Here is a 72,089-nt window from a genome sequence, read left to right as displayed (position 1 = left end):
AATTTGGCAGAATCGAAGCACGACTCACACGGGTGGACCACATGGTCGTGCCTATTTAACAGGCTCGAGCACGACCTGAAGTAATCTCACACGGGCGTGTCCCTGCCAAGCCCAAGTTGAGTCCAGTTCGAAAAAGGCTAATTTCGATGGTTCTTAGGCACTCCAAAGCCTATAAATACGCCCTAGAGGAGGAAGAAAAAGGAGGCACGGAGAGGGAGGAAGGAATTACTCGAAGAAAGCCGATTGTTCCATCTCAGAAGTCAGATTCATCATCAAGACTGAAGATCTCCCCTCAATTTCCCTTCAGGAGTTTTGGGTTTTCTTAATGTTTTGTATTCGTTATTCTTCTGAGATGTTTTCCTTTATAGTTACGAACTAAATCCCCTAAATACCTAAGGGGAATGAAACCTAAAATGAATTTTGTTATTATTTTATGAATTGTATGATAAATATTTAACATGTTCTTAATTATGTGTTCTTAATTCTTATTTTGATATCCCAGGATACTGATTCAAGATAAGCTCTTATTCAGAGGAGGAATAGACCCTGTCTAATAATACATTTGTCATAATTAAGCGGAGTTGATTGCGCGTCTAGAGATAGGGTGACAAGATTTTGCCGGATTAGGGTGAAACCTAATAGGGGGATCTATAGATGGAGTTAATGCAACCCTAGAGTGTTAATTAGAGAAAAGTCTCGGTTATTCAATCTAGGGATTAGACGTTATTAGTCTTGAATAGGGATAATAACATAACTTAGGGATCTCGACGGAACAAATTGAATGAATAAATCATCCAATTCGGAGCCAGAATAACAAGTAAAGTCTAGGTGAATTTTTCCTTTGGTATTGTCTTAATTCAATCGTTTTCCAAAAGTAATCCCCCAATTCTACTTTCTGTGAATTCTTAGTTTAGATAATTAGTTAGTTAAAATAAAACCTCTTTATTCTAAGGCTAGATAATAAAAAGACGGTCATTACTAGTACTTTTAGTTCCTTTGGGTTCGACAATCCGGTCTTGCTAAAACTATACTACTGTTCGATAGGTACACTTGCCTACATTGTGATAATAGTTAGTTTCAAGAACAATTCATTATAAATATTTAAAACCTGTTACACGAAAATCGTGATTAAGTTTTTGGCGCCGTTGCCGGGGAACTAAGATATTAGGAACGCTCAATTTTTATTACTTTAGCCATTTATTTTTCTTGCAATTTAATTTAATTTAATTTTTTATTATTTATTAATTTACTTTTTCTTTCTCTTGGCAGGTTTTATAGTTTATGACTAGAAGAAACCCGTCAGGACCACTACTCTTTAATGAAGAAATCGATCGCACAGTTCGTAGATACCAAAGAGAAATAAAGCGAAGCTTAAGATACACAGAGAACGCGTAAGAGGACGATACTCAACCCCCAACCGAAGAGATTGCTGAAAACTAAGACAATCAGCTACCTCTTGCAATTGCAGTTAATCAAATCCTGCTCCACGTACTATGTATGATTATGCTAAACCTTTTTTAACAGGAACTGAATCAAGCATAGTTAGACCTGTTGTAGTTGCAAATACTTTTAAACTGAAACCTAACACGATTCAAATGATACAACAGTTTGTTCAGTTTGATGGTTTGTAGGATGAAGATCCCAACGCTCACTTAGCAAACTTTTTGGAACTATGCGATACATTTAAAATTAATGGTGTTTCTGATGATGCCATTCATCTTCGATTATTCCCTTTTTCATTAAGGAACAAAGCTAAATAGTTGTTGAACTCATTACCACGAGGGTCAATCACTACTTGGGAACAAATGACAAAAAAATTTCTATTAAAATATTTCCTGCCGGCTAAAACGGCCAAATTACGTAATGATATCTCTTCGTTTATGCAGATGCACTTAGAAACTCTTTACGATACATGGGAGAGATACAAGGACTTACTGAGAAGGTGCCCTCATGATCGCCTGATTTCGTGATCGGTTTTAAATATTTATAATTACTCGTTCTTGAACTAACTATTATCGCTATGTAGGCAAGTGTACCTATTGAACAGTAATATAGTTTTAGCAAGGCCGAATTATCGAACTCAAAGGAACTAAAAGTACTAGTAATGACTGCCTTTTTATTATTTAGCCTAAGAATAAAGAGGCTTTTTTGTTTTAACTAACTAATTATCTAAACTAAGAACGCACAGAGAATGGAATTGGGGAATTGCTTTTAGAAAAATCTATTGAATGAAGACAATACCTAAGGAAAAATCCACCTAGACTGTACTTGTTATTCTGGCTCCGAATCGGACGATTTATTCATTTAACTTATTCCTTAGAGATCCCTAAGTTATTTATTATCCCTATTCAAGACTAATAACGTCTAATCCCTAGATTGAATAACCGAGACTTTTCTCTAATTAACACTCTAGGGTTGCATTAACTTGATCTATAGATCTCCTTATTAGGTTTCACCCTAATCCAGCAAAATCTTGTCACCCTATGTCTAGGTGCGCAATCAACTCCGCTTAATTATGACAAATGTACTCTTAAACAGGGTCTATTCCTCCTCTGAATAAGAGCCTATCTTGAATCGGTATCCTGGGATATCAAAATAAGAATTAAGAACACATAATTAAGAACAAGTCAAATATTTATCATACAATTCAAAAAATAATAACAAGATTCGTCTTAAGTTTCATTCCCCTTAGGAATTTAGGGGATTTAGTTCATAACTAAATAAGAAAACATCTCAGAATAATAAATAATACAAAACATAAAGAAAACCCAAAACTCTTGAAGGGGAATTGAGGAGAGATCTTCAGTCTTAATGATGAATCCGGCTTCTGAGATGAATCAATCGGCTTTCTTCAAGTAATTCCTTACCCTCTACTCTGTCCTTCCTTTTCTTCCTTCTCTAGGGTGTATTTATAGGCTTTGGAATGCCTAAAAGCCCTCAAAATTAGCCTTTTCTGAATTGGACTCAACTTGAGCTCGGTAAGGACACACCCGTGTGCGATTACTTCAGGCCGTGCTCAAGCCTGTCAAATTGACACGGCCGTGTGGTCTGCCCGTGTGAGGAGGTCCAGGCCGTGTTGATTTCGTACTTTAGCCCATTTTCTCCATTTTTGGCCATTTTTTGTTCCTTTCGCTCTCCTATGCTCTCCTAAGTGTAAAACATGAAATTTAAGCATTAGGAGCATCGAATTCACCAATTCTAATGGAAAATCATCTATAAAATGCGTTAAACATGGGTAAAAATATGTATAAATTACGGTTTATCAAATACCCCCACACTTAAGCATTTGCTTGTCCTCAAGCAAAATTCTCAACTCATAATCAAAATAAATTCTTCTCAACTTATAATTTCTATCGATAATATCTCAGAATAATCCATAGGTAATCATACATTGAGAATTCAACTAAAAGAATATTAGAGTTTCAAACATTCCAAGTTGAGCATTTTATCCTAAAAACATAGGTGTCTCCCCTCATTTAAGTAATTACCTTTGATTCAGAATATCACAAAGTTTCACATCCTCACTGAAGATTCACTCAAATCAGTCGAGGTGTTTAAGGACAATAAAAGAAGCACTCAATAGTCAATAATGAAAAGTCATTACCATAGGCTTGCATGAAAATCAAATCTCCACCACTGATAAATTGAAATGAAATATCAATCAAAAGGTCTTTAGAGGGTTGTAATGAGGCTTGGTTAGGGGTTGCGGTCACAGGCTGAAAGAAAGGGTTAGAATCGAGATTGAATTGAAAAATTGCCTAACTAAAAAAAGAGTTAATCATCACTTGTGTACAAAAGAGCTTCTTCTTAGAATATGGAATTTAATTTCTTTTAGCTCAAAAGATCACCATTACTAATATGTATACATGTTGTTGTTGTTGTTGTTTTTTTTAAGAACAAGTTAAATAAATACAAAATAGAATAAAACATAGCTAAGTAACTATTCCAACTCAGATCTCGACAAAAATAAGGATCAAATTAATTTGGGGAATTTCAACAATAATGGATTAAGGGTTAATATCAAGGGTAGTACAAGAAATGGCTTATTAGGCTCAAAGGGGTTTACTAGGGGTTAATCGTGGAGGTAGGCTTTTCATGGCATGAGTGGGTTAATTCTAAATCCCTTAATCATTTTGACATATCAAATCAAATGGTGTGGTCTCGACATGCATAATCAAGCAAGTTCTAGAATAACAGTTCAATACTGACGCACTTAAAGCAATAATAAAAGTGAGCATGAAAGAATTAATAGATGCTCAAAAGGCTCAAAAATCTCACAAAAATTATGGCTTTTTTACGTAGAAAACTTGTGAATTCCAAATCAAAGTAATACCTAAACTTTGGGGAAACAACCTAAAATTTTAAATTCTTCAAAATCAACTTATCATACTTGATTCTCTAACGCCTTAAAGTTTAAACAATCAATGCATAAATGCCTATGTTTTAATTCAAGATATATCAATCAAAATCATAAATCAATCAAAATTTATCCTAAATATAATATGAGAGCTTTTCAAGAGAACAAGGCAGTCATTTAGGGATTTTTCTGATAATGAAATGAATACCCCCCACACTTAAGATGTACATTGCCCTCAATGGACAAAGATAGATATAACAATATAAAAATAAGATAGGGAGAGAAGTGAAACTTCCTGAGTTGAAAATGGATGAAATTCCTGGATTAGCGAGAGCGAGTTGCTGGAAATACAATTGGGAGACAAACATGATTCTGAAGGACAAAAGGATAATTAGGGGAATATTTTGATAGTAATAATAAAAATAAGCCGTGTTTAAAAATAACAAAATCTTCAAAAATTAATAAAATAAAAATAAAATAAAATAAGATAGATAATCTAATTTTTCAATGTGGCACAGCCGGTTCACACGCCCTTGTGGATCGTGTCCCGCCTGTGTTTATTACGAAGTGAGATGTCGTCACACGGCCTTGAGGCACGCCCGTGTGTATAGGCCGTGTGTCTTTATGATCATGTTACATGATCGTGCGTGATGCGGTTCGCTTCTCCTACGGTCGTGTAATTCTGCGCACACCTGTGTTATTTTGACAGTGTTGGCCACGGGTGATAGACACGGGTGTGTCACACTCCCGTGCTATCTTAACGAGTTCGACCACAGCTATGTCGCACGACCGTGGCATTTTATCGTAGCCCGTGTTTGGGAAAAATTATTGTCCTATTTTCATACGGCCCTAAGCACGCCCGTGCTCTTGGCCGTGCCCTGTGGAAAACCTGTAATCAAGCGTTCTGTTAGTAAGTTAGATGTTGAAGAATGAATTTTAAAGAAGTTAATATAGTTAGTGCTCGGGTTGCTTCCCGAGAAGCGCTTATTTATAGTCTAAGTTCGACTTACCCCTCCGTTGAATGATCATGGTGGTTTGAAGAGTTTATACTCCTTATTCCTGCTATTAATCTCATCAAAATAAGGTTTTAAACGGGTGTTGTTTACCTTAAAAGTGCCGAACTTGGGATGACTCACCTCGACTGTACCGAATGGGAAAATGTTGAGTACCGTAAGAGGGATTTATTCATTTGGTTTGGTAGTGACAATGTGAGGATCTACGGCATCTAATAAAACTTTATCTCTAACCTTAAGTTGATTTGGAAAGGTATTGAGCTCGTTCTGTCGTAGTTTCGGTTTATGCGTCCGCCATTCATCTAGCTTCTCAATTTGTAGCCTTCAATCTTCATGATTGGGTCCTCTACTATCGCTTGAGAATGACTCATATGCTTCCTTCAGACTCATTTCCTGCAAAGTAAGTTGCACCATATTGTTAGTTTTAGTAGAATGGTTTAGACAATCACCTTCAATATCCATTGTGTTGCCAGAATTGTGAGCTTGAAGGGTGATTGTTTCGTCTCCCACACGGAGTGTGAGTTCACCTGTGCCAACATCAATAATTGTTTTAGCAGTTGCTAAAAAGGGTCTTCTTAGAATTAAAGGAGTGTTGCTATCCTCCTCTATGTCTAGAATAATGAAGTCAACGGGAAATATAAATTTATCGATTTTAACTAGCATATCTTCAATAATACCCCTAAGAAATGTTATAGTTTTATCTGCTAATTGAATGCTCATCCTAGTCTCTTTGGGTTTCCCAAGACCTAATTGTTTAAACATTTTATAAGGCATGACGTTAATACTAGCCCCTAAATCAGCTAATGCATTATTAACATCTAAACTACCAATTAAGTAAGGAATTGTAAAACTCCCTGGATCTTTTAGTTTGTTGGGTAGTTTATTCTGTAGAATAGCTGAGCACACTGCGTTTAGCTCCACATGCGACGCCTCGTCTATCTTCCACTTATTTGCTAAAAGCTCCTTTAAAAATTTCATTGCGTTTGGCATCTGTGATAGAGCTTCAATAAACGGTAAGTTAATATGTAATTTTTTTAAGAGTTTAAGAAATTTACCAAATTGTTCATTTGAGCGGTCTTTCCTTGTTGCGTTGGGGTATGGCACACGAGGTTTATATTTGACATTCACCGAATTGTGTTTATTGTGATCTACCTCACCTTGATCTTTGCTTACCACAGTTTCTTGCCTTGGTTATGGTTCAGGCTCAACAACTCCTTCTTCATCTTGAATATTAATTGCGTTGAGCTGTTCCCTTGGGTTGGGTTCAGTTTTACTTGGCAAGCTACCTTGTGGTCGTTCAGAAATTAGTTTGGAAAGCTGGCCTATATGAGTTTCGAGCCCTTGGATCGACGCTTGTTGATTTTTAAGTGCTGTCTCGGTGTTCTGGAAACGAGTTTCTGACACCGAAATAAATTTTGAGAGCATTTCTTCAAGGTTCAGCTTCTATTCCTATTGGTAGGGTGGTTGTTGGTAGCCTGGAGGTGGTTGTGGTTTTTGATTTCCTTGACCGTTCCACGAGAAATTGGGGTGGTTCCTCCAACCTGCATTGTAAGTGTTACTATATGGATTGTTTTGAGGTCGAGGATTATTACCCATGTAGTTTAATTGCTCGTTATCCATGTTGTGGCCATAATATTGGTATTCCGAATGGTTGTTTCCACCTCCACTTGCTTCGTACTGCATTACTGGGTGAACCTGTGAAGAACTAAGAAAACGATCCATCTTTTTATTTAAGAGTTCTACCTGATTAGAGAGCATGGTGACTGAATCGACGTTATAAACGTCGGCTGTTTTCGTTGGCTTTGTCCTTATGACTTGCCACTGATAGTTATTCAGTGACATCTCCTCTATAAACTCATAGGCATCTTCAGGTGTTTTATTATTGATGGTTTTGCCAACAGCTGCGTCAATCATTTGTCGAGTCGAAGGATTCAGGCCATTATAGAACGTTTGAACTTGTAGCCAAAGCGGTAACCCATGGTGAGGGCACCTTCTCAAAAGGTGTTTGTATCTCTCCAATGCATCGTAGAGTGTTTCTAAATCCATCTGCATAAAAGAAGAGATATCATTATGTAATTTAGCCGTTTTAGCCGGCGAAAAATATTTTAGTAAAAATTTTTTGGTCATTTGTTCCCAAGTAGTAATTGACCCTCGTGGTAACGAGTTCAACCACTGTTTAACTTTGTTCCTCAATGAAAAAGGGAATAACCGAAGACGAATGGCATCATCAGATACACCATTAATTTTAAATGTATCGCATAGTTCTAAGAAGTTGGCTAAATGAGTGTTGGGATCCTCATCATGCAAACCATCAAACTTAACAAATTGTTGTATAATTTGAATAGTGTTAGGTTTTAATTCAAAAGTATTTGTAGCTACAGCAGGTCTAACTATGCTCGATTTAATTCCTGTTAAAGAAGGTTTAGCATAATCATACATAATGTGTGGAGTAGGATTTTGATTAACCGTAATTGCAGGAGGTAGCTGATTGCCTTGGTTTTCAGCCATATCTTCGGTTGGGGGTTGAGTATCGTCTTCTTGCTCGTTCTTTGTGTATCTTAAGCTTCGCCTTATTTCTCTTTGATTTCTGTGAACTGTACGATCGATTTCTTCGTCAAAAAGTAATGGTCCTGATGGATTTCTTCTAGTCATAAACTATAAAAACTTGCCAAGAGAAGGAAAAATTAAATTAATAAAAAATAATAATAAATTAAAGTGCATGAAAAATAAATGGCTCAAGTAATACAAATTGAGTGTTCCTAATATTTCAGTCCTCCGGCAACGGCGCCAAAAACTTGATCGCGTGATTTCGTGATAGGTTTTAAATATTTAAAATTACTCGTTCTTGAACTAACTATTATCGCGATGTAGGAAAGTGTTCCTATTGAACAGTAGTATAGTTTTAGCAAAACCGGATTGCCAAATCCAAAGGAACTAAAAGTACTAGTAATGACTGTCTTTTTATTATCTAGCCTAAGAATAAAGAGGTTTTTTTTATTTTAAATAACTAATTATCTAAACTAAAAACGCGCAGAGAATGGAATTGGGGAATTACTTTTGGAAAAAATTGATTATATGAAGACAATACCTAAGGAAAAATCCACCTAGACTGTACTTGTTATTCTGGCTCCGAATCGGACGATTTTTTCATTTAACTTGTTCCGTGGAGATCCCTAAGTTATGTTATTATCCCTATTCAAGACTAATAACATCTAATCCCTAGATTGAATAACCGAGACTTTTCTCTAATTAACACTCTAGGGTTGCATTAACTCGATCTATGGATCCCCTTATTAGGTTTCACCCTAATCCGAAAAAATCTTGTCACCCTATGTCTAGGCGCACAATCAACTCCACTTAATTATGACAAATGTACTCTTAAACAGGGTCTATTCCTCCTCTGAATGAGAGCTTATCTTAAATCAGTATCCTGGTATATCAAAACAAGAATTAAGAACACATAATTAAGAACAAGTCAAATATTTATCATACAATTCAGAAAATAATAACAAGATTTGTCTTAGGTTTCACTCCCCTTAGGTATTTAGGGGATTTAGTTCATAACTAAATAAGAAAACATATTAGAATAATAAAGAATACAAAACATAAAGAAAACCCAAAACTCTTGAAGGGAAATTGAGGAGAGATCTTCAGTCTTGATGATGAATCTGGCTTCTGAGATGAATCAATCGGCTTTCTTCGAGTAATTCCTTACCCTCTACTCTGTCCTCCCTTTTTTTCCTTCTCTAGGGTGTATTTATAGGCTTTGGAATGCCTAAAAGGCCTCAAAATTAGCCTTTTCCGAATTGGACTCAACTTGGGCTCGGTAGGGACACGCCCGTGTGCGATTACTTCAGGCCGTGCTCAAGCCTGCCAAATTGACACGGCCATGTGGTCTACCCGTGTGAGGAGGTCCAGGCTGTGTTGATTTCGTACTTTGGCCCATTTTCTCTGTTTTGACCCGTTTCTCGTTCCTTTCGCTCTCCTATGCTCTCATAAGTGTAAAACATGAAATTAAAGCATTAGGAGCATCGAATTCACCAATTCCAATGGAAAATGATCCATAAAATACATTAAACATGGAGTAAAAATACGTATAGTTTACGGTTTATCACCTCACCATGGGTTACCGTTTTGGCTACAGGTTCAAACGTTCCATAATGGCCTGAATCCTTTGACATGGCAAATGGTTGACGCAACTTCTGGCGGAACCATCAACAATAAAACACCTGAAGATGCTTATGAGTTTATAGAGGAGATGTCACTTAATAACTATTAGTGGCAAGTCATGAGGACAAAACCAACGAAAACAGCCGGTGTTTATAATGTCAGTTCGGTCACCATGCTCTCTAATCAGGTAGAACTCTTGAATAAGAAAATTGATGGTTTTCTTACTTCTTCACAGGTTCACCCAATAATGCAGTGCGAAGCAAGTGGAGGTGGATCAAGCAATTCGGAATACCAGCCTTATGGCCACAACATGGATAATGAGCAGTTAAATTACATAGGTAATAATTATCGATCTCAAAACAATCCATATAGTAACACTTATAATGCAAGTTGGAGGAACCACCCAAATTTCTCATTGGGAGGTCAAGGAAATTAGAGACCACCTCCAGGATACCAACAACCACCCTACCAACATGAGAAGAAGCCGAACCTTGAAGAGATGCTGTCTAAATTTATCTCGGTATCAAAAACTCGTTTCTAGAATACTGAGACAACACTTAAAAATCAACAAGCATCGATCCAAGGGCTTGAAACTCAGATAGGCCAGCTGTCCAAACTAATCTCCGAACAACCATAGGGTAGCTTGCTAAGTAATACTGAACCCAACCCAAGGGAACAACTCAACGCGATTAATGTTCAAGATGAAGAAAAATTCATTGAGCCTGAGCCAGAACCAAAGCAAGAAACTGTGGTGAGCAGAGACCAAGATGAGGTAGGTCATAATAAAAACAAATTAGTGAATATCGAATATAAACCTCATGTGCCATACCCCAACGCGACAAGGAAAGACCGCTCAGATGAACAATTTGGTAAATTCCTTAAACCCTTAAAAAAATTACATAATAACTTACCGTTTATTGAAGCCCTATCGTAGATGCCAAACGAAATGAAATTTTTAAAGGAGCTTTTAGCAAATAAGCGGAAGTTGGATGAGGTGTCGCATGTGGAGCTAAACGCAGTTTGCTCAGCTATTTTGCAGAATAAACTACCCAACAAACTAAAAGATCCAGGAAGTTTTACGATTCCTTGCTTAATTGGTAGTTTAGATATTAATAATGCATTAGCTGATTTAGGGGCTAGCATTAACATCATGCCTTACAAAATTTTCAAACAATTAGGTCTTGGGAAACCCAAACAGACTAGGATGAGCATTCAATTAGCAGATAAAACTATAAGATTCCCTAGGGGTATTATTGAAGATGTGCTAGTTAAAATTGATAAATTTATATTTCCCGTTGACTTCATTGTTCTAGACATAGAGGAGGATAGCAACACTCCTTTGATTTTTGGACAGCCCTTTTTAGCAACTGCTCAAACAATTATTGATGTTGGCACAGGTGAACTCACACTTCGTGTGGGAGACGAAACAATCACCCTTCAAGCTCGCAATTCTGGCAACACATTGTAAATTGAAGGTGATCATCTAAACCATTCTACTAAAACTGACCATATGATACAACCCACTTTTAAGGAGATAAGTCTGAAGGAAGTACATGAGCCATTCTCAAATAATAATAGAGGACCTATTCATGAAGAACGAAGGCTACAAATCGAAGAGCTAGATGAATGGCAGATGCATAAATCGAGAACGCCCAATAAATCGAAACTACAATAGAACGAGCTCAATACCTTTCCAAATCAACTTAAGGTTGGACATAAAGTTTTATTAGATGCCGCAGATCCTGACATTGTCACTACCACACCGAATGAAGAAATCCCTCTTACGGTACTTAGCATTTTCTCATTCGGTACAGTCGAGGTAAGTCATCCCAAGTTCGGCACTTTTTAAGGTAAATAACACTCGTCTGAAACCTTATTTTGATAAGAATGATAGTAGGAATGAGGAGTATAAACTCCTCGTGTAACGGCCTAATTTTCAGTGGTGTCGAAAATAGTGATTTGAGATCACTAAATCCGACAAATAAGATTGAACAAGATAGTAATTTAATATTTATGAGTCAAGTAAGAATTTAGAAGAATTTGTGAAATGGTGAAATTAGTGAATTAAAAGAATTTATTAGGTCAAACGGGTCAAAAACGAGGTATCGAGACCTCAAAATTGAAAATTGAGCTATAAATATTTTTATAAATATTTATGGAGTGTCATTGAGTTAGTATTAAAGTTTCGTTAGAAAATTTTAACGTTTGGATGGCTAATTAATTAAAAAGGGCTAAATTGAAAATAGCGCAAAATTTGTTAAATTGTGAGTAAATAGCTTAAGTATTTAAAAAGATGGATTTAAAGAGCAATTAGACCCAAAGGTTAATGGCTGGACGGTTTGGGTATGAAATAAGCAAGAAAACAATGTGAACAAGGGGTAAAATTGGAAATAGCATAAAAGTTAATAGTTAAATAATGATGTAATTGAAAAATCTAGACATTTCTTCATATTTTCTCAGCCAAAACGCCATAGAAGGTCTGGAAAAAGCTTGTTTTTCATATTTTTACATCATGTGAGTTTAATTCTTGCTTTTTCTTGATAATTTTTATGTTTTTATGACTTTTACAATTAGGTCCACTTATAGAATTCATTAGTTTTTTATTTTATGGGTGAAATTGGAAGGTACCCTGGATGGATAAGGGAATTTTATGATGAATTATTATGAAATTTAAGTTCTAATTTCATATTAAGGTGGTTTTATTAAGTGATTTTGATAGGAAATGATATTTAGGACCTAATTGTGAAAAAGTTGTGAATTGAAGGTTGCTGTTGAAATTCAGAATATAAAAGGTTTTTAAATAGTTTATAATGATAAAATAAAGTGTTAATTGAGAAAAATTAGTTCAATTGATGGGTGAATTGAGCAGTGACTAAATTGTAAAACTGTAAATTTTGGGGTAAAAGTGCAATTTCAAAATTTGAACAGCATAAATTGTGAAGTGAAATAGAAATAAAATAAATGCTAATGAGTAGAAATATTTTATATTATAGATCAAGAATCCAAAGAAGAACGAGGAAAAGAAAAAGTTGCGGAATAGTCCCTAAATTTCAATTTCTTCTACAAATTAGCCGGGTAAGTTCATATGGTTGAATTTAGATGTATATTTGTGAATGATTGAAGTATATAATGTGTTATTATATATGAAATTTTTGTGGGATTGTGTAAATTTTGTTAATGAAAGAATAAATGTGGAAATGCAAATTAGGAAAAACGCAGGATTGAGTACGTTCGTATCGTGACGGTGATGAATTGACGGATAAGACCATGGTTGTTCCATGGCAAAGTGTGAAATGTAGGTATGGTATCATCCATACTGAGTTGTGAAATGTAGGTATGGTATTATCCATACGAGTGTGAAATGTAGGTATGGTATTATCAAATCCATCTTGAGTTAAGAAATGTAGGTATGGCATTTCCCATACCGAGTTAAAAATGTAGGTATGGTATTTCAATGAGGAAAGCCATCTTGAGTTGTGAATCGTGGCATTGAGCAACGACGTACTCAATTTCGTAAGCCGTTTCCTAATTTGATTATAAGAAATAAAAGAGAAGTGATCCAAATGAAAGAGATTGAGTAGTTGCTATTGTTGAGCTCAACTATGTGAATTATTATAACAATGGTTGTGAATCGCAGGAAACTTTAGTAAATGTTTTGGTATTGTTTGGAAATATTATGTTTGGTAAGCATTACTTTCAAACCTATGAACTTACTAAGCTTCAATAAGCTTACTTGTGTGTGTTTGATATTTTTATGTAGATTGAATTGAAGTGAAGTTGGTAGATCGGATCAACATAACAAAGCACGCTATCCAGATCAATTCCAGTAGCTTTTGTTTTAAGTTTGAAGATTTATATGGCATGTATAGAGTTTAAATGAAATGAAGTAAAGATGTCAACATTTTGTACTAAAATAGTTTTTGGTCAGTAGCAGTAGTTTGAATTTGAAAATTCACCATAAATTATGAAAATCTAATTAGAGGTTGAATAAAATATAAAATAAAATCTTATTGAATCTAGTTTCACATAGAAGAAACGGTGTAAGCAAAAGACTTTCATATCAGGAGATATTTGAATTTTTGTGAGACAAGGTCAGAGTGATTTTGAACTCCCCTATTCTAATTTGTAAAAATCATTAAAAATTGTACAAAAATATTTAGGAGTCATACTATTTATGTATGGATTCCTTATTGAGTCTATTTTTAAGAGAAACAATCAGCTTGGTTATTTGAATTCTGTACATGGAGAAATTTGGTTCGTAGTACACAGGGGTTAGAGTAGACAAACCCTGAAACAGGGGAGACTTCAACTAATAAACTGTACTAATTGGCCCAACCAAAAATTCTAGAAAAAAATTAGTAAGTAGATATATGAGCCTAAATTCGGGGAAAATTTATGGATTTGGATTTCGAGTTTTGTAACTCGAGATATGATTTTTTTGCGTCTGTAACGTAGTTGGACAGCTTGTCTGGAAAGTGTGACATAAATTGTTTGAATTTGTTTAAGTGCTCAAATAAGTTTAGTAATGCCTCGTGCTCGACTCCGGCGATGGTCTCGGGTAAAGGGGGCGTTACACCTCGAACCACCATGACCATTCAAGGGAGAGGTAAGTCGAGCTTAGACTATAAATAAGCGCTTCTCGAGAAGCAACCCGAGCACTAATTGTATTAATTTCTTTAAATTTTAGTATTTAACACCTAACTTACTAATAGAGATCTTAAATACAGGTTTTTCCACATAGACACAGCCAAGCACACGGGCGTACTCAGGGCTGTATGAAAACAAGGCAAAAATTTCCCCAACACGGGCTACGATAAAGCACCACGGTCGTGCGGCATGGCCATGGGAGAACCTGCTAAAACAACACGGGCGTTCGACACGCCTGTGGCCAGAACCCGTGGCCAAACCTGTCAAATCAACACGGGCGTTCAACACATCAGTGCCAAGCAACCGTAGTCGAACCTGTTAAACTAACAAGGGTATGGGCCTACATACACGGGCGTGAGAGAAGTGAACGAAGCCAGGCACGGTCGTGCGACACGGCCATGTGCACCCACACGACAAAGGAACACGGGCGTGGACTAACTGTTCAGACGCACCCAAATTCAAAATTCGCGAGTCACACGGGCAAAATTTGGGGAACACGGGCATGTTCCATGGCCGTGTGCCTCAAAATCTATAAATATGCTGCACTTTTCATTATTTTCTTCACCCAAAAACCCTAACCCTAACCGCAGCAAGTCCACACGCCCTCCCCGCCACGCCCGTGCGCCGCTTCCAACTTCATTCCTGATGCTTATTCTTCCATTTTTTAGCGTTTGTTCACTCTTTTCCCTTTAACTCCACTCATTTTTAATGCTATAATCTTTATGTATCTCACACTATGCTATCATTCAAGTTTCATTCCTTTTAGATTAGTTATCATTCATTCCCATGACATATTTTTATGAAACTCTCATGCCTTATTCACCTATTCGAAATCAATATTCATAGTTTTCAATTGTTTTTTGTTATTTACCATTACAAATCATGCCATGTGCTAAATTTATGCTCTTTATATTTTCATTAAATTCTTGGCCATTTTTACTCATATCACCATGCTAGTGCCACAAAAGTATCCCATTGAACTTATTATTTTAGTTAGTTTTAGTAGTTGTGGCTGAAATTATGATTTTTATTTAAAATTTGATTCGTTTTACTTTAACCACTCATCAAGACGACTTGATGATTCTATTTGTAGGTACCATGTCATCTTCACGTGGTAAAAAGGTCGTTGTCCCTGCTTCAAAGAAAATGAAGGGAGCGTCATCTTCCTCGAGTCCTACCGCGGAAGTTCGTTACCCTTTCTTGAGGTTCCCCATCGGGCCCCAAGAAAAACTGTCCCAAATACTCTGGGCCCAACCTTTAATTGCGGGCCACTGCATCGACTAGGCTGCGGTAGAACAAGTTTAGTTGGCTGATGTGACTCGGGCCCTCCTAACCACCGACCCTTGGGAGCTGTTCTTTAGGTTCATCGAGCTAACATACATCGATATCACGATGGAACTATGCTCAACGTTCCATCTTCAGACTATAATGACGAACTACGATGATCCCGGCACAGTCTAATTTCGCCTAGGTGAATTAGTCCGCCAGCTCAGCGTCTCAAAATTTGGTGCTGCACTGGGTTTATATACAGAGGAATTCAAGGAGGAGAATGACTTAGATACACTCAACTGCCACATCCATCGTTCTCCTTCATGGTGCTGGGACGCACTAATACCAGGTGGGGCTGCCTACAATCCTAACCACTCCAAGGCATCGTCTCTCCCTCCATCTCTGAGGTACCTTCACGCCATTTTTGCTCACACGATTACAGGAATGTGAGAGAGCACTCGCATCGTCAACACTCACGACGCCTACTTTTTATGGTGTATGTCGCACGGGCACATCATCGACCTTGCATATTTCATTTCCCTCGCTATTTAACACCAGACGGAGCGGTATAGGAAGGGGGTTATCTCCATTGGCCCTTATGTTACTCGGTTGGCTCGACACTTCAGGCTCCTCAGCACCGCGGCATAAGAATCATCCTTATCACTCATTGGCCAGATGTCTCCACAAGACATCTCGAGCATGCTTAGCATGAGGATGACCGAAAAGCGCCAAGGAACCTACCCTCCTCAATATCGTCTCGCCCAATCTACTGAGGAGGAGTCATTCGAGGACATTCTTGTTGATGTCCCTCCACAGCACGAGGACCCACCGTCTCAGCCACCACCACTCTCTCGTCCAGTTCATGCGGCAGCTTCATATGCTGACATTTCTGAGCACCTCACTCGATTCGAGCAACAGTGTTTTCAACGATTTGACAACATTGATGCTACTCTACAGCAATTTGTCAGCACCTCCACATCTCATCGTTAGTCCCACCTCGTGAACCATCTAGCGATGAAGATGTTTAAAAACTTTTATTTACTATTTTATTTTTTATTTTTATTTTAGGACTAATTTTTATTTTTCTTTCATCTTATTTTTATTCGGATTTATAATTTTTATTTAACAAATTTGAATTCCGACTATTTCCTACGGAGTAATCATTCTTCCTTATATACTTTCTAAAAGAGTTCCTGATGCTATCATAGTTACAAACAGCTCCAAAGCTCACTATTACTCAGGGACTTGAAACCCCACTGGGAACAGTTCTCCACGACTTCCATGTCCTGCTCACCCACGATCATAGCTACCACTAGATATAACATTCTTTTGGCGCAGGACCTATGGACTAATGAACCTTTACCACCGCCGGAGTATCTTCCTCCACCCTCACGCCGATTATTCTCCGAAACTCCAGTTCAAGGAAACTCATTCATCACTCAGGAGTTTCACTTCTCTCCCTATCTTATTTTTATGTTCTTATATCTATCTTTGTTCATTGAGGGCAATGTACATCTTAAGTATGGGGGGTATTCATTTCACTATCAGAAAAATCCTTGACTGACTGCCTTGTTCTCTTGAAAAGCTCTCATATCATGTTTAGGATAAATTTTGATTGATTTATGATTTTGATTGATATATCCTGAATTAAAACATAGGCATTTATGCATTGATTGTTTAAACTTTAAGACATTAGAGAATCAACCATGATAAGTTGACTTTTAAGAATTTAAAATTTTAGGTTGTTTTCCTCAAAGTTTAGGTATTACTTTGAGTTGGAATTCACAAGTTTTAAACATCAAAAAGCCATAATTTTTGTGAGATTTTTGAGCCTTTTGAGTATCTATTAATTCTTTCATGCTCACTTTTATTATTGCTTTGAGTGTGTCAGTATTGTACTATTATTCTAGAACTTGCTTGATTATGCATGTCAAGACCACACCATTTGATTTGATATGTCAAAATGATTAAGGCACTTAAGATTAACCCACTTATGCCATGAAAAGCCTACCTCCACGATTAACCCTTAGTGAACCCCATTGAGCCTAACAAGCCATTTCTTGTATTACCCTTAATAGTAACCCTTAACCCATTATTGTTGAAATCCCCTAAATTAATTTGATCCCTATTTTTGTCGAGATTTGAATTGAAATAGTTGCTTAGCTATGTCTTGTTCTTAATAGTTAGTATATGTTATTTAACTTGTTCTAAAAAAAAATGTGTATATACATTTGTAGTAATCTTTTGTTTTTGAGCTTAAGTATTTAAATTCCATATTCTAAGAAGAAGCTCTGTTGTACGCAAGTGATGATTAAATCGTTTTCTAGTTAAGTGATTTTTCAGATCAATCTCGATTCTAACCGTTTCTTTCAGCTTGTGACCACACCCCCTAACCAAGCCTCATTATAATCATCTAAAGACCTTTTGATTGATGTATCATCGCAATTTATAGTGGTGGAGATGTGATTTCCATGCAAGCCTATGGTAATGACTTTTCATTATTGACTATTGAGTGCTTCATTTATTGTCCTTAAACACCTCGAGTAATTTGAGTGAATCTTTAGTGAGGATGTGAAACTCTGTAACATTTTGAATCAAAGGTAATTATCTAGACGATAGGAGACACCTATATTTTCATGATAAAGTGCTCAACTTGGAATGATTGAAACTTTGATGTTCTTTCAGTTGAATTTTCAATGTATGATTATCTATGGATTATTTTGAGATATTATCGATAGGAATTATAGGTTGAGAAGGATTTATGTTGATTATGAGTTGAGAATTTTGCTTGAAGACAAGAAAACGCTTAAGTGTGGGGGTATTTGATAAACCGTAACTTATACATATTTTTACCCTATGCTTAACACGTTTTATGGATGATTTTCCCTTAGAATTGGTGAATTCGATGCTCCTAATACCTTAATTTCATGTTTTATACTTAGGAGAGCATAGGAGAGCAAAAGGAACGAGAAACGGGCCAAAAACGGAGAAAATAGGCCAAAGTAAGAATTCAACATGGCCTGGACCTCCTCACACGGGTAGACCACACGGTCGTGTCAATTTGGTAGAATCGAAGCACGACTTACACGGGTGGACCACACGGCTGTGCCTATTTAACAGGCTCGAGCACGACCTGAAGTAATCTCACACGGGCGTGTCCATGCCGAGCCCAAGTTGAGTCCAATTCGAAAAAAGCTAATTTCAAGGGTTCTTAGGCACTCCAAAGCCTATAAATACACCTTAGAGGAGGAAGAAAAGGGAGGCACAGAGAGGGAGGAAGGAATTATTCGAAGAAAGCTGATTGTTCTATTTCAGAAGCCGGATTCATCATCAAGACTGAAGATCTCTCCTCAATTTCCCTTCAGGAGTTTTGGGTTTTCTTTATGTTTTGTATTCGTTATTCTTCTAATATGTTTTATTTTTTAATTATGAACTAAATCCCCCAAATACCTAAGGGGAATGAAACCTAAGACGAATCTTGTTATGATTTTCTGAATCGTATGATAAATATTTAACTTGTTCTTAATTATGTGTTCTTAATTCTTGTTTTGATATCCCAGGATACTGATTCAAGTAAGCTCTTATTCAGAGGAGGAATAGACCTTGTCTAAGAGTACATTTGTCATAATTAAGCGGAGTTGATTGCGCGCCTAGACATAGGGTGACAAGATTTTACCGGATTAGGGTGAAACCTAATAAGGGGATCCATAGATCGAGTTAACACAACCCTAGAGTGTTAATTAGAGAAAAGTCTCGGTTATTCAATCTAGGGATTAGACGTTATTAGTCTTGAATAGGGATAATAACATAACTTAGGGATCTCTATGGAACAAGTTAAATGAATAAATCGTCCGATTCGGAGCTAGAATAACAAGTACAGTCTAGGTGGATTTTCCTTAGGTATTGCCTTCATTCAATCGATTTTCCCAAAAGCAATTTCTCAATTCTATTCTCTGTGAGTTCTTAGTTTAGATAATTGGTTAGTTAAAACAAAAATCTCTTTATTCTTAGGCTAGATAATAAAAAGACAGTCATTACTAGTACTTTAAGTTCCTTTGGGTTCGACAATCCGGTCTTGCTAAAACTATACTACTGTTCGATAGGTACACTTGCCTACATCACGATAATAGTTAGTTGAAGAATGAGTAATTATAAATATTTAAAACCTATCACGAAATCACGCGATCAAGTTTTTGGCGCCGTTGCTGGGGAACTAAGATATTAGGAACACTCAATTTTTATTACTTTAGCCATTTATTTTTCTTGCAATTTAATTTATTATTATTATTATTATTATTTATTAATTTATTTGTTCTTTCTCTTGGCAGTTTTTTATAGTTTATGACTAGAAGAAACCCGTCAAGACCACTAATTTTTGACGAAGAAATCGATCGCACAGTTCGTAGAAACCAAAGAGAAATAAGGCGAAGCTTAAGATACACAGAGAATGAGCAATAGGACGATACTCAACCCCTAACCAAAGAGATGGCTGAAAACCAAGGCAATCAGCTACCACCTACAATTACGGTAAATCAAAATCCTACTCCACGCACTATGTATGATTATGCTAAACCTTCTTTAACAGGAACTGAATCTAGCATATTTAGACCTGCTGTAGCTGCAAATACTTTTGAACTGAAACCTAACACAATTCAAATGATAAACAGTTTGTTTAGTTTGACGGTTTGCAGGATGAAGATCCCAACACTCACTTAGCAAACTTTCTGGAATTTTGTGATACATTTAAAATCAATGGCGTTTCTGATGATGCCATACGTCTTTAGTTGTTTCCCTTTTCATTGAGGAATAAAGCTAAACAGTGGTTGAACTCGTTACCACGAGGGTCAATTACTACTTGGGAACAAATAACCAAAAAAATTTTACTCAAATACTTTCCGCAGGCTAAAATGGCTAAATTACATAATGATATCTCTTCGTTGGTACAGATGGACTTAGAAACACTTTACGATGTATGGGATAGATACAAAGACTTACTGAGAAGGTGCCCTCACCATGGGTTACCGCTTTGGCTTCAGGTTCAAACATTCCATAATGGCCTGAATCCTTCGACTCGACAAATGGTTGATGCAGCTGCTGGCGGAACCATCAACAATAAAACACCTGAAGATGCCTATGAGTTTATAGAGGAAATGTCACTGAATAACTATCAGTGGCAAGTCATGAGGACTAAGCCAACTAAAGCAGCAGGCGTTTATAATGTCGATTCGATTACTATGCTGTCAAACCAGGTAGAACTTCTAAATAAAAAGATTGATGGTTTTCTTAGTTCTTCACAAGTTTACCAAGTAATACAGTGCGAAGCAAGTGGAGGTGGACCAAACCATTCGGAATACCAACCTTATGGCCACAACATGGATAATGAACAATTAAATTACATAGGTAATAATACTCGACCTCAAAATAATCTATATAGTAACACTTACAATGTAGGTTGGAAGAACCACCCCAATTTCTCGTGGGGCGGTTAAGGAAATCAAAGACCACAACATCCTCTGGGTTTTCAACAACCACCCTACCAACATGTAAAGAAGCCGAACCTTGAAGAGATGTTCTCAAAGTTTATATCGGTGTCAGAAACTCATTTTCAGAACACCGAGACAGCACTTAAAAATCAACAAGCATTGATCCAAGGGCTCGAAACTCAAATAGGCCAGCTTTCTAAACTAATCTTCGAACGACCACAAGGTAGCTTGCCAAGTAATACTGAACCCAACCCAAGGGAACAGCTCAACGCAATTAATATTCAAGATGAAGAAGGATTTGTTGAGCCTGAGCCAGAACTGAGGCAAGAAACTGTGGTAAGCAAAGGTCAAGGTGAGGTAGATCACAATACAAACAAATCGGTGAACGTCAAATATAAACCTTGTGTGCCATACCCCAACGCGACAAGGAAAGACTGCTCAGATGAACAATTTGGTAAATTCCTTAAACTCTTAAAAAAATTACACATTAACTTATCGTTTATTGAAGCCCTGTCGCAGATGCCAAACGCAATGAAATTTTTAAAGTACCTTTTAGCAAATAAGCGAAAGTTGGACGAGGCGTCGTATGTGGAGCTAAACGCAGTGTGCTCAGCTATTCTGCAAAATAAGCTACCAAACAAACTAAAAGATCCAGGGAGTTTTATGATTTCTTGCTTAATTGGTAGTTTAGATGTTAATAATGTATTAGCTGATTTAGGGGCTAGTATTAACGTTATGCCCTACAAAATGTTTAAGCAACTAGGTCTCGAGAAACCCAAACAGACTAGGATGAGCATTCAATTAGCAGATAAAACTATAAGATTCCCTAGGGGTATTATTGAAGATGTGCTAGTTAAAATTGATAAATTTATATTTCCCGTTGACTTCATTGTTCTAGACATAGAGGAGGATAGCAACACTCCTTTAATTTTAGGAAGGCCCTTTTTAGCAACTGCTAAAACAATTATTGATGTTGGCACAGGTGAGCTCACGCTTCATGTAGGAGACAAAACAATCAACCTTCAAGCTCACAATTCTGGCAACACATCAGAAATTGAAGGTGATCATCTAAACCATTCTATTAAAACTGACCATATGATACAACCTACTTTGCAGGAGATAAGTCTGAAGGAAGTACACGAGTCATTCTCGAGCTATAGTAAAGGACCTATTCATGAAGATCGAAGACTACAAATCGAAGAGCTAGATGAATGGCAGACGCATAAACCGAGAACACTCGACAAACCGAATCTACGACAGAACGAGCTCAATACCTCTCCAAATCAACTTAAGGTTGGAGATAGAGTCTTCTTAGATGCCGCAGATCCCCACATTGTCGCTACCACACCGAATGAAGAAATCCCTCTTACGGTACCATTTTTCCATTCGATACGATTGAGGTGAGTCATCCCAAGTTTAGCACTTTTAAGGTAAACAACACACGTTTAAAACCTTATTTTGATGAGATTGATAGCAGGAATGAGGAGTATAAACTCCTCAAACCACCATGATCATTAAACGAAGAGGTAAATCGAGCTTAGACTATAAATAAGCGCTTCTCGGGAGGCAACTCGAGCACTAACTGTATTAAATTCTTTAAAATTTAGTATTCAATATCTAACTTACTAACAGAACACTTGAATATAGGTTTTCCACAGAGACACGGCCAAGTACACGGGCGTGCGTAGAGCCATGTTAAAATAGGGCAAAGATTTCCTTAAACACGGGCTGTGATAAAACGCGACAGCCGTGCGACATGGCTGTGGTTGAGCCTGTCAAAACAACACGGGCGTACGACACGCCTGTGTGGAAGAATCGTGGGTGAACCTGTTAAAACAACACGGGCGTGTCACACGCCCGTATCTAATACTTGTGGTTGAACCTGTCAAATGAACACGGGCGTGGGGCTTTTATACACTAGCATGGGAGAAGCGAACAATACCAGACACGGTCGTGCGGTATGGCTGTGTGCACCCACACACCCAAGGAACACGAGCGTGTATTAAATGTCAGACGTACCCAATTTCAAAATTTGCGAATCACACGGGCTCTGTGTTCCCTGGCTGTGTACCCCAAGATCTATAAATACCCTGCACTATTCACTTTCTTACCCATTCAAAAACCTTAACCCTAGCCGCTGCAAGTCCACACGCCTTCCCTGCCACGCCCGTGCGCCACTTTTCATTTCATTTTTGATGCTCAATCTCTCTCCCCTAGCGTTTGTTTACTCCTTTCACTTCTATTTTACTTATTTCTAATGCTTAGTATCAACATAATCTTCATATCTTTTGAACTATTCTTCATTTTGCTCATTATTCTATCATTTAATTTGCATTCTTAGGTTAGTCATGACATTACTATGCTTATTCTCATGCTATTACCATGCCAATGTCTAACATTTAATTTACATTCCTAGGATTGGTTATCATACATTCCGTGTTAAATCGAGATTAGGAAAACCTCATACCCATTACATTTATATTCTCATTCTCATTGTTATTGTGGTTGAGTTTACTTTATATCAGTAGTTTTGGCTGAAATAAGTTAGTTCAAATTCATGGCTTTTTATTTCTTCGAATTTGTTTACCTATTATTATTTGTTTATCTATTATTATTATTTATATTACAGGCTTTTAATGTCATTTTCATGAGGAAAGAAGGTCGTTGTCCCTGCTTCAAAGAAAAGGAAGGGAGCGTCATCCTCCGCGAGTCCAACCACGAAAATTCATCACCCTCTCCTTCAATTTCCCCAAGGGCCCCAAGAAGAACTTTTCCAAATCCTTCAAGCTCGAGCTTTAATTGCGGGCTGCTGCATCAATTGGGCTGCTGTAGAACAAGTTCAGTTGGCTGATGCGATTAGGGCCCTCCTAACCACTGACCCTTGGGAGCTATATTTTGGGATTATCGAGCCAACATACCTCGAGCTCACGATGGAACTATGCTCAACATCCCTTCTTTAGATAGTAATGACGAACTACGATGATCTCGGTACGGTCCAGTTTCACCCAGGCGGGTTAGTCCACCAGCTAAGCGTCCTAGAGTTTGGTGCTGCACTGGGCTTATATACAGAGAAGTTCAAAGAGGAGAATGACTTACATGCTCTCAGCCGCCACATCCATCATTCTCCTTTACGATATTGGGATGTACTAATACCAGGTGGGGCCACCTACAATCCCAGCCGCTCCAAGGCATCGGCTCTCTCTCCCTCTCTAAGGTACCTACATACCATTTTAGCTCACACAATTACAGGAAGGCGAGAGAGCACCGGTGTCATCAACACTCACGACGCCTACTTCTTATGGTGCATGTCGCACAGGCACGTCATCGACCTCGCCTATTTCATCGCCCTCGCGATTCAGCACCAGACGGAGCGGCATCGGAAAGGGGTCATTTCCATTGTCCCCTACGTGACCCAGTTGGCTCGACACTTCGGGCTCCTCAGCACCACGACCCAAGAATCATCCCTTACCCTCATCGACCAGATGTCTCCACAAGGCATCTCGAGCATGCTTAGGATGAGGATGATCGAGAGGCGCCGAGGAACCTACCCTCCCTAATATCGTCTCGCCCAATCTATCGAGAAGAAAGCCTACAAGGACATTCCTGATGATGTCCCTCTACAGCACGAGGACCCACCAACTTAGCCACTACCACTTTCTCGTCCAATTCATGCGGCGGTTTCATATGCTGACATCTCTGAGCGCCTTACTCGATTCGAGCAACAGTGTTTTCAACGTTTTGACAACATTGATGCTACTCTACAGTAGATTTGTCAGCACTTCCACATCTCATCGCCAGTCCCACCTCGCGAACCATCCAGCGATGAAGATGTTTAAAAATATTTATTTATTATTTTATGTTTTTCATTTTTATTACAACTACTTTTTATTTTTATTTTTAGTTGATGTTAGAATTTTATTTTTAATTATCAATTTCGATAATTTCTTTATGAGTAATTCTTCTTTCTAATATCCCCTAAAAACTTTCCGATTTTATCACAGTTATATAGAGCTCCTCAGCTCATCATCGCATAGGAACTAAAAACTCCACCGGGAAAGGTTCTCCACGACTGCCATGTCCTGATCGACCAAGACCATAGCTACTATTAGATATAATATTCTTTTAGCGCAGGACTTATGGACCAATGAACCTCTACGACCGCCGGAGTATCCTCCTCTATTCTCGAACCGATTACTCTCCAAGCCTCCAGTTTGAGGAATTCATCATACAAGAAGTTTCACTTCTCTCTATATCTTTTTTTTATACTCTAATATCTATCTTTGTACATTGAGGACAATGTACGTCTTAAGTGTGGGGGGATATTTATTTCATTATCAAAAAAATCCCTGAATGACTACCTTGTTCTCTTGAAAAGCTCTCATATTATATTTAGGATAAATTTTGATTGATTTATGATTTTTGTTGATATATCTTGAATTAAAACATAGGCATTTATGCATTGATTGTTTAAACTTCAAGACATTAGAGAATCAAGCATGATAAGTTAATTTTTAAGAATTTAAAATCTTAGGTTGTTTCCCTAAAGTTTAGGTATTACTTTGAGTTGGAATTCACAAGTTTTAAACATAAAAAAACCATAATTTTTGTGAGATTTTTGAGCCTTTTGAGCATCTATTGATTCTTTTATGCTCATTTTTATTATTGTTTGGAGTGCATCAGTATTGAATTGTTATTCTAGAACTTGCTTGATTATGCATGTCAAGACCACACCATTTGATTTGATATGTCAAAATGATTAAGGCACTTAGGATTTACCCACTCATGCTATGAAAAACCTACCTCCATGATTAACCCTAGTAAACCCCATTGAACCTAACAAGCCATTTCTTGTATTACCCTTAATATTAACCCTTAACCCATTATTGTTGAAATCCCCTAAATTAATCCCTATTTTTGTCGAGATTTGAGTTGAACAAATTGTTTAGCTATGTCTTGTTCTTAATAGTTAGTCTATATTATTTAACTTGTTCTTAAAAAAAAAATTATGTATACACATTAGTAATTCCGTATTCTGAAAAGAAGCTCTGTTGTATGCAAGTGATGATTAACTCTTTTTCTAGTTAGGCAATTTTCCAAATCAATCTCGATTTTAACCCTTTCTTTCAGCTTGTGACCATACCCCCTAGTCAAGCCTCATTACAACCCTCTAAAGACCTTTTGATTGATGTATCATCTTAAATTATAGTGGTGGAGATTTGATTCTCATGCAAGCCTATGGTAATGACCTTTCATTATTGACTATTGAGTGCTTCATTTATTATCCTTAAACACCTCGAGTGATTTGAGTGATTCTTTAGTGAGGATGTGAAACTCTATGATACTCTGAATCGAAGATAATTACTTAGATGATAAGAGATACCTATGTTTTCGGAATAAAATGCTCAACTTCGAATGTTTGAATTTTTTATGTTCTTTTAGTTGAATTCTCAGTGTATGATTCCTTATGGATTAATTTGAGATATTATCAATAGAAATTATAAGTTGAGAAGAATTTATTTTGATTATGAGTTGAGAATTTTGCTTGAGAACAACCAAATGCTTAAGTGTGGGGGTATTTGATAAACCGTAATTTATACATATTTTTACCCCATGTTTAACGCATTTTATGGATGATTTCCCATTAGAATTGGTGAATTCGATGCTCCTAATGCTTTAATTTCATGTTTTATACCTAGGAGAGCATAGGAGAGCGAAAGGAACGAGAAACGGGCCAAAAACAGAAAAATGGGCCAAAGTACGAAATCAACACGGCCTAAATCGCCTCACATGGGCAGACCACATGACCTTGTCAATTTGGCAGACTCGAACACGGCCTGAAGTAATCGCACATAGGCATGTCCCTGCCGAGCCCAAGTTGAGTCCAATTCAGAAAAGGATAATTTTGAGGGCTCTTAGGCATTCCAAATCCTATAAATACACCCTAGAGGTGGAAAAAAAAGACACATAGAATAGGGGGCAAGGAATTACCCCAAGAAGCCGATTGATCTATCTCAGAAGCCGGATTCATCATCAAGACTGAAGATCTCTCCTCAATTTCCCTTCAGGAGTTTTGGGTTTTCTTTATGTTTTGTATTCTTTATTATTCTGAGATGTTTTCTTGTTTAGTTATGAACTAAAACCCCTAAATACCTAAGGGGAATGAAACCTAAGACGAATCTTGTTATTATTTTCTGAATCGTATGATAAATATTTAACTTGTTCTTAATTATGTGTTCTTAATTCTTGTTTTGATATCCCAGGATACTGATTCAAGATAAGCTCTTATTCAGAGGAGGAATAGACCCTGTTTAAGAGTAAATTTGTTATAATTAAACGGAGTTGATTGTGCGCCTAGACATAGGGTGACAAGATTTTACCAGATTAGGGTGAAACCTAATAAGGGGATCCATAGATCGAGTTAATACAACCCTAGAGTGTTAATTAGAGAAAAGTCTCGATTATTCAATCTAAGGATTAGACGTTATTAGTCTTGAATAGGGATAATAACATAACTTAGGGATCTCTACGGAACAAGTTAAATGAATAAATCGTCCGATTCGGAGCTAGAATAACAAGTACAGTCTAGGTAGATTTTTCCTTAGGTATTGCCTTCATTCAATCGATTTTGCCAAGAGTAATTTCTGAATTCTATTCTCTGTGAATTCTTTGTTTAGATAATTAGTTAGTTAAAACAAAAACCTTTTTATTCTTAGGCTAGATAATAAAAAGACAGCCATTACTAGTACTTTTAGTTCCTTTGAGTTCGACAATCCGTTCTTGCTAAAACTATACTACTGTTCGATAGGTACACTTGCCTACATTGCGATAATAGTTAGTTGAAGAACGAGTAATTATAAATATTTAAAACCTATCACAAAATCACGCGATCATGGGACATTTGAGAGCCCTTAGTGGGATGAATAAAAGTCTATGGCCATGGCATTACCATATATGTGGGGAACCATTTAGGACTATCTAATGTGGGAAGTTCGTCAAGACTATATGATGGGTGGAATGTCCACCAGGAATAATATTATATGTGAGGAAAGTTTGTTAGAACAATCTTATAATTAAGATTCTACACTAAGTCAAATTGTTGAGTCAGCAAAAGCGCAATCTATCATGAGAAGGCCACTATATCGGTATTATTAGATAATATAAGACTAATACAAGAAAGTCGATACGTTGGCTTTGTTCGTACAGTTGGTATCTATAACAAACATGGAATTCACTCTTATGAGAGACAACAGATTCATTCAGAAAATTGAATTTAATGTTATAAGTCCGCCAATGATGAATCTGCATGCTAATGGCGCAACTTACGCTTGAACCCAATATGCGGGTAAATTATATGGAAGTCATATTATATATGCTAATTTGCCAAGTCCTTTTGGGGATGATATAAAGGTATTTTCTTGTATTTTCGAAGTGAAAGAAACTATTTATCTAAGTAATTTTGTGTCCGAAATACTATGTGAGCTACTTGTTTATGCGAAATCGTATATGAAGGATATGGTAGTCCACTACGACTGTTTCATAAGTATGATTCTGCAAATAGAAGATTCATTGTTAAAAGTCTGTCTACAAGTCATTTGTTTCAAAGAGATAACCACTAGAAGGATTGTAATACGAGTCTAAGTTTGGTAAGACAAATTGCTATTAACAGTCTACAATAAGAACTATTTTCCAAGAATGGTCTTATGTGAATATCGGTTGTCATTGGTGTACGGCGTGTCATGGGAATTGTTCATGGAGTATCTCTTATGATTCGCAAGTAATAATCCGCAAAGATTTCCCTCTTGAAGAGGTAGATGCATAAGGATCCATGAAGGCAAATGATAAGAAATAGAATTAGAACGAAAAATCGTAAAGGAATAATCTACTATGAAAAAGATGATGGCGTACAGTCCTAATACGAGCAAGAAAATCATGAAATTCCAACCATGAAGTGCAATCATATTAGTGTTATATTAGTAAGGTATGAAGACTTATTAAGTTATTTAAAACTTACTTATGTTATTATGAATTGCAGGTAAATAGGGGATTTTGAGAGTTCGAGAAGGGACTAGGCTAGAGATCGCTGTGCATCGGCAAATTTTGTTACTTAGTTGTAATATGCATACAGTGGGGCGACCCAAAAATGAAATCTTAGGGTCTTTGCTGTAAATGAAATTTACTAGTCTAAATACAAATTGTTTTAATAATAAGTGATTATTTTAAAATGTTAAAGTTTACTTGATGAAACTGTTGTATATTAAATCAAAGTTTTATCATCGACATATATTCTTGAAAGTTTTGAACTTTTCTTAGTAGAAGTGTTAAATATATTTTTGTCTTCATTTTTTTATTATTGTAGATAAACGTGATTGAAAGTATAAGTTAAATTTTAAATTAGAATGTAACATCTTATAGTTCGGACCCTGTGACTGGGTCTAGTATGGCGTGTTACAACTTTAACATCAATGCATTTAATTCTTATATTATTTGTAGAAGGTGTTTTTTCTTTCAACAAGGCGGTTCATATTCTTCGTTTCTTTATTCTTTGAAAATATTTTGCATTTTGTTAAAATCCTCGGTAAAGAAGACTAGTTTCTCTCTAAGTTTAATAATAGAGGCAATTGTCCAATCTAGTGTTATAAAAACAATTTGAACATTGAATGCAATGTTCCATTTAGCTTTCATCTTCTTCATTGTTGATTATTTTAAATTCATTTCAAAAGTTCCAAGTGAACTTACAAGCTCGTTAAGTTTGAAAGTGGTAAAATCTTTATTCTTTTGAGTTATAGTAACTTTTATAAAGAGCTTTTTTGACAAAGATTGAAGAACATTATGAATCAATTTTATCTCAAAAAAATATTAATCAAAGACAAAATGCTTCATTAGAATCCTCACATAAACATACATAAGAATCAACAATAGTTTCTTCTACCATTCTTAAAATTTTAACCCCGTTATAAGAATATATCACATTGATAAATAATATTAAAATTCAGAAGCTAAAATCTGACATTTTAAAAATAAATGTAACACATTAAGGGTTAGTTTAATAATACTTTTGAAAAGTGTTTTTAAAAAGTATCGTGTAAAAGTGCCTTTGAAAAGTTTGGTTTAAGATTTGAGTATTTAGCATTCTTGTCAAAAATGCTTTTGAGAAATAAAATGTCCATTCTAAACATTACATTATCAAGTAACAAATATATATTTAAATAATATTCAAATTAGTTAATATTATTATATTTTAGTAAGAAAATAAAAATAATTTATTATAACTTGTTGTTAATATTTTAATATATGAAATATAATCATTAAATATTTATAATTAGATATTAACACATTTGTATTATTTTTAAAAATACTTTTTTTAATTAATAATTAGATATTAACACATTTTTAATTAAGCATAAAAAGAAAAGTACTGTATTATTAGAGGGATGAAAAAGTAATTAAATACCAAAAGTGACAATTTATTTAATACAATTTTTCTTCCAAACATTTTTTCAAGTTAAAAATATTTTTTAACCATTATTAAAGAAACCCTAAAAAAAAGTGATTCTTGAATTATCCCTAAAAAATAATTTCTTTCACCAATTGATTGATTAACCATTGAAGCGTTGATTTACTCATTTGCACCGAATTCAGGCATGTTTAATTTGATTCAATTGATTTGACTTCAATTAATAAATATAATTATAATTAAAATTATGATAAAACAATCCCATTAACATACAGAGAAAAAACGGGCAACAGTAAAAAATTGTGAAGAGAGAGTTTATTCATTCAATTTCAGCTACTTTCTTTTATTTCCTTTAGTTTAGAGGAACTTTCCTAATGGCGGCCATTTAGATTCCTGAGGGCCTGAACCGTTTCTTCACGTCTCGTGTTCGATTCCCATAAGCCCCAGAAAATGTCGAAAACTTCCTTCTCATACTCGTTTCTCTCTCTCTCCCTTATATATAAAAAGGGGAAAAAATAAAAAAGGAAGAAAGGTTGGCTTTTATTTCACTCTTCGTTGCTTCTCTCTTCTGAATCTTTCTTCTTGCTTTCCCTCTGGCTTGACCCAAATGTCTTCTGAAGAACAATTATCCGCCATTAAGGTACGAAATTAATGTATTCCAAAAAAGAAAAGCAATATAAAGGCTTTTAGGTTAACTATAATTTAACTCTTATTTTTTCAAAAAAATAAATTATAGGGGGCGAAAGTACTTATGGTAGGGGCAGGAGGTATTGGTTGTGAGCTTCTCAAGACTCTTGCTCTTTCTGGGTTTCAAGATATTCATATAGTAAGTCAATTGACTTTTTCTTTAATTTCTTAATTTTTTTTTTAAAATTTCTCTGTTTTCACTTTCCGCATTGTTTAGTGACGCGTAGGGTTTTTCTTTTTCGGGTTATACATATTTTTTCTTCTTTTGGTTTTAAATCTTTGTATAACTGGAGCTTGCGCTCAGGTGTTAGCATTTGACCTTGTATTTTTATGGCTGTAAAACTATTTGTTTCATTTGTTATGATATTCACGAAGTGCTTTGAGGTCAAGTCAATGATGTGGGTTTGAACCAGTGTTTTCTTTTTCCTTTTCTGGTATTTTTTATTCATGCAATTAAATACATATGCTTGTAGATTGACATGGACACTATAGAAGTCAGCAACCTGAATAGACAATTTTTGTTTCGACAATCCCATGTTGGGCAGTCTAAGGCCAAGGCAAGCACATCCTCAAGCATTTTTCCTTGTTTTCTTGCATTGGTAGTTATAATTCGATGACTTGTATTTCATCAATGTTTTCTTATCAGGTTGCTCGAGATGCGGTCTTAAGATTCAGGCCCAACATAAGCATTACACCATACCATGCAAATGTTAAGGAGTCTCGCTTTAATGTTGATTTCTATAAAGAGTTTGATGTTGTTCTGAATGGACTTGATAACTTAGATGCAAGGCGCCATGTAAACCGTCTTTGCTTGGCAGTTGATGTCCCACTGGTTGAAAGTGGGACCACAGGGTTCTTGGGACAGGTAATTTAGGTTTTTTCATGTCTAGCATTTATATATGTTTCCATTCTTATCTTACCTAGGTTGCCTGTCGAGGTTGCTCATATTCATGCTTTCATCTAATTTTTCATTGTGCAACTACAAATTCACACAATTTGCTTTGGTTTACATGCTATATAACCTATAATCTAAAGTTCCGCTATTTTATGCAAATAGTTACTTATTGAAGGAACTCAATCCTAAAGCAGGTGATCTGTTTTATCCTATATACGAGCAGCATCATAGTTTCTATTTGCACAGAGTTTGTTTACCTTGGTACCTTCTATTGAAGGCTTCATAAAACATTATTGCAAATAGGTCCTATGCTAATGTCATCTATGCAGTGAGGTACGTCTAAAATATGGTTGAGAAGTTCTTTTTTTCTTCCATTGGCGGAAAAGCATTACTGTTTTTTTTCAATAGTGAAAGAAAGAGTATTAAGCAATTATATTTTATTTAATAAATATCAAAGTGCACCTTTACTTCTAGTTTAACAAGTGTGTGTATTATTTTGCTTTCTCTACTTGTTTAGTAACATAATCTTATGTTTGCTTTAGGTTCTGAACTCCTGCCTGTATTTGGCTACCAAATCTGTTGGTTATTTGACTGGAAAAACGAGTTTTGTATTTTCTTTCAGTTATCAACTTCTTTCTATCTATAAATGCTATATGTTGATACTCCTTTTTTTTCCCTTGGCTTCGGCATTACGTTTAATGCTTTTAATCTGTGTGTTTTTGATGTTTTAATGATGACAGTATTGTATAACAATAACTCTCCTTGGTGCAGGTTACTGTACATTTGAAGGGGAAAACAGAGTGCTATGAGTGTCAGCCAAAACCTGCCCCAAAGACTTATCCTGTATGTACAATTACGAGCACTCCCTCAAAGGTAATAATTGTTTGTTTTTCTTTGGGCTGGGTTTAGGGCGGGAGTTCATTTGGTTTTATCATAGTAGCCAGTAGTCACTAACTACTATTATGATGATTAAATCTAGTTGTTACCTGGAAAACTGTTAATGACAGGTTCTAATAAAAAAAATTTGAATTGTAGTTTGTTCATTGTATTGTGTGGGCAAAGGACCTGCTTTTTGCGAAGCTGTTTGGGGACGAGAATCTGGAAAATGATTTGAATGTGCGCTCTAGTGATGCTACAAACTTGTCTGAACATTCTGAGGATGTATTTGAATGTAGAAAGGGTGAAGATATAGAACAATATGGAAGAAGAATATATGATCATGTATTTGGTCATAACATAGAAGTGGCATTGTCTAATGAAGAAACTTGGAAAAACCGTAACAAACCGCGGCCTATATATAGTAAGGATGTCTTTCCTGACAAACTAACTAAAGAGAATGGAAAAACAGAAAAAGGTAGTGCAACAGATGATGTCTCTGCCATGGCATCTCTGGGCTTGAAGAATCCTCAAGATGTATGGAGCCTTGCCGAGAATTCAAGAGTTTTCTACGAGTCTTTGAGATTATTTTTCTTGAAGAGACAAAAGGTCAATGTTAATCTGTTGCTTTTGAAAACTTGATTGGTTGTTAGTTCTGACCAAGGTATACTGATTTTTTTTACCATTTGACAGGAAATCGGGAGCCTGACTTTTGATAAGGATGATCAGTTGGCTGTGGAATTTGTTACTGCTGCTGCAAATATTAGGGCTTCTTCTTTTGGGATTCCTTTACATAGTCTTTTTGAAGCTAAAGGAATAGCCGGTAATATTGTGCATGCTGTGGCAACGACAAATGCTATCATAGCTGGATTAATCGTGATTGAAGCAATTAAAGTTTTAAAAAAGGATAGCAACAGTTACAGGTTTAGTTCAGTTTCTTAATTCTTCATTGAATTTGTTTTCTTTTTGAGTTTTTTAGGCATTTAAATATGAAGTAGCTATCTAGTTCAGTTCATCTCAAGTATTGAGCACTGGTTTTCCTGTTCGTTTTAGTTTGATGTAATCTATAGCAGTCTTGTTATTGCCAGGAATTATAGTTCTTATCCCGTGCTTCCTAATGCAAATTTCTTTTTATGATAATTATGTGGTCTTAACCTGATTTGGATGCCAATGTAGGATGACATATTGTCTGGAACATCCTTCAAAAAAGTTGCTTCTAATGCCTGTAGAACCCTATGAACCTAACAAGTCTTGCTATGTTTGTTCAGAGGTATATCTAAAACACGTATCTGAATGATTTCATTTTTTATGTTTGAAATCTTACTTGCTCACGGTTAATATCTTATAAACAGACACCACTATCGCTTGAGGTTAACACTCATCATTCTAAGTTGAGGGATTTTGTTGAAAAGATTGTTAAAGCCAAACTTGGCATGAATTTTCCAGTAATTATGTCGGGAGCAAGTATTATTTATGAAATTGGTGAAGATCTTGAAGAGGATATGGTAGCAATTTATGCTGCGAACCTTGAGAGAGTAAAATTCTTCTTCCCTTGCTCCAAAAACATAACAACTATTAGTATGAATTTGTTTTCCTTTTTGCAAAACGTGGGTCTGGAAAGTACAGGAATTTTTCTTTTGCACTTTAGCTCTCTGAATTATTTCACTTAACAGGCCTTATCAGAGCTGCCTTCTCCAGTTATTAGTGGGACTGTACTTACCATAGAGGATCTACAACAGGAGTTCTCATGCAGGATCAATATCAAGCATAGGTTTGTCTTATTGTTGATAACCTTAACGTAAAAAATTAAAATCCTTTTTCTATTATTTTTGTGGAAGCCTTTTTAAGAATATGTGTTGAATGTTGGACTGGCTTCATTAAATTAATTTTTCATTTGTTGCCTGTGTTCTTCTTTGGTATTACTTGTGTGCATAATTGTTACATCTTCTCCTGGCATTTGTACCATACTCATGGCTAAAACATGAAAATTATTTGTCTAACTTATTTAGCTAAACCAAAATCCTTTTTAGTCTAATTACATGATTAGGCTGGGCATCTTATTATTATTATTCAATTATGAAGGGTAAGGGCTGATCCCAAAGTTGTGATTTGATATAGACTTCATTTCTGAATGCCTCTTCTAGTTTTCTTTTTGTGATTGCAATACGGTTGGCTTGGAAATGCCTAAATGATGCTTTTAATGTCTATTGAAGTTGCATCTATTGTTTTCCTGAGTTTGGGACATTTGTCCTCAAATCTGAAGACCAATTTTTCTTTAAAAAGATACTCTTCATGCTCACAGGGAAGAATTTGATGAGGAGAGGGAACCTGATGGAATGCTTCTCTCTGGATGGGTTGAAGCTCCTGTGGATAAGAACAATAATAAGTCTATTGGGAATGGTGAAAGTACATCCAGTGCTTTGTCAATGGAGGAGATTCAGGAGGGTGAGAAGGATGTTGAAATTCAGGGAACTTCTGAGTCGGCTGAAAATGTTACTGGGAAGAAAAGAAAACTGTCTGAGGTTTCCAAAGGCACTATTCCAGATCATTCAGGTCTTCCTGATGAAAGTAGTAGAAATCAAAACCAACTTGAAAAGCTTGATGTTGATGATGAGGATGATGAACTCATCATATCTAATGATTGGGAATCACTCACCAAAAAGAAAAGGTTGTAATAGGTTTTTACTTCATGTTGATTGTGGACAGCACATCTTACCTCTGATTTTGTATGGTTAGGTTAAATGGTAATTCTTTTGGAGGCCATAATTGTTACATTAGGACCAAATCGATAGTATTTTGCTTGGTTTGATGTTACGAATTGTTATGTCCATTCCCTTTTTGTTGGTTTACAAGCGTAGCAACAATATGTATTTGTCGTAGTTTTAGATTAACCAAGGGTTGTAACATTGGTATCCAGGTTTCTTTGAACATCAATGTGAAACTGCTTACTCTGATTATTAGAAACAATGCTCTCTGGACTATGAACTAACCTCTTTCACAGTTTTGCAATGCAAGCTCTTAGATGGATTCTTTGATAAACAGCAAAAAGCAATACCTATCATTAGTTGAATCATGCTTCAGGGATGACACCATTCAATTTTCGGCCTGAAGCAATGGATTTAGCAGGCAGGAAAGCATGCCCGATTGTGTCCTAGAAGAAAGGTACATCTTAATTCTTACCATCACAAAGTTTTCGTTATCAAATCTGCTAGTGCATATCCAACACTCTTGTATTGTATTAGTTAACTTTAACAACTGTACACAATCAGATAGCAGATGGTATCTCTGATTATATTGCCAGACCAATGCAAGGTGAAGGTGAAGCTCAGTTGCTGTACATAAAGCTCCATCTCTATATAGATAAGGTGTAAAAAGCTGCATCTCTTTGATCTTCAATTTTGAATATTTCATCCTTAGCATCGTGATGCTCTTGAGATCCTCAATGCCACTAACATCTGCAGTGCATGCAAATAGTCTAGCTTTGCCGAAGTAATACCTTGACAACCTTCTCCTGAAAAGAAAAAAATATTATCTAATGAGTGAACATTGAATCATCAGACATTTATCTGCATTTTTTTCCCTTCTAAATGATGAAATAACATGATTATCCAGAAACGCATCAACCCTCAAAGCTTCCATGTTAAAAGCTGTCATTTCAGTTTGATTCTCTGTTATCTGATGTGAAAAAAAAAAAAAAACAGTTATTGAGACGTAAGTTATAATGCTAACTGCTGGAATTTCTACAATTATGAGTTGTTTTGCATTTTTCTTTTTGGTTTAGGAAAAAGATGGATGCAAGTTGATGTCCACATCCTTACCTAAAATCCCTTCGTTCAAAAGGTTAAAGGCATCTCATACCTTTTCATTTATTTAATTTTTCTACTCCCTATTGCCCACTTGTTCTTTTATACTGCCTAATAACTTTGATTGTTTAGTGGTGGTGGAGAGTTCAGATTACCCATGCCATTGTTGTTTATAATAATGGTGTGCTGATGGCAAAGAATGAATACGTAATGCAATTTGTTTGTCTCAAATGCCTGGTGTTGGAACCTATTTGTGTGGCTCACAAGTCAAAACTGTTTTTTTTTTTTTAAATGAAGGATATAATTTTTGCAAAATGACTTGGATAAAGGTGAAGGTAGGAGATGAAATCTATGTTGGATTCCCGCACCCCCTTGCTTAATGAAGGGCTTTAGTGTGAGATACGTGAAGATGGGTTGCATATTTAAGTTTCAAATTGTAAATATATTGAATGGCGACTTAGTGGAATTCCTAGATTAAACTTTGGGTTCAATTTGGATCCCTAATCTATATCTAGATTCCTAATTCCGACTTTATATGCATTTGATGAGGAATTTATTCCCATGTTAAAGGTCTCATCAGATAAGGTTCCCATTACCTGAAATAGAACCCACAATTTTTTTAGCCATACTTTTAACCTTCCATATATCCTATTTTAATCACAAAGCTAGAACTTGAAACTGATTCCTGCATCATCATTATTATTATTAGCCAGTACTACTGATCACGCCGTAGGTATCTTCGAGTCTCGATTATGAAGGAAATAGAGGTGAGGTAGAGCGAGTCCACATTTTTATGAGAGAAATGCAATGGCTGCCATCCAATTAATCAACTGCTTTACCTACCATGAAATTGTTCAAACATTGTGGTTCTGGAGTGTTCATTAATGGCTTTAACTTCAGCTGAACCCTTAATAGCTTTTGGGTAAATTGCTGCCACAACGCAATGTAACGGTTGTGTCGTAATGAAAAATAACACTATCAAACTGCAATATCAGCACAATACTAGTGTGTAATTGCAACCCGTTACGTGTCGCCATAACACTTCATAAATTGTGGTGCAAAACCACAACAGCCCACAGCTGGAGCATTCCGACACATTCCAACATTGAGTATAACAAAACATACCAGGAAGGGCTGACAACTTGATCCAAATAACCATGAGTTACTTCATGGTGTTAGAAGGCAGCTTTGTGTTTTTGATATTTGTTTGTTTCGACTTTCAACAGCAGTGGCTTATATGAGTATTCGTTTGTCTCAATCTTATTCCAAAAATGTAGAACAAATGTCTGGAAATTTATTTTATGTTGGTTTTTAGATATTAATTTTCCATAGTGCAGTTGTTTCTTCCAATTTTTTCCTCAATGCATTTACAGTGTCAAGTGGCATAACTTTTTTCAATATCGATGCCTTTGTGAATCTAAACTTTTAACATCATTACTTGATAAATCTTTGTTGAAATAGCACAATTTCACGTCTAAAAAATATAAGATTGCGAAGGGAATGTACTATTATAAATAGGAGTTGTTTTTTCACCTTTGAATCGTTTACCTTTTTCTCCATAAGGTAATTTCTCTCTTATTTATAATTTTTCACTTCTATCTTTTGTAGTGAAATATATTTGTAATTTTTGGTGTTTTTATTTGTTTTATTTATCTTTCAATATTTTTTAGGGTATAGTTGTAGTTACATATTGTGCTATTAAATTATATTGTAATAAGATTCTATCTACGATGTTAGGTTTTAAGTTGGACCATTTGTGACTCTTCTAATCTTTTTCTAGAAATTAAATTTAATGTGATTTTCTAGTAAAGTAATTTACCCTCTTTATCTTAATCGCACAACAATCCCTTCTATATAATTTAGCGCTTTTAGATTGATTTGTATATTTTCATTTTGAAAAAAATAAAATGTTGTAAATCATAAAAGTATTCTATTTATATCCTTAAGGAAATTCCACAAATTATATGTTTAAGGAAACTAGAGAAGGCATTAGAAATGTTGTACTAAAGATAGTGCTTAACTTGAGTAATCAAATTTTAGCAATTAATCATGCATGAATTTATACACTCAACTTAAAGAAACTTAATATTTATAATTGTGTAGATGATGAAGATATGTTTATAGCTACTTTAAGAATCATATCTTATTATTTATTTTATATGTAGCTGAATGGCGAATTTATTATGGAAATTATGCACCTTAACTTCAGCATATTGCAATTAGTATTTTGAGTCAAACATTTTCACGTTGTGAGTATAGTTAAAGTACATTTAGTTTGATTCATACAAAGAAGAGACATAGGCTACAACACAAAAAGCTTCAAAAATTAATTTATGTTCATTATAATTCTTTATGTTTGTAAGAGTTACTCAATGAAATTGATAATAAAAATCTTGATGAAGAAACTTACGTAAAAATGGATGAAATAAACCATACTTCATCTAATGAAGAAAGTGATAAGTTGCTGATCTAGTGCTGCTTATCAACATAGCTATTCTATCCATTCTCATGGAAACTAAGGTATGAGTAGATGTCCTTATGATGTTAATCCAAATTTGTTTGAAATAAATATTTCTACTAGTTCACAAAATAGAAGAGGTAGGGATGATAGAACTCATGGCAAGATATGAGAACATTTACATGATTCATTTATAAGTTCCTCATCTCATAATTATAAATGAAAATAAATTTAATAAATTATTATCTCGAAGTTTTCATTTTTTCTCGCAAATACATTTTATCTACCTTACTTTGGATAAAATCCAAGTTATAAATTATTTACTTATCATTTATCACATTACATGCATCCTACCAAACACATCTTATAGTTCTATCCCTCCACATTTTGAATGTAATGTGACTCCTCCATCCCTTTTAAGAGATACAATAATAAATTTTACTTTTATTTTTTGCATGGAATGAAAAGTAATTAAAATCAAGAGAGTGGTAAAACTAAAAATAGAGCTGCTTTAAATTTATTACGCCATTCATTTTATAGTAATTTATAAGAAATAGAGTTTTTATATTTGTATGTGTATATGTTTTTATTATTATTTAAATTGATGTAAAATTAATTTTTCATCTATATCACTATTTCAATTCCATCTATTAAAATTGTGATTGTTATTGTTTATGATTTAGTATGATAACGTTTGTATGTTATTATCTTTATATCTGAATTCAATGAATTTTATTTATAAAATTAGTTTTTTAAAATAAAAAACTTAATATTAAAATAATAAAATATAATTGCAAATGTGTAATATAATGTTTTAAAAATAGAGATTTTCGAAAACAAGATCATGTCCACAACAACTGCTATGTATTACATAATGTCCGTAATATTTACAATTGCGTTCGCGACGAAATCCGCAACCGATAATATGGTATTATCAAATGATTCTTGCAATTGCAAAACATGCTCCATGTCCTACAAAACATCTCCCATAGCTAATCTATGGCTATCACAACCATATGTTGCAAACACTTCTAAGCAACCTTTTCTAACTTGGTCAATTGACTCGGGACAAATAGTGTTTGTACAAATCTCCAGTGAGAAAAATCTCAAACACACAAATGAAACTCAAACAGAAAATGAAGAAATAGGACAAGACTCCAAGATGTGTATCAAGCCACTATCTTTAAGGTTATATTTTCCCCCACTTATATTTGGTGTGCAAAAGAGTTTCAAGCAAATTAACCTTGAGTATACAATGAAGCTAATGACTATTTGTATTTTGCACTAAAGAGAATGGCCCACTAAGCACTGAGCAATCTATAACAAGAAACTCAATTTCTACAGTAATACTTTATAGAACAATTTAATAATATTAGAAAATGGAGGAAGGATAGAAAGAATTTTAGAATTTCTTGGTGTAATTTCTAAATGAAATATCATTCCTATTTATAGAAGTTTTCATATCTCTTCATAGAGACATCTTTCAATAAGTGTCTTTTTTGAATAATAACATCTTTAAAAAGAGATATGATTGTTCTTCTAATATTATAATTATTCAAGTAATATTGTTTGAGTGATATAACTCTTGACCAATGACCAAAAGATTTATCTTTTGATTAATTACACCCATTCATTTATAGTTATTGAAATATTATAAATATTTGAAAATGTTCCAACAAATAGTACCCAAGGTCGATAATCTTTTGAAGAAAACCCTTCTTCTTCTTCTTCTTCCATCGCAAGGCGCATTCAATCTAGTTAACATTTTCTTTTGGCAGCTGTGGTTTGATAGTAGCATTTGCACATAAGGTCTCAAGATGAACCAAACCAAATGAGTGAACATTTGATTTTTTTTCAGTCAACTGTTGCCCCCTGAAAGTACACAAAATTGTGTTCAACTACAGTGCTAACATGGATTTGCCCCAGAAGAGGTGTGCTTTTGATAACCCAAAATTAGTAATTATGTCGACTAAGGGCATCATCGAGCAATATATCGACGGACTTAACATCACGGTGAATAATTGCTTGTGCTTTACTAGTGTGAAGGTGATGGAGAATCTATGAACAATTCCAAATTCTAATACCCATACCAAGCCTCTACTACCATGATAATGATGGTAAGTCTTTTTTGTACAAGTGATCTCTGAAATAAGTACTTATAAACGAGTATAATTTCTTTGTTTCATCACATTAAGGTGTTGATGGCCTAGGTAATTAAAAAAATTAAGAATATTAATAACAATTTGAATATAGCACTTGATATAATTATGTACTAAATATATAAATATTTTAGGGAATTATTAGTACCCTAAGTTGATATCCACTACAATACTACAATACCCAAGAAGTAAAAACTTAATCACTTGGACCCATGTACTGCCCAACCATCACATTTCTATAAATACCTCTTAGCATCGGGGTTAAAAAAAAGCCTTACATATAATTTATACTTCGCCTAAAATTAATCCCAAAACTCTCTCAAACCACTAATCTAGCAGCTCCCTGCATCTTATATTATGTGAATTGCCCTGGTCATACTCGTTATGCAATTCAACATTAATGTTAAGACAATTGAAGTCCCTATAAGAAACCAACAATAAGCTGTCTCTACTCTTTGAAGGCTATAGTCACCACCCATGACAGAATTGAAGGCTGGGAACGAATGATGTAGTAGAGGCTTACCCCATCTTACCTGTTATTTCAACAATGGAGTAGTGAACACACTTATTCTCTTCCTTCAAAACTCTGACAAACAACCAGGAGAAGGAATATTGTCATGGTGCTTGGAGGAAAGGGATTCTCAACCTACTGTCCAATAATATCGAAAATTACAAGCTCGTAACAAATTTTTTTAGGCTTCCAAGAGAACGTCCAAAAAGAAGCCTGAGGAAGTGAGGAACAGTAAAAAAAGAAGAAAAAGATTCATCTTGGGACCAGAGACAATATTTAAGAACAAGATATAGCCTCGGCCTAGGGCTACCCAAACCATCACTTCACTCAGTATAAACTTCTTTCCAAGCTTTATAACCTAACGCTTCCTGAATCGTGGGAGTAGGGGAGGGAGTATTAGTTGTAGGGGGCGAGGTAACTGACATATCAACAATAGGACTATGACCTGGAGATACTTCAAAAGGTAGGAATGTCGATAAAAATATCTAGCTATTTGCTGTGGTGGCCTGGTGGGTGACAAACAGAGGGCTAAGAAGAATCAGGATTCACTAACACTAAAAGAGAGGATGACTAAAACTCTTCAACCGCCACACTGTTAGGGACTGAAATTGTATGAATTACATCATATGGAAACTCATTCTTCTTAAAAACATACCGAGATAAGTAAACATATTTTCCATTGACATTTATACCCACGATGCATAGGACTATAATATCTTACAAAAATACATGGCTTCAACAAAAATTCTAGTTTATAAGGATTAAATGGCCTTAGATAAGGATAGCAACTACTTTCGAAGACCTTAAGAAGGCATGATCTGGTTTGCAACCATACAACTTCTTATGAGGCGAGAGACCATGCACCACTCCAAAAGATAACTGATTTATAAGGTGTGCAGGAGTGAGAAATGCGTAAGACCAGAATTTCATAGGCAACGCTGCTTGCGCTAGAAGAGTTGGTCCCAATTCAACAACATGCTTGTGTTTGCATTCCACCATACCATTTTGTCAGAGGCATGTGGCTAAGACATGCGATGATGGATACCACATGAAATCAACATATGGAGGAGAAATTGCAAAACTCTCCTCCCCAATCAGTCTGCACTTCCCAAGTAGTACTTTTAAACTGAATCTTAACCATTTTTTTTAAAATAGCTTAAAAGCAACAAGAGCATCGGACATATGTTTGAGCCAATAAAGCCAACAATTTCTCATATAAGCATTCACAAAAAAGACATACAATATTGGAATCCTCTAAAGTCACCGAAGTTGAACCCCAAATATCCAACTCAACTAATTCAAAGGGTTTAGTATATTTAGTATAAGAGGCTGCAAACAGTAAGCATTGACTTTTACGAACACAACAGGCTAAACACAAGGTAGAGACTTTATTAACATTCACTAAATTTTTAAAAAACTTGAGCACAAACAGTAAAGCATCGGCTAAAGGATGCCTCAACTGTTGAAATCAAACCGACTTTCAAAGTCGGCATAAAATTGAAGCCAATAGTTTCTATTCAAATTGGCCTGCAACTTTACAAAACATGGCTTTGAAATTGATTACAAATTGGCCTGCAACTCACAAACGATAAGCATTATCAATACATACTTGCCAAAAGTTTCATGATATGCTTAAAAGGATAAGTAATCATTAAGGCGGTAAACTGTGTTTATATATATATATATTTCGTATATTAATGTGTGTTGAAAGTGAGAAAAAAAAGTGTGAGAGATAGAAATTTAACAGCAGCCAGTGACAAATTTATATATTTGTAAGTTTTCTCTTTTATATATTTGTGAGTAATAAATTAGTTTGATTTTGATTGTTCATTGCGCTTCTAACAAGTGGTATCTGAGCTAGGTTCGTGTCGACGTCACAATGACAAACATGATTCAGCTGTAGATCCCAAAATTAACAAAAATAAATTATGGCAATTAGAGCATCCAAATGGAAGCTTTGCTTGCTTCTCAAGATTGTTGGGATGTTGTCGAAGAAAGATATGTCGAGCTCGAAAATGTAGTTGTCGAAGCGGCTTTGACAAATGAAGAAAAAAGAGTATTGAAAGAAGCTCGTAAAAAGGATAAGAGGGCGTTGTTCTTTATTTTCCAAGGGGTTGATGAATCAACCTTTAAAAAATTTTTAGTTGCAAAGACATCAAAGGAAGTGTGGTGAATTTTGCAAAAAACCTTTCAAGGAGTGGAAAAGGCCAAGAAGGTACATTTACAAACCCTTAGAGGTGAATTTGAGACGTTGAAAATGAAAATTTTAGAAAGTATTGATGATTATGTCACCCAAGTGAAAGCGGTGGTAAATGAAATGAAAAGGAATGGAGAAACATTTGATGACGTAAGAGCAATGGAAAAAATTTTGTGGTCATTGACACACAAATTTGATTATATTGCTATTGCCATCGAAGAATCAAAAGATCTGTCACAAATATCAATTGATGAACTCGTGGGTTCCCTCCAAGCCCATGACCATAAAATCAAGCAAAATGACTATGCTAAAAATTTGGAACAAGTCTTGCAAAGCAAGCTGTCTTTCAATGAAAGTGGAGCTAGCAATAGTTTTGGACAATGTACAAATAATCGTGGAGGATACCATGGAGGATATAGAGGTAGAAATAGAGGTGGACGAGGCCATCAATCATATGGTAGAGGCCAAACAAGTGAAGAATATTAGATATCAAGTCATGAATGAAGAGTTCGAGGGCAATGCCAAGGTAGAGGTAGATTTCAACAAGGAAATAAATCTCAGATACAATGTTATAATTGCAATAAATATGATCATTTTAGTTATGAGTGTAGATCAACTCCCAAGGTGGAGGAGAGTAATCATGTAGCAGCAACTAAAGAAGAAGAAAACATGGAATCTAGTGTATTCCTCACTTATAAAGAAAGTGAAAAATCAAATAAAAATATTTAATATCCTGATAATTGTGCCAACAATCACATGTTTGGCCAAAAAGACTTATTTTCAGAGTTGGACGAGAATATTTATGGATAATTAACATTTGGAGATGTATCGTACACCACGGTCAAAAGTAAAGGCAAAGTTACAATTACACAAAAGAATAGAGAGAAGAAATATATATCAAACGTTTATTACTTATCAGCTTTGAAAAACAACATCATCAGCCTTGGACAGTTGCTAGAAAAAAGATGTGAAATAAATATGAAGGATTGCACGTTCGCTCTAAAAACTAAGAGTGGTGAATTAATTGCCGAAGTTGATATGACGTTAACCGTCCATTTACTATTGACATTGAATCCAGAGAAGTTGTAACACCCCTCACTCGTATTCAATGTCGGAATAGGGTTATAGAGCATTACTGGACATTTTAAAACAATTAAACAATACATTTCATATACATATTCAAATATCATATAATCATTAATAAACATCAATCACATTATCCCTAATACGAGCCTACGAGGCTCATAACATGCATTCAGGGTAGTTCGGGACTAAACCGATAACTTATGAAAATTTTGAAACACTTAGAAAATTTCCCAAATTACAGGGGACATACGCCCTTGTGGCCTGGCCATGTGTCTCACACGGCCAAAAACACGCCCGTGTCACAGGCCGTGTGGACATTCGAAATAGGATCACATAGTCGTGTCCTAGCCCATGTCCTACCCCGTATAACTCTCTGACTTGGGTTACAGGGCCAATACACACACCCGTATGGCTAACCCATGTGCCCTAAAAATGGCCACACACGCCCGTGTGCTAGGCCGTGCCAAACTTGTAGGGTATACTGACTTATGCCACACGGCCAAGTCACACACCCATGTGTTGGGCCGTATGGGGCATACTGACTTGATTTCAATTTTAACCCTAAGGGACACACGACCGTGCAACCTGACCGTGTGTCATACATGACTGAAACACACGCCCGTCTCTCTGCCCACGTGGACAAAAATAGGTTATTTACCAAGCCAATTTACCACCCAATTTGCATGTACCTACACCAACTCAAATGGCACAAAACATAGCATATAATAGGCATTCAATCAACCTCAATCAAGTATATTTCATACCATTTCCAACACCAACTAATCCAAGATATACAATCTCACAATATACCATTCTAATTCATATAATTTTTCACTATCTCAAATCATCAACATGATCATTTTCCAAACCTACAATACTTACCTAATTTCACCAACATACCAACTTAAATTTATACCATTTGATATTTACTATGCTATTCATAAAAAATGAACACAAAGCCATCCTCAAACACACATCATAAACCATATGCATCTATATATACATACATAATTAACCAACCAAAATAAGCCAACTCTCATAGCTATATACAAAACCAAACATTAACATGTACAAGCCATTTTAAATGACCAAATTCATTACCAACTATATATCAAAATGACCATAATCTTATACATGTCGTATACTCAAAATACTTAAGTTCAAAAGTACCAAAGTGATAGTAGGACAATGTGATGAAGTCTCCGACGATTCCCGAATCTGAGCTAGCTTTGAAATCACTATAAAACAAAGAAAAATAAACAATGTAAGCCATAAAGCTTAGTAAGGTCGTATGATCTAATAAGCAAACTCACCTTTTATTCACAATCAAATAATATAAACATGATATGTTACAAAACATTCAAATCAAAATGTTAACTTGTATTCAAACACAACTATAACCATGAACTTGTAACTTCCACAAATTCTATGCTTACATAATTTTCGTACATACCTGTACTGTTACGTATCTATTCTCACCATTTCATATCTTCGATATACCCGTTGAACCATTCGAAATACTATCGGATACTCGAGAACTCGCACCCTAAGTGCCAATACATAGTCGAAGCTATCTCAATGATGCTCACTCTCGAATATAACGGGTCTGCTCACACAAGCTGATGGTCATGATGTAGCTACACGGTGTCGCTCACACAAGCTGACGAGAATCCGCAACACATGCCAGATAACTCAGCCACTGGTAGGACGTACGGACCAGCACCAAATCACAATGTAACCCCTAATGACATGTCATTCATATCCTAATATATTCCTAAGGTTCAACCGGGATTTCCAATGCCGAATCTTTGTCGAATAAGTCTGCAATGTCGTGTTCACAATCTATACAATAGTAAAGCATTTAATACACAAGTATAATAATGTTTAACACATACGAACTTACCTCGGATGCAAAAACGGTGAAACGAGTCGATTAATCCAAAACTTTGTTCTTTCCCCGATCTAAGTCTGTATTTTGCTTTTCTTGATCTATATAATATCAAATTTAGCTTATTTAATAATATTTTTATTCAATTTAGTCCAAAAACACACATTAAGGCACTTTTACATTTTTACCCTTAATATTTAACATTTTTGCAATTTAGTCCTTATTTCATAAAATTACAAATTCATGAAATTCAACCAAAACCCACGCTATCCGAATTTCAATTAGGTCCCTAGAAGCCCATATTTTTCATTTATTTCACAATTTAACCCCTAATTGACAATTTTGTCAAAAATTACTTTACAAATGTTGTTTATCTAACAACAAGCATGTATTTTCTACAATTAAACATCAAAATTCCTCAACATTAATCAATGGAAAAACCCTAAACCTTTAAAATTTTTGCAAAATAGTCCCTGGGCTAGCTAGATTAAGATGCAACGATCTCAAAAACATAGAAATCGTTGAAAACGGGACAAAAATCACTCACCAATTGTACAAATGAGCTTGGCCGAACCCTAGCTTCGAAAATGGCTATTTATTCTTGATAAATTCGGCTAATGAAGATGAATGAATCAAATTTTATGTTTTTTTTATTAAATTACAACTTAATTACTCATTTACCTTTTTAACCTTATTACTAATTCAAAATTTCAATAATGCCATGCCACTATCATCCACTATCCCATAAATGGGTTAATTACCACATAAGGACCTTTACTTTTAAGTTCTATAGCTATTAAACACCTTTAGCTATTAGAACACTAATTTTACATTTTACGCGATTTAGTCATTTTTATCAAATTAAACACTCAATGATGAAATTTCTAAACAAAACTTTCACACAATCATTCTATCATACTATAAACATTAAAATAATGATAAAATTATTATTTTGACCTCGAATTTATGGTTCTAAAACCACTGTTCTGATTTGACTAAAAATGGGCTGTTACAGAAGTGAAGTGTATGAAGAATGCAATCAAAGATGATTCATGATTGTGGCATTTAAGGTTCGGGCATCTTGGATTTTTTAGTTTGAAGTTATTGTCAACAAAAATATGGTGAATGGATTGCCGAAAATTAATCTTTCTAATCAACTGTGTGAAGTGTGCATTAAATGAAAACAATGCAGACAGAGTTTTAAAGTTGGAAAATCTCGACGAGCCAAGAGACCATTAGAGATTGTACACTCCAACATAACAGGTCCTTTTGATATACCATCACTTGGTGGAAACATGTACCATCTTACTTTTATTGATGATTTTAGTAGAAAAAGATGGATATATCTTCTCAAAACAAAACTAAAAGCACTTGAAAAGTTTATTGAGTTCAAAGCTATGGTAGAAAAACAGAGTGGACATTATATTAAGATACTCAAAACTGATAGAGGCAGCGAGTATACTTCAAAGCTATTTGAAAGTTTCTGCAATGAGCACAAAATTATTCACTAGTTGACAACTGAGTACACGCCATAACAAAATGGAGTTGCTAAAAGAAAAAAACTGCACTATTATTGATATGGCAAGAGGTATGGTTAAATGTAAGCATTTACTAATAATGTTTTAGGCTGAAGTTGTTTAATATGTTGCTTATTTTTTGAATCAGTGTCCAACAAAAAGTGTAAAATACAATACACCAAGTGAAACCTGTAGCAATCAAAAGCCAGGAGTTGAACATCTCAAGATTTTTGGATGCATCGTAATACTCATGCTCTTGACCAGACGAGAAAGAAGCTTGATGACAAATGAGTGAAATGTATTTTCATTGGTTATGAAAAAAGAAGTAAGGCATATAAGCTATACAACCCTCTCACCAAGAAAGTTATTATTTTAAGAAATGTTGAATTTGATGAAGTTTATTACTGAAGATGGAACGAAGAAGACAAGAAAATTGAATGATTATTTTCCAGTGATGACAAAGATGACTTCATCAATTAAGAACAAGGTGATGATCAAATACCTCCACCAAGTCCTGTTGCAACAACTTCTACAACATCGTTATCACCGAACAACAGTAGTACCAACAGCTCAAAGGAAGCACCTGTAAGAATGCATAGTTTACGCGATATTTATGAGGTCACAAAACCTATAGAAACAACAATCGATTATTCATTATTATGTTTAATGACAGAATGTGATCTAATAACATATGAAGATGCAATTGAAAATGTCAAACAGATGAAGACAATGGATAAAAAATTCCAGTAATAAGAAGAAATGACTTGTGGGAGTTAACAAGTCTACCAGAATGACATAATCCAATTAGAGTCAAATTGGTGTACAAGACAAAGACCAATAAAGAATGAAAAGTGGAGAAATACAAATCAAGACTAGTTGCAAAAGGCTACAAGAAAAGATACAGAGTGGACTATGATGAAGTATTTACTTCGGTTGCCAGAATTGACAGTATAAGGCTTTTCACGACAATTACTGTAATAGTCTATTTTCAGTGAAATCAGAATAATGGTTTCGAGACCACAAATTTGAGTTCATAAGAAAAATCATTTTAAAATTATTTTATGCTCTACTATATGATAGGAGTATTATATAAAAATTTCGTTAAGAAAATTTTACCGATTACATGTTTAATTGATAAAAGGAACAAATTGCATGAAATACAAAAGTTGAGTTCTAATAGTTATAAATATCAAATAGCTTTGGAATTCAAAATTGGAGGTCCTTATATGGAAAATAGTCCATTAAGAGGAATTAGTAGATAAGTTTGATGAATCGTCCATGGAAAATTAGAAAAGAAAAGGATAAAATTAGAAAGATTATGAATAATGATGATAAATAATAAAATAAAGAAAATATCATCATTTTATCATCATATTTCCCAAATAAAATATGGAAACCTTGGCCATGGAGAATTGAAGAAAAAGAAAACCTATTTGGCCTAATTAGGTGAGTATTTAAGTCTCATTTTTATTAATTTTTATATTTCCGAGATCGTAATAACTTAATTTAGCTATCTTAGGGATTAATTTGTAAATTTATTAAAGTACTAGGGTTTTTCCATGGATTAATATGCATGAATTATGAAATTTATGGTAGAAAATGAAAGGTTGTTGATAGATAAACAACTTTTGTAAAGTGAATTTTCATGAAATTGTGATTTAGGGACTAAATTGTAAAGATGTAAAATTCATGGAAAAATTTTGACTTTTATGAATTACATGGGCCATAAATGTTATATGTAAAAATCAGTTAGGCTTAGAATAAGGATTAAATTGCATGAATTTCATTTTCAGAGCCTAGGGACAAAATCGTCATTATTAAAAGTATAGGGACAAAATGGTACTTCTGCCTAAAATGTGAATTGGATTGAGTAGAGTATGAATTGTATTAAATTGAGCTAAATTTACTCATATAGATCCGAATAGACCAAATAAGGAGCTAGATTTAGGTAAAGAGAAAGTATCAGATTAGTAGATTACAAATACATGAATACTTGCCGAGGTAAGTTCGTGTAATTAAATTTTGTATATTTATATGTTTGAATTGAATTTTGTATATGTGAATGGTGTAAATGTCATATATATGAAATTGATGACATATCCTATAATGTTTGACAAATATAAAGTCCCATTTGAATAAATCAAATTCGATGGATATTGGGTTCCTGTATTGGTTGTGGTCCTGCATATGTTGCGGACACATCATAGCTAGAAAGAGCGTCTCGTTATTAGCCCTCTCGAGCTTCCCGTTATATGGTTCTTGGGAGCTTCCCGTTAATAGCTCTTCGGAGCATCCTGATTGGTTGGGATTCTGCATGTGTTGTAGACACACCACAGCTCTTATGAGCGTCCTGATATATGGCTCTTCGTGAGCTTCCCGATATGTCTTGCTTAAACTTCTCGATATATGGCTATCCGAAGTTTTTCGATTAATGGCTCTTCGGAGCTACTCGTTATTTGCTTGCATAAGCTTCCTGATTATGGCTTTTATGAGCTTCCCGTTATATAGCTCAGATAAGTTTCCCATTACATGGCTCATATGAACTTCCTGTTATATGGCTCGAGAGAGGGCTTCCTGATTATGTGCTCTAATGAGTACCCCCGAATATGAATTAACAAATTTCAGATTCGTACACATCATATGTACTACCTTTGTATCCATCGAGATTTTTATATGGTTCAATGGCCAAAGTTCTGAACTGAGATAATATGGGTTCGGAATAGATTATTACCCGAATGTATCTGAAATACATGGAAATGGTTTGTATATGTTATATGATAATTCTGTTGTTATGAGCTCATATATGTTCTTTGATACCTTTATGAAATACATGACTAACATGTTTTATGAGGATATGTATTTAGGCTATTTGCCGAATTACTTTGTATATATTGTGTGTGTTTACCTTAATAAAATTAAGTGGTAAGATAACTTTCCATTATATGAATTTATTAAGCATTAAATGCTTACTCTGTTTTATTTCTTCAATTTTATAGTAATTTGCAAGCTCGTCGGATCGGAAGCTTGGCGGAGATATCACATGCAACATTCCGAATTAGGGCCTTATCGGAATAGTGATTTTGAGACCACAAATCCAAGATATAAATAACTATTTTATAATTACTATGAGGTTTATGTTATGAATACATGCTTGTGTGAAAGTTTCATGAAGAAATTCTATGCATAAAATGTCTAATTGCATTTCAAGGACCAAATTGAATAAAGCGCAAAACTTGAACTCTAGAAGCTTTAAGAATGAAATTGCATTAGATTATGAATTAAAATGTCCTAATTAGCAATTTGACCAATTTCTAAAATTTTGGACAAAAATGGACATGCATAGAAAAAAATTGGAAAGAGAAACCCTAAGGGCATTTTGGTCATTAGGTAATTAAAAGAATAAAAAGGGAAAATCAAACCAAAAATTTGGCCATATTCCTCCTTGGCTGTTGAAAATCACAAAACACCATAACTAGGGTTTTGTTCAACATTTCCAAGCTCAATAGTAAGTGTTCCCCAGCCCCGTTTTTAATGTTCTTTATATTTTTGAAGTCCCGGTCACATGGTCTACCCATTTCTAGCTATATTTTGAGCTAGGGTTCATGTATGAAAATTGAACCATGCATGACATGCTTGTATTTTGATGATTAATAGAGTAATATGAATGTTTGATGCATGATGAACAACTTTTATTAGATGATTTTTAGTGGAAACACCTAAATGAAGGACTTGTTTGTAAAAGTGAAAAAGTGAGTAATAATAATGTGAAATAAGAGAAAATATGGGCTGATATGAGTATAGAAAAGGTTCGGCCAAGCTTGGGAAAACAAGAAAATGCATGCATTTCATTTTACGAGCCTAGGGGCTAAATTGTAAATATTTAAAAGTTTAGGGGTTAAATGTAAATTTTCAAAAGTATGATTTATGGACCCGTTTGAATAATGTGAATAATAAATAAGTTAAATTTGACATTATAGATCAAGAAAAACGTGAATCGGGACTTGATCGAGGAAAGAATAAAGTATACGACGACTAGGCTCGATTATCATCATTTTGTATCGAGGTAAGTACATATGCAAATAATATTTTAAATGTTTTAAATATAATTTAATAAATGTTTATTATGAATTCTATGATTATTGATTGTTATGAAAGCATGAATGTTATTATGGTATTGATTTACGATATTACGAGCTAGTACGATGGAGATACTATATGCAAGTGAGGAAAAATCTCGTTTGAACTGTAGGAATAGTTTAGGATACAAGTGACATTTCACTAGGAACTAAGAAGTCCAAACTCGTTGAGTGGTCCGGGTTCGTGAGGTATATAGCATCCGAGCTCGTTAAGAGGTCTGAGTTCATTATGGATGCAAGCATCCGAGCTTGTTGAGAGGTTCGAGTTCATGGTGGATGTGATTCATGTATCATTCGAGCTTTTTGAGAGGTCTGAGTTCATTATAGATGTGTTACATGTTATGTGGTAGCATCGGTTATGTTTGTATATGAGGCACTTATGTGCAAGGTTTCCGTGTATCCAAGAGTATTCCGAATATTCAACGGGTATTGTAAAGAATGTAATGAGAGTCCCGAGAAGAACATATGAAAGAGGTATGGTTACGAATACTTACGATGAGTACAGGTATGTATGCTAAACCTATGAGTAATGCCTTAATAAAGATCGGTTTACAATGAGTAAGTATATAATATATATATGTGCATATGACGAGTGAGCAAAGAGGTTCGAATGAAAGAATAATCTTTATGTATATATTATCATGTTTTTGCATGTTAATTATTTACCACTATTGCACATTATTTGCATGTGGACTTACTAAGCTTTAATGCTTACTGCCCTCTCTTTTTCCTTCTTTTGTAGTTCCGCCAAGCTAGCTCGGGGATCGGAAGCTGTCAGAGTACTCGATCACACTATCAAAAGACTATTGGGTATAGTGAAAACATTATTTTGAGTATGGCATGTATAGGAAACTAGGTCATTTTGTGGTATGTGTCGTGCTATTTGGCCAATTTGTGAAGGCCTATGATAATGATGATTCATTTGTAATGGCCATGTGATATAGCTTATACTTGATCAATTGGGTTGTAATCTAATTACCCATGCATGCATGTGCTAATGTTTTGATGGTAGGACATGTTATTGCTTGGTGAATGCATGATAATAATGTGATGTGTGGTTGATCGATGAATGTGTGGTAAAGTATAAATCTGGTGCTAAAGGATAAAGGACGACCTAATATCTTAAAAGGACTACGTGCATGAAAACACAAAATGAAGTTATGGTAACAAGTTTAATAATGCATGAAATTTGTATGGAATGCCTTTAAATGGTGTAGCAAATGAGTGTACAATAAAATGACATTTTGAAGATGTGAGAATGCCATAGTGTGGAATGTTTGAGTACACAAATATGTCATGTTGCATGTTATAAAGTGTGTTTGAATGTATAAGTGATTGAGGGTGACCATTGGCTTGGAAAATAGCCTCCAAAAAGGTCCACACGAGTAGACACACGGTATTGTGTCTAGGTCATGTGTGACACACGGTTTGCCCTATGGGCATGTTGAATGGTCGTGTGTCCCTTGCACCGAAAATTTTTAAGTCAGTATGCATGGTAGTAAACACACGGGCAGAGACACGGCAGTGTGTCTCAGCCGTGTGGAGGACACGGCCTAGTGCATGGGCGTGTGCCTTGGCCGTGTGCCCCTAAATGAATGATGACGTTATAAATAGAATGTCCAGATTTTTGGACACGGGAGATGACACGGATGTGTCTAGGCCATGTGAGGGATACGGGCCATGGACACGGGAGTGTACTCGACTGTGTGCAAACCCCTGTAGGTTCGAAATGAAAAATAAATTTAACTAATTTCACACGGGTAAAAGACATGGGCCTGTCCCAAAGCACACGGGCGTGTGAGGCTTAAACCTAGAGACTTTCTTAGAATTTTTTTAAGTTCTCGGTTTAGTTTCGGGTTACTTCTAAGGTATGTTTTGGACCTTGTAGGTCCATGATAAGAACAAAATGATTTTGTTTGGTCGATTTTAATTTGGAATGAAATTTTATAACCCGTATTTTCTGGAAATATCCTGTTTATGTTTTATAATACCTCGTACCTTGTCTCGCTCTCGAGTACGGGTAAGGGGTGTTACATTTAATGGTATCAAATCTATGGTTTAGTCGATTCTCGGACTAACCTAGAGTATTTGAGTCTAGTTATACATGCCATACGGATATATATATAAGTAATGATAGTGTAACGACTCCTGACAATATTAAAATGAGTTTTCATATAGCAAATGGATCCTAACAGAGCAGTGGCGGATGACGTAGAAAGTAGCGCGCCTGCTCCAGCTGAAGGAATGGTGCCATCTGAAGGTAGGCCCAAAATTGTCAGTAAAGGAGAAGGAAGCAGAGAGGCCTTTCTCCACATGATGGATGCATGGTACACGAAGTTCGCTCGAACGAACTCGAATGCTCAATGTAACACCCCGTACCCGAGACCGTTGCCGGAGTCGAACACGAGATGTTAACGGACTTAATTCATTAATTAAACAGCTCATACAATTCATTTTAAAATTTCGGACAAGTGGCTAATCGCATCACAGTCGTTTTAAAATCATATCTCGAGTTAAAAACTCAAATCCAATTTCGTAAATTTTTCCTGAAACTAGACTCATATATATATCTACTAATTTTTTCTAGAATTTTTGGTTGGGCCAATTAGTACAGTTTATTAGTTAAAGTCTCCCTATTTCGGGTTCAACTACTCTAATCTCTGTGTATTACGAATCAGATATCTCCTGTACAGAGCTTCAATGACTATGACGTTTGTTTTAATAAAACTAGACTCAATAAGAAATCTGTACATATAAAGCGTGACTTCTAATTATCTTTGTAAAATTTATGGTGAATTTCCAAAGTCGAGCAGGGGATCCAGAAATCGCTCCGCCCTGTTTTACAAAAATTTAAACATCTCATAAAATATAGCTCATATACCTGTTTCGCTTATTCCATATGAAAATAGACTCATCAAGCTTCGATTCCATAACTTATTCATTATTTAATTCCATTTCTACTATTTTTAGTGATTTTTCAAACTCACGTCACTGCTGCTGTCTGAATCTATTTTATGGTAAATTTTACCTATTTCATGGTTTCCATGGATTAGCTAGCAATTTGACATACATAATATCAATATGATCATGATTAGCCATTCCAATGGCTAATCATTACCAAGCATTTCTATTTCCATACCACTCAATAACCATATCATAAGACCATATATATAAAATGATTATAATGCTATACATGCCATACTCAAAATATACAAGCCATTATGCCAAGATGGTATACGGATAGTGTGGCGTGCCTCCGACCGCTTCCGATTTCCGAGCTGGCTTGTCAACACTACAAGGAATGAAAAGGAGGAGTAAGCATAAATGCTTAGTAAGCTCACATGCAAATAGCAAGTAACATAACCATATAAGCAAACATAAAACATCATTTGCATAATCATCACCAAGACATTCATATCACCTTTTCATTTATCATCTTACCATATTGTTGTTATATCGAGTTTTCAACCCGAGGGTTAAGTACATACCTGTTCAAAGTATCCATTTCACAACACTTACCAATACGTCCCTTTCATCTTGAGTATTCCTCCATTTGAGTAGAACTTTACCCGTTGAACACATCGAATATAATTCGGATACATGGAAAGTTTGCACATAAGTGCCACATATGTAGCCAAGCTACCATGTAACCCGCCCATAAGTGAACTCGGACTCAACTCAACGAGCTCGGGCGTTCGCATCCATAAGTGAACTCGGACTCAACTCAACGAGTTCGGATGCCTAGTTACATCTCACGAACTCGGACTCAACTCAACGAGTTCGGACATTCGCATCCATAAGTGAACTCGGACTCAACTCAACGAGTTCGGATGCTCAACCATCCTAGTGACATGTCACTTGTATCCTAATCTATTCCTAAGGTTCAAACGGGCTTTTTCCTCGAACACTTATCCTTGCCGTCTTCCGTAGAATGCCGAAATCAATACTCGGTAACAATTATATTTAACAAATAATACACTTAATTTGCATTTTATTCGAAAATAACCACAAAGCATATATTTCATGATAAAAATCAGCATATCATATATTTAACATCAATAACTTAAAAATAACCATTATGCTACATTATTTACACATGAACTTACCTCGTATGTGAAAATGGCTATTTTACCATTTAAATCCACAACTTGGTATTTTCCCCATTTTAGCCCGAATTTCAGTTTTCCTTGCTCTATCATTTAAAATATAGTCTAATTAGGACTCACATTATTCAAATTGACCCAAAATCATATTTTGGAAAAATTACAATTTTGCCCCTAAACTTTTGCATATTTACACTTTTGCCCCAAAGCTCGTAAATTAAAATTCAGCCTATTTTCTTATGTTTTATGACATGCTGATCATTTTTCCCTTCTATGGCAACATCAAATTCTCACTCTAACATGTACTTATGACTATTAGGTATTTTTACCGATTAAGCCCTTTTGCTCGTTTTCACTTAAAACCGAGTAGCACAAGTTGTCTAACATAATTTAAAACCTCATATTCTATCATAAAACACCAAAATACACAAATTTCACCTATGGGTATTTTTCCAAATATAAACCTAGGTTAAATTATTGCTAGCATAAGCTAAATCGAGCTATCGGGACTCCAAAAACGTAAAAATCATTAAAAACGAGGGTAGAACGGACTTACAATCGAGCTTGGAAGCTTGAAAAACCCTAGCCATGGTTTCTCCTTGCTATATTCGGCCATGGGGTTGAAGATGAGCAAAATTGGCTTTTAATTTTGTATTTTAATTCATTTTACCCCTAAATGACCAAAATGCCCTTACTACTAAACTTTCCAAAACTTCCATCCATGTCCAATTTTTGTCCATAGACTTAGAAATTGGTAAAATTTCTCTTTAAGACCTCCTAATTAATATTTCAAAACAATTTCATACTAGAAACTTCTAGAATGCAAGTTTTGCAAATTATTCGATTTAGTCCCTAATTTCAATTTAAGCACTTTATGCATAAAATTTCTTCACGAAATTTTCACACAATCATGCAATCATATCATAGACCTTAAAATAATCATAAAATAATTATTTCTATCTCGTATTTTGTGGTCACGAAGCCACTATTCCGACTAGGCCCAAAATCAGGATATTACAACTCTCCCCCCCATCAGGGATTTTCGTCCCCGAAAATCTTACCGAAAGCAGTCTTCACTTTTAATCTCATATTGGTGTCAAGAACTTGCACTTAGACTGTACCTCCAATACATCTCTTCAATTTCTCATATGATCTAAAAGCTTACAGTCTCAACTCTTAACTGTTCTTAAACTTTCAACCCTTCTTAATTTCCCATGATATCATGACATAAAACCCGGATCTCAACTTGATTTAATGGAGACCGGAATTCCAAGAAATCCAACAATCAAAGAGACCTGAAATTCCATGAATCTGATGAGTAGGAATTCATTCAATACAGATGTGATTTATAGATCTCGCCAAACATTTAATAATAGGATACATCACATTTTCCTCTTTCCGCCATAGAAATGATTCTGATATGGCCTCAAGAATAATCCTTCTCATTTCCATCCCAATATCAACACTGACAGGATAATTTTGATAGATCCCAATGCTCGGCTTTAACCCTTTAACAACTCCGATTTTATGTAACATCGGATGCTCTAAACTATCACATTACCTCACCGTCTTGAAACACATCACAATTCATACAACAATACATTCTCGAAAGTCGAAAGTCTTTGCTCAATGTAGACTAGTCTAGTTCGGACGCTTGGTTACCAATATTCTCATCTATCCGAACTCTGTCAACATGTAATAAACTTTTCAGCTTTCACAAGATGGAAACCTTATCATTCGTAGTGACTTAAACTAATATTCAACTCTTTCTAATAAATATACACTTCTCGTTCAAACTATTTACTCTTTTATACGTACAAAATGAAATTCTATTATCGACTTGGGAAAATAATCCCGACATAATTGTCACATGAAATCTTTCAAATAAATAATTTACCATACCGACTAAAACTTGTGCTTTTATCACCTATGCCTTTCTTGATGTCAAATCCTTACGTAAATTAGAAAAATCCCAATACTAAAATTACCACATTACCAAGATCAAATTAGAAGTATAGTCATATTTGACATGATTATCACGAAGCGAAGAACCCACTTGAACATGAGTTGTAATTGACAAATTATGGAACAAAGATAACAAGAAAACCGAATAAAGAAATCCAAGATAGAGAAACCCAGAATAAAGAAATCCAGAATAAAGAGATCTAGGATAAAGAAACCCAAGATACGATACTATGCCGGAGAATCGAAAACCAAACTCATAGAGAAAATACGGAATACCCCGATAATTCTTCAAAGAAAGAAAGTCCGAAGAAAACATCATTTAATCCCACTGAAATCAAATATAACAAGATCAATATATCTTCCCATACATATATATTAGATGAAGCATCAAGTAGAAGAAAGCAGAATCATAATATCATACGTATTCTCTCATCAATTCTTATCGAACGAAATGAAATAGAATACCCGATGAAATAGAGCAATATAAATTATAAACTAGTCGACTACCAATGCTTTCATCCAACACCGAATTAGAAGACATTCCCATATAACAAGAATTTCTTCGAAGATCAATAGCCATAGAAATATTTTTGAGAACAAGTAAACACATAGAACATCTCAAAAGAGATCGCTAAATCTGTCCAGTCATAACTGTCACACTCAGATAGTTCACATTTCAATTATCATTTCCCCAACTAGTTCTCGTCACAAATTTCATATTAAACCATTCACTAAAGAAGGCCAGTTCGAATAAATTTCGATTTACACTTTTCTCGACCTTGCACCGAGTAATTCGGTTTACCAAGGAGAATTCCTTTTCTAATCGGGACAAGGCATAACTCCAATAATTTTTACGTCAATCCGATACTTTCTTGGCTCGACTTTACTTATCAGCTCATTTTCAATCTCGGATCATACTTATAATTATTCTATCATTGAACTCTTTGGGTTCTCAACCGAAAACTTATTCAATACAAATCTCATGAAATTCCATTATAAGTACCACTTGGTAAGGGGAGGGTTGTAGGACCTCGACTCGACTTTCTTATACATACACATATGACACAACTTCCATCATCATAGTAACATCATCAAAATCATGTCATTCATTCATGTTGGCTTACACCAATTTTCCTATTGTCCCATTTAGACAATATACTTATGCATACATTCTATGTTTTCTAGACGACTTTACTTATCCATTCATTTAATTAAATTAATTCATGCTCATGACATTATATAAGGCCAAACAAACATAGATATTTGCATCACAATCACAACTTTCATTTCGTGCATCATCATGTACATATCATTACAATCATACAATTCAGTCCAACAATTTAACATAGATAAGTTCATTTCACTATAATCCTTTACCTCATAAAATTATATACCATTAACATTCATCAACATTCGACATCCAATCAAGACAAGGACATTTTCATTCAGTATCATAATATTATGACCTTTATTCATACCTCTACTACTTTCTATTTATTCCGTTCATCTTATCAAGTAAGCCACATACACTACATCATATGAGCATTAAGCAAATATGAATATTTATCACAACATGAACTTTCATCTCACATATTATCACATATGTATCATAAACTTTTATTCATACTTTTCGAACCGAGAATTATCATAATCATAATTTTACTCAAATATCTTCACATAACATTGAAAATGGTTGGCGCATTTCGGTTGGAGAGTACCTGCCTAAATAAGACGGTACTTATACGCGTCGGAAGACATCACACTATCACGATCGGTGGCATGTATAGCTAAACTTTTACACATGCTAGGTTAGTCCGAGAACCGACTAAACCTGCTCGATACCAGTAAATGTAACACCCGCACCGAGACCGTTGCGAGTCGAACACGAGATGTTAACGGACTTAATTCATTAATTAAACAGCTCATACAATTCATTTTAAAATTTCCAGACAAGCTGGCTAACTGCATCACAGTCGTTTTAAAATCATATCTCGAGTTAAAAACTCAAATCCAATTCCATAAATTTTTCCTGAAACTAGACTCATATATATATCTACTAATTTTTTCTAGAATTTTGGTTGGGCCAATTAGTACAGTTTATTAGTTAAAGTCTCCCTATTTCAGGGTTCAACTACTCTGATCTCTGTGTATTACGAATCAGATATCTCCTTGTACAGAGCTTCAATGACTATGACGTTTGTTTTAATAAAACTAGACTCAATAAGAAATCTGTACATATAAAGCGTGACTTCTAATTATCTTTTAAAATTTATGGTGAATTTCAAAGTCAGAACAGGGGATCCAGAAATCGCTCTGGCCCTGTTTTACAAAAATTTAAACATCTCATAAAATATAGCTCATATACCTGTTTCGCTTATTCCATATGAAAATAGACTCATCAAGCTTCGATTCCATAACTTATTCATTATTTAATTCCATTTCTACTATTTTTAGTGATTTTTCAAACTCACGTCACTGCTGCTGTCTGAATCTATTTTATGGTAAATTTTACCTATTTCATGGTTTCCATGGATTAGCTAGCAATTTGACATACATAATATCAAATATGATCATGATTAGCCATTCCAATGGCTAATCATTACCAAGCATTTCTATTTCCATACCACTCAATAACCATATCATAAGACCATATATATAAAATGATTATAATGCTATACATGCCATACTCAAAATATACAAGCCATTATGCCAAGATGGTATACGGATAGTGTGGCGTGCCTCCGACCGCTTCCGATTTCGAGCTGGCTTGTCAACACTACAAGGAATGAAAAGGAGGAGTAAGCATAAATGCTTAGTAAGCTCACATGCAAATAGCAAGTAACATAACCATATAAGCAAACATAAAACATCATTTGCATAATCATCACCAAGACATTCATATCACCTTTTCATTTATCATCTTACCATATTGTTGTTATATCGAGTTTTCAACCCGAGGGTTAAGTACATACCTGTTCAAAGTATCCATTTCACAACACTTACCAATACGTCCCTTTCATCTTGAGTATTCCTCCATTTGAGTAGAACTTTACCCGTTGAACACATCGAATATAATTGGATACATGGAAAGTTTGCACATAAGTGCCACATATGTAGCCAAGCTACCATGTAACCCGCCCATAAGTGAACTCGGACTCAACTCAACGAGCTCAGGCGTTCGCATCCATAAGTGAACTCGGACTCAACTCAACGAGTTCGGATGCCTAGTTACATCTCACGAACTCGGACTCAACTCAACGAGTTCGGACATTCGCATCCATAAGTGAACTCGGACTCAACTCAACGAGTTCGGATGCTCAACCATCCTAGTGACATGTCACTTGTATCCTAATCTATTCCTAAGGTTCAAACGGGCTTTTCCTCGAACACTTATCCTTGCCGTCTTCGTAGAATGCCAAATCAATACTCAGTAACAATTATATTTAACAAATAATACACTTAATTTGCATTTTATTCAAAATAACCACAAAGCATATATTTCATGATAAAATCAGCATATCATATATTTAACATCAATAACTTAAAAATAACCATTATGCTACATTATTTACACATGAACTTACCTCGTATGCTGAAAATGGCTATTTTACCATTTAAATCCACAACTTGGTATTTTCCCATTTTAGCCCGAATTTCAGTTTTCCTTGCTCTATCATTTAAAATATAGTCTAATTAGGACTCACATTATTCAAATTGACCCAAAATCATATTTTGGAAAAATTACAATTTTGCCCCTAAACTTTTGCATATTTACACTTTTGCCCCAAAGCTCGTAAATTAAAATTCAGCCTATTTTCTTATGTTTTATGACATGCTGATCATTTTTCCTTCTATGGCAACATCAAATTCTCACTCTAACATGTACTTATGACTATTAGGTATTTTTACCGATTAAGCCCTTTTGCTCGTTTTCACTTAAAACCGAGTAGCACAAGTTGTCTAACATAATTTAAAACCTCATATTCTATCATAAAACACCAAAATACACAAATTTCACCTATGGGTATTTTTCCAAATATAAACCTAGGTTAAATTATTGCTAGCATAAGCTAAATCGAGCTCTGGGACTCCAAAACGTAAAAATCATTAAAAGCGAGGGTAGAAACGGACTTACAATCGAGCTTGGAAGCTTGAAAACCCTAGCCATGGTTTCTCCTTGCTATATTCGGCCATGGGGTTGAAGATGAGCAAAATTGGCTTTAATTTTGTATTTTAATTCATTTTACCCTAAATGACCAAAATGCCCTTACTACTAAACTTTCCAAAAATTCCATCCATGTCCAATTTTTGTCCATAGACTTAGAAATTGGTAAAATTTCTCTTTAAGACCTCCTAATTAATATTTCAAAACAATTTCATACTAGAAACTTCTAGAATGCAAGTTTTGCAAATTATTCGATTTAGTCCCTAATTTCAATTTAAGCACTTTATGCATAAAATTTCTTCACGAAATTTTCACACAATCATGAAATCATATCATAGACCTTAAAATAATCATAAAATAATTATTTCTATCTCGTATTTTGTGGTCACGAAGCCACTATTCCGACTAGGCCCAAAATCAGGATATTACACTCAACCTCCCCCACCTCCCCCAAATCCTCAACCCACATCTGCAATGCCTCAACATATGGATTTCATGAGATTTACTAGAACATCTGTTGATAGAATTCGAAAACAATGTGTTGAGGAATTTAGGGCAAATGCCAATGATGACCCTGAAAGAGTAGAGTTCTGGTTAGAAAACTCGATACAAGTATTTGAAGAATTGTCATGTACACCCGATAAGTGCTTAAAGTATGCCTTGTCCCTGTTGAGAGATGCGACGTATCAGTGGTAGAGGATGATGATATCTGTAGTACCACCAGAGAGGGTTACTTGGGAATTCTTTCAAGAGGAATTTCGAAAGAAATACATTAGCGAAAGATTTATCAAACAGAATCGTAAGGAATTTCTTGAATTGAAATAGGGTCATATGACAGTAAATGAATATAAGAGGGAATTCGTCAGACTTAGTAAATATGCTCGGGAGTGTGTACCCTCCGAGGCTAAGATGGTAGAAGATTTAAAGATGGGCTTAATGAGGATATTAAGACATTAGTGGGTATTCTTGAGTTGAAAGAATTTGTGGTACTTGTTGAATGGGCTTGTAAAGCCGAAGACTTGGTTAAAGAGAGGAAGAAGACCGAGCCTGATGCAAGAGATACAAGAAAGAGGTACATGAGTAAGTCATTGCCATCCCAGTCTAAGAAATCTAGAGAGATGTATTCTCATTCACATGTGTCAACTGGACATTCATACGGGAGTCGTAAAAAGAAAAATTCAAGTTTTAGATCTTAGGCTACGTCTGTGGCAAGCATGGGTAACGCTAAACCTTCCAAGGTTGAATGTCCGCAGTTTGGCAGGCGTCATTCTGTTAACTATAGAACGAGTGAAGGATCCTGTTTTAAATGTGGTTCTCCTCCAGACCACTTTATTAAGGATTGTCCCGAGAAGATGGAGAAAAAAGAATTCAAAGTCCAAGACCGAGTGGCGCAACTTCTAGTGGAAGACTCTCGAGAGACACTGGGAAGAAGTCTGATAGTAAGAATGCTACTCGAGATATGACAGTGATGTCTGAAGCTAGGGCTCCGGCTAGAGCCTATGCCATACGTGCATGTGAAGATGCAACTTCTCCTGATATGATCACTAGTAAATTTTCTTTTTATGATACTAATGTTATTGCTTTGATAGACCCTGGCTCCACTCGTTTGTATATGTGTATGAAGTTGATATCTAGTATGAATATACCTGTTGAGTTTACAGAATTTGTAATTAAGGTGTCTAACCCGTTAGAAAAGTATGTGATAGTTGATAAAGTATGTAAGAAATGTCCTTTGATGATTAAAGATCATTGTTTTTCGGCCAACTTGATGTTGTTGCCGTTTGACGAATTTGATGTCATATTGGTATGGATTGGTTGACACTACATGAGGCTATAGTGAATTGTAGACAGAAAGTTATGGAATTGAAATGTGAAAACGGTGAAATTCTTTGGGTTGAATCAGATGATGCAGATAAGTCGCCAAAGATGATATCTTCGATGGTTACTCAAAGATATATGAGAAAAGGGTATGAAGTTTATTTGTCATACATATTGAATACTAAAGAATCTGAATTGAAAATTGAATCAGTGCCGATTGTGTGCTAGTATACGGACGTATTTCCGGAGGAATTACCGGGTTTACCTGCAGTTAGAGAAGTTGAATTCAGTATTAAGCTAATGCCAAGAACGACACCCATCTCTATTTCCCCATATAGAATGGCCCTGACTGAACTAAAATAACTGAAATCATAGTTACAAGAGTTGACCGACAAAGGTTTCGCGAGACTAAGCTTTTCATCGTGGGGTGCTTCCGTACTGTTCGTGAAAAAGAAGGATGGCTCTATGAGATTATGCATTCATTACCGGTAACTCAATAAGGTGACAATAAAAAATAAGTATCCTCTTCCAAGGATTGATGACTTGTTTGATCAGCTGAAGGAGCGACATGGTTCTCTAAGATAGACTTGAGGTCTGGATACTACCAGCTACGAGTGAAAGAGTCTGATGTGCCTAAGACTACCTTTAGAATAAGGTACGGCCACTATGAGTTCCTTATTATGCCATTTGGACTAAAGAATGCTCCTGCCGTGTTTATGGATTTAATGAATCGGATTTTTCGGCCATATTTAGATAAGTTTGTTGTGGTGTTTATCGATGATATTCTGATTTATTCTAGAGATGAAGTAGAGCATGCTGAGCATTTGAGAACTATTTTACAGACTCTGAGGAATAAACAAATATATACTAAGTTTAGTAAAAATGAGTTTTGGCTTCAAGAGGTTGGATTTTTAGGCCACATTGTTTCAGAAGATGGTATACGAGTTGATCCCAGTAAAATTTCTGCTATTGTCAAATGGAAGCCGCCAAGGAACGTAACCAAAGTTAGGAGCTTTTTGGGTTTAGCAGGTTATTACAGACGGTTTGTGAAAGGATTTTCGGTGATAGCCACCACAATGACGAGGTTATTGCAAAAGAATGTTAAGTTCGAATGGACAGAGAAGTGCCAACAGAGCTTTGAGAAGCTGAAAGCGTTGTTAACCGAGGCACCAGTGTTAGCACAACTAGAATCAAGGAAAGAATTTGTGATTTATAGTGATGCATCCTTGAATGGACTAGGTTGTGTTCTCATGCAAGAAGGTAAGGTAGTAGCATATGCTTCGAGGCAATTGACGCCACAAGAGAAGAACTATCCTACACATGATTTAGAATTAGTCGCTATTGTATTTGCTTTAAAAATTTGGTGGCATTACCTATTCGGGGAGAGATGCCATATCTATTCAGACCATAAAAGCCTTAAATATCTGATGACTCAAAAGGACTTAAACATGAGGCAACAAAGATGGCTTGAATTATTAAAAGATTATGAGCTTGTGATAGATTATCACCCCGGTAAGGTAAATGTGGTTGCCGACGCTTTGAGCAGAAATTTTTATTTACTATAAAAGCTATGAACGCCCGGCTAGTCTTATCATATGATGGTGCTAATCTAGCAGAGTTAAAAGTTAGACCGACTTTTCTTCAACGGATTTGCGATGTTTAGAAAGCTGATAAAAAGTTACAAGCAATGAATTAGATTTCCAGAGAGATCCTGATGGTTGTCTGAAGTTTCATGGAAGGATTTGTGTTCCGAAGAATGCTGTGTTGATTCGGGATATTTTGTATGAGGCTCATAATAGAAGTATGTCAGTTCACCCAGGTAGCACAAAAATGTACAATGATTTAAAGAAAATGTATTGGTGGAATGGCATAAAAATAGATATAACTGAATTTGTATCGAGATGCTTGATATGCCAACAAGTAAAGGTTGAACACCAGGTACCTTCAGGTTTACTTCAGCCTATCTTAGTTCCTAAATGGAAATGGGACAGAATTACTATAGACTTTGTGACAGGCTTGCCGTTGACACCAAGAAAGAAAGATACCGTATGGGTAGTGGTTGACAGATTGACTAAGTTTCCTAAATTTGTACCGATACATATTGATTATTCACTTGATAAGTTAGCTGAACTATAAATTTCTAATATTGTGAGGCTTCATGGAGTATCTTTATTGATTATTTCGGATAAGGACCTTCACTTCGCAGTTTTGGAAGAATTTACAAGAAGCTTTGGGTACAAAGCTGAATTTTAGTACCGCTTTTCATCCACAGACTGATGGGCAATTCGAGAGAGTAATTCAGACACTTGAAGATATTCTTAGATGTTGTGTTCTTGAATTTCAAAGTAGTTGGGAAAAGTACCTACCTTTGGTTAAGTTTGCCAATAACAATAGCTATCAGACGAGTTTGAAGATGGCACCTTATGAAGCATTGTGTGGATGTAAATGTCGTACATAGTTATATTGGACTAAGCTTAAAGAGAATAGGATTCATGGGATAGAGTTGATCAAGGAAACCCAGGAAAAAGTGAAAGTAATTCGTGATTGTTTGAAAGCGGCATCGGATAGATAAAAGTCGTATGCAGATTTGAAAAGGAAAGAAATTGAATATAGGTTTGTGATAAGGTACTCTTGAAAGTATCCCCATGGAAGAAGGTTTTGAGATTCGGTAGAAAAGGCAAATTGAGTCCTCGATTTATAGTACCGTATAAGGTTACCAAGAGGATAAGGCTTGTTGCTTATTGATTGGCTTTGCCGACTGAATTAGAAAAGATTCACGATGTGTTTCATGTGTCCATGTTGCACCGATATAGATCCGACCCTTCACATGTGATTATATCGATAGAGGTTGAATTAGACCGAATATGACTTATGGTGAAAAACCCGTTAAGATCTTGGCTCGGGAAGTCAAACAATTGTGAAACAAAAGTGTTGTTCTTGTGAAAATTTTATGGCAAAGACATAGAGTTGAAGAGGCTACTTGAGAGCCCAAGGAGGCCATGAGGAAACAATATCCTAACCTTTTTACCGGTAAGATTTTCGGGGACGAAAATCCCTAAATGGGGGAAAGTTGTAACATCCCGAGTTAGGGCCTAGTCAAAATAGTGATTTTAAGACCACAAATTCGAGATAGAAATAACTATTTTATGATTATTATGAGGTTTAAGTTATGAATTCATGCTTATGTAAAAGTTTCATGAAGAAATTCTATGCATAAAATGTCTAATTGCATTTTAGGGACCAAATTGAATAAAGCGCAAAACTTGCATTCTAGAAGCTTTAAGAATGAAATTGCATTAGCTTATGAATTAGAAGGTCTAAATTAGCAATTTGACCAATTTCTAAAATTTTGGACAAAAATGGACATGCATAGAAAAGAATTGGAAAGAGAAACCCTAAGAGCATTTTGGTCATTAGGTAATTATAGGGAAAATAAACCAAAAATGTGTCCATCTTCCTCATTGGCTACCGAAAATCACAAAACACCATAGCTAGGGTTTTGTTCAACATTTCTAAGCTCAATAGTAAGTGTTCCCTAGCCTCGTTTTTAATGTTCTTTATATTTTTGAAGTTCCGGTCACATGGTCTACCCATTTCTAGCTATATTTTGAGCTAGGTTTCATGTATGAAAATTGATCCATACATGACATATTTGTATTTTGATGATTAATGGAGGAATATGAATGTCTGATACATGATGAACATATTTTATTAAGTGATTTTTAATGAAAACACCTAAATGAAGGACTTGTTTGTAAAAGTGAAAAAGTGAGTAATAATAATGTGAAATAAGAGAAAATATGGGCTGATATAAGCATAGAAAAGGTTCGGCCAAGCTTGGGTAAACAGGAAAATGCATGCATTTCATTTTACGAGCTTAGGGGCTAAATCATAAATATGTAAAAGTTTAGGGGTCAAAATGAAAATTTTCAAAAGTATGATTTATGGACCCGTTTGAATAATGTGAATAATAAATAAGTTAAATTTGGCATTATAGATCAAGAAAAACGTGAATCGGGACTTGATCGAGGAAAGAATAAAGAATACGACGACTAGGCTCGATTATCATCGTTTTGTACCAAGGTAAGTACATTTGCAAATAATGTGGTATGGTAATATGTTTTAAATGCTTTAAATATAATGTAATAATTTTTTTACTGTAATTATGAATTATATACTTATTGACTGTTATGAAAGCATGAATTTTATTATGGTCGTGATTTACGATGTTACGAGCTAGTACGATAGAGATACTATATGCAAGTGAGGCAAAATCCCGTTTGAACTGTAGGAATAGTTTAGGATACAAGTGACATGTCACTAGGAACTAAGAAGTCCAAACTCGTTGAGTGGTCTGGGTTTGGGAGGTATATAGCATCCGAGCTCGTTGAGAGGTCCGAGATTATTATGGATGTAAGCATCTGAGCTCGATGAGAGGTCTGAGTTCATGGTGGATGCGATTCATGTAACATCCGAGCTCATTGAGAGGTCCGAGTTCATTATGGATGTGTTACATGTTATGTGGTAGCTTCGACTACGTTTGTATATGAGGCACTTATGTGCAAGGTTCTCGTGTATCCAATAGTATTTTGAATGTTCAACGGGTATTGTAAAGAATGTAATAAGAGTCCCGAGTAGGACATATGAAAAAGGTATGGTTACAGATACTTACGATGAGTACAGGTATGTATGCTAAACCTATAAGTAATGCCTTAATAAAGATCGGTTTACGATGAGCAAGTATATATATGTGTGTATATGACGAGTAAGCAAAGAGGTTTGAATAAAAGAATAATCTTTATGTATATATTATCATGTTTTTGCATGTTAATTGTTTACCACTATTGCATATTATTTGTATGTGACTTACTAAGCTTTAATGCTTACTCCCTTCTCTTTTTCCTTCCTTTGTAGTTCCGCCAAGCTAGCTCGAGGATCGGAAGCTATCGGAGTACTCGATCACACTATCAAAAGACTATTGGGTATAGTGAAATCATTATTTTGAGTATGGCATGTATTAGAAACTTGGTCATTTTGTGGTATGTGTCGTGTTATTTTGCCAATTTGTGAAGGCTTATGATAATGATGATTCATTTTGTAATGGCCATGTGATATAGCTCATACTTGATCAATTGGGTTGTAATCTAATTACCCATGCATGTGCTAGTGTTTTGATAGTAGGACATGTTATTGCTTGGTGAATGCATGATAATGATATGATGTGTGGTTGGTCGATGAATGTATGGTAAAGTATAAATCTGGTGCTAAAGGATAAGGGATGACCTAATATTTTAAAAGGACTATGTGCATGAATACACAAATTGAAGTTATGGTAACAAGTTTAATAATGCATGAAATTGGTGCGGAATACTTTTAAATGGTGTAGCAAATGAGTGTGCAATAAAATGACATTTTGAATATGTGAGAGTGTCATAGTGTGGAATGTTTGAGTACACAAATATGTCGTGTTGCATGTTATAAAATGTGTTTGAATATATAAGTGATTGAGGGTGACTATTGGCTTGGAAAATAGCCTCTAAAAATATCTACATGGGTAGACACACGGGCATGTGTCTAAGCCGTGTGTGACACACGGTCTGCCCCATGGGCGTGTTGAATGGCCGTGTGTCCCCTGCACCGAAAATTTTTAAGTTAGTATGCATGGTAGTAAACACACGGGCAGAGACACGGCCGTGTGTCTCAGCCGTGTGGAGGACACGGCCTAGCACACAGGCGTATGCCTTGGCCGTGTGCCCCTAAATGAATGATAACGTCATAAACAGAATGTCTAGGTTTTTGGACACAGGCAATGATACTGGCGTGTCTAGGCCGTGTGAGGGACACGGGCCAGGGATATGGGCGTGTGCTCGGCTGTGTGCAAACCCCTGTAGGTTTAAAATGAAAAATAAATTTAATTAATTTCACACGGGTAAGGGACACGGGCGTGTCCCAAAGCACACGGGCGTGTGCATTGCCTCCACACGTGCATGTGAGGCTTAAATCTAGAGACATTTTTAGAATTTTCTTAAGTTCTCGGTTTAGTTCTGGGTTACTTACTTCTAAGGTATGTTTTGGACCTCGTAGGTCCATGATAAGAACAAAATGATTTTATTTGGTCGATTTTAATTTGGAATGAAATTTTATGACCCGTATTTTCTGGAAATATCCTGTTTATGTTCTGCAATGCCTCGTACCTTGTCCCGCTCTCGGCTACGGGTAAGGGGTGTTACATTACACACTATCTATCGGCTTGTTTTATATATATATATATATATATATATATATATATATATATATATATATATATATAGTAGACTACATTTTGATTATAATGGCATGTATAGGCTAAATTTGGTCAATGATGGCTTGTAAATATTGAGTTGAATCTAGCCATTTACATGGCTTGTAGTTGATATAGTTTGATATATATATATATATATATATATATATATATATATATATAAGGTCTTAATATGTTTGATATGGATTGAAGTGGATGAATGATAAAAATTCACATAGGCATTTTGAGGAGTGATTTGAGATAACATGATTGATGAAAAATACATATATGTTTATATGAACAATTAGGTAAGATTGAGTACTTGGACATATGAGGTGTTATGACATGTATTAAACTTGGGTTTGGCTTGATTTGAGTGTTTGGTATTGATTTATGAATGTGTTAAAGTATTAATGCAGGTGGAAAACAAGTTTGGGTAGCCATATTTCGTCCACACGGGCAGAGATACGGGCGTGTGTCTTACACACGGCTTAGCCCACGGGCGTGTGAATTGGCCGTGTGTCCCCTGCATCTTTGAAATTCCAGAACAAAATGCTCAAGATCACACGGCTTGGCACACGGGCGTGTGGCTTGGCCGTGTGACCCCTGCACCTACACACGGCCTAGCACACGGGTGTATGACTTGGCCGTGTGACCTAAGTCAGAGAGTTACATGGGTACATACACGGGATGGGAAACGGCAGTTTGAGCCATACAGCCTGACCACACGGGCGTGTGTCCTCTGTATCTTGGAAAAATTTTGAGATTTTGCAAAAAATTCTTTGAATACAAATTTTAGTTCCGATTTGATTCTAATGATGTTTTGGGCCTCGAGGGCTTACATAAGGGACGATGTGACTGAATTCTGATATGATTGAGAAATTATATGAAATGTCTATTATACGTTCCGAATACGAGTTAGGAATGTTACAATTGTAGCTTAAAATAAATGGAAGATTTATCAGATGGACGTGAAGTCAGCAACCCTTAATTGCTATAGCAAACAAGGACAAGAAGACAAAGTCTATCGCTTGAAGAAAGCATTATATAGACTAAAGCAAGCCTCGAGAGCATGGAACACAAGAATAGATGAATACTTTTAGAAGAACGGGTTCATGAAAAGCCCATACGATCATGCCCTATATACAAAGA

General features: G+C 35.3%; 1 protein-coding gene and 2 non-coding genes across 3 annotated transcripts; 2 read left to right on the top strand and 1 right to left on the bottom strand.

Annotated features, from left to right (window-relative positions):
- Nucleotides 1-1,853: 1,853 nt before the first annotated feature.
- On the bottom strand, nt 1,854-1,960 carry LOC128285763 (small nucleolar RNA R71). Its single transcript, XR_008276313.1, has one exon. It is a non-coding gene; the product is annotated as a small nucleolar RNA R71 (small nucleolar RNA).
- Nucleotides 1,961-7,342: 5,382 nt separating this feature from the next.
- Nucleotides 7,343-7,448, top strand: LOC128285787 (small nucleolar RNA R71). Its single transcript, XR_008276336.1, has one exon. It is a non-coding gene; the product is annotated as a small nucleolar RNA R71 (small nucleolar RNA).
- A 23,224-nt stretch (nt 7,449-30,672) lies between these two features.
- LOC108479684 (SUMO-activating enzyme subunit 2) lies at nt 30,673-35,818 on the top strand. Its single transcript, XM_017782417.2, has 11 exons — nt 30,673-31,033; nt 31,130-31,219; nt 31,554-31,637; nt 31,727-31,945; nt 32,747-32,848; nt 33,011-33,460; nt 33,545-33,774; nt 34,028-34,121; nt 34,204-34,386; nt 34,525-34,622; nt 35,154-35,818. The coding sequence occupies exons 1-11, from the start codon at nt 31,001-31,003 to the stop codon at nt 35,524-35,526; spliced, it is 1,956 nt and encodes a 651-aa protein (XP_017637906.1). The 5' UTR covers nt 30,673-31,000; the 3' UTR covers nt 35,527-35,818.
- The last annotated feature ends 36,271 nt before the right edge of the window (nt 35,819-72,089 follow it).

The sequence above is a fragment of the Gossypium arboreum genome, chromosome 12 (assembly GCF_025698485.1).
Source record: "Gossypium arboreum isolate Shixiya-1 chromosome 12, ASM2569848v2, whole genome shotgun sequence".
Taxonomy (NCBI): Eukaryota; Viridiplantae; Streptophyta; class Magnoliopsida; order Malvales; family Malvaceae; genus Gossypium; species Gossypium arboreum.
Note: the sequence above shows the minus strand (reverse complement) of the source record. Positions and strands in the feature narration are given on the sequence as shown.

Coding starts and splice junctions, on each gene's coding strand:
- LOC108479684 (XM_017782417.2), top strand. CDS start 31,001: ATGTCTTCTGAAGAACAATTATCCGCCATTAAG. Junction 31,946..32,746: donor CCACAGGGTTCTTGGGACAG/GTAATTTAGGTT, acceptor TCCTTGGTGCAG/GTTACTGTACATTTGAAGGG. Junction 34,387..34,524: donor ATGCTGCGAACCTTGAGAGA/GTAAAATTCTTC, acceptor TTCACTTAACAG/GCCTTATCAGAGCTGCCTTC.